Source organism: Mytilus edulis, chromosome 5 (assembly GCF_963676685.1).
Source record: "Mytilus edulis chromosome 5, xbMytEdul2.2, whole genome shotgun sequence".
Taxonomy (NCBI): domain Eukaryota; kingdom Metazoa; phylum Mollusca; class Bivalvia; order Mytilida; family Mytilidae; genus Mytilus; species Mytilus edulis.
Genome location: NC_092348.1, coordinates 48,005,966 through 48,078,054, shown reverse-complemented (window position 1 = coordinate 48,078,054; position 72,089 = coordinate 48,005,966). Strand labels below are relative to the sequence as shown.

Here is a 72,089-nt window from a genome sequence, read left to right as displayed (position 1 = left end):
ATTGGATCCTTTTTTTTTGTTTTTAACTCTTATCTTTTCACTGTTCATCTTTTCATCCGACAATTTCTTTACTTTTTATCTCATTTCAAACCCTTATCTATCGTCGTTGTTTAGAATAAAATAGTAATGGAACACCCGTTTCACACATGGTAACGGATATGTTCCTAATGTTGTTACTACAATCACGTCCACCTAACCCAAACTTGACCTACCAAATTAGGCGACTTACCGGGTTTGTACTTACAAATCTGTGTATCATTCCGGAGCACTAGAAGTGTTTTGTTGGTTCTTGTCGCTTATTTTCTAGATATGTATGGTTGGTTTTGTGAACAATTATTTACCTTCTTCTTTTTTTCAGCCATGGCGTTGTCAGTTTATTTTCGACTCATGAGTTTGAATATCCCTCTGGTATCTTTCGCCATTTCATACAACCTATAATTCATAAAACATTGGTCGTCTGGAAAAGATATTGAACTATTGGTTTCGAATTAATTATTAAACGCCTTTTGTCTTGACAATATGTATATCAACTCAACAATAAGTTTGCATAATTCGTTCATTCCACAGTTTTTGAATAAACATTTGCATGTTTAGTATATATCTCACATTATGAATTTCGAAGCAAAATCGTTCTGTTTCATATATCATATTTACTAGCATCACTTAAGTTGAAAAAGGTATACAGAAAAAAAACATATTATTTCCAAAGATATTTTATACAGCTCAATATCCTATATGCTGCATGGAATCAGTTTCTTATGAGAAAATCCGATTAACCAATCGATGACTGACATGAACATCTTTAATAACATAAAATCACGTGCTCACTAAACCTTCTCAGTGAAATAATATAAATATTGCATGATATTTGAAGCCATTTACATAAATGTTTTGTATTTCATTGAAGAAGGTTTGATTATTATTGTAAACTAAAAAGTGCTTTTGATTTCTTTGAAACGTTATTTATAGTGCAACAATTTAATTGTATTGAGTTATGACAAAACGTATATATTACGAGGTGCAAGATAACAACCACGCGCATTTTATCGATACAACTAGATGTGTACTCTCGGAACTGTTATCATCAGTTATAAAGGAGGACAGACAATCGGAACCGAATTCTCGGACTAGTTTTATAAAGAAAAAGAAGCAGCATGCTTATGATTGTATAGAGAACGATTTACGGAATAATAGTTTTAGTCTTCCTATGGACACATTAACACAATATTCCAATGAATTGCATGTGAATGACTCAAAAAAGCAATTTAAAAGACGGTCTTTCGAAATGACATCAGAAGGACTTTTAAATGACAGTTTTTCGTTCCGTTGTAGACAAAGTAGTTGTTCATCAGTGTCATCTCAATATAGACCAAGACTTACAACTGATGCTTCGAATGCAAGTTCGATTTCTTCTTCTTGGAGTCATTCATCATCTTGTTCAACTGGATACTACAGGGTACCAGTTATGGGAGCTCATGGTGTTGGTACAACAGCTTTAAAGAATCGGTTTATGAGCTCGGAGTACATGTCGGCTAATGAATCAGGTATCGGTAAGTAATCTATTTTATCGAATTCAGAAAATATAATTTGTGCAAACGGATTTCAACAAATCTTTTCTCTAAAATCAACATCTTTATCTGTATACTAACTTTAATATTTGAAAAGATAACTAGAATGCTCAAAACACTAGATAATAGTTACAATATATAGCACATAAACTGTTAATAAAGGAAAATACAGATCAAATGTCATTGAAACAACATCCTATGACAACAATAACAAAAGCTACCAAGAAGACAACAGAGTTGGCAATAATGGACATATTCTAATTCCTTTTTTCTACCTTCCGGAATCTAAAACAATTGTGAAAAAATTAGACAAGCACAATAAAATTCGACTTTCAACATCAAATTTTATATTTAAAAGTCTATGACCACAGTTTCACTCGTCTTATACTTGTTTTATTTTGTAGATGAAATTGACGAGAGAAAACTAACCGTTGTCGTTGGCAATGAAGAATCAACAATGGAATTTATAGATTTTCTATCCACTGATGTAAGTATATTACTACATTTTTGTTTATCACTTTATTTTTTTATTTTTTCTCGTTGCCGATTTACTTGAAATTATGTACGATGTATAATTACAACAACTGGAAGCGATCAATGTTTACTTATCGAATGACAAAAGAATGATCTAATAAAAACTAGCGCAAACATATTTGTTTGTCAAAAAAATGTAAGGAAAGCATAATAATATATTGCTTTACTATTAAAAATATGACGTACATTTTTGTTATCTTAAACACCCCAACAAACAATATCAACTGTTGATTTTTCACGTATATCACTATATATACATAAAGACTTGGTTTTTACCTTCAAAGTTTCATCAAAATATGTTCGAATCTTATGAATCAAAATTTAATTAGATAAATCTAAATTAGTCTCATAAAAGAATTGAAACACACAAATTTTTAAACTAACATTTATGACTTGTTTTATTTAGGACAATGATTTACCAGCGGATGCCTATGTTGTTGTGTTTTCTGTTCACGATAGCGATTCTTTCTCAATAGCAGAGGGGTTTCTACAATATCTACGGAATGAACTCTATAGTGATAGACCAATAATATTAGTTGCCAACAAAATAGATTTAGTCAGGAAACGACAGATCAGCAAAGAAGGTATGATTTCATACAGAAAAAATGAAAACAAAACGTTACAGATTTCATGAATCCGAAGTGCTTTTTATTACTATAAAAAATGAAGATGTGGTATGATTGCCAATGAGACAACTATCCACAAAAGACCAAAATGACACAGAAATCAACAACTATAGGTCACCGTACGGCCTTCAACAATGAGCAAAGCCCATACCGCATAATCAGCTATAAAAGGCCCCGATAAGATAACCTTCATTGGGAACGTTCAAACCAAAAATGTGAAAGCCAAGGATAATTAGAACATAAACAGATGAAGAGCTATATAACCAAACAGCATCCCAAAATGATAAAATCAATTAGCTATTTAAGGTTATATATGACCACACTGACTATGTTTTGTTTATCATAATTATATCCATTGTAATTTTATATTTTTTAAGAGTAAATTGTCATTTTTAATATATATGCATATTCGAATGCACTAAATATCTACTGCATATATACAGAACGTGCGACAAAATAATAGACAAAACATTTTGATTCTGATTAACATTATGTCTAAAATATGTCTTATTCTTTTTTTCAGAAGCACGTCAGCTTGCAAAAGAATTTGAATGTAAATACATCGAAACATCAGCTGTGTTAAACCACAAAGTTGACGAACTATTAGTTGGATTGTTAAAACAAATAAAACTAAAGCTTAATCCAGAAGCCATCCAAAAAGCAGCTGTTTTAACACAAGTCACAGGGAAAAGGCATTATCTATGCAAAGTAGTAAAAAGACTTTTGAGTAAAATATTAAGACGTACTTCAAAACCATTATCTCAATGTGAAAATTTATTCAACCTATGATATTTTATTATAGAACACATGTATCATTATTTTTATTAAGCATATTCAATTGTTGTATATTTTAACAAAACAATATAGTTTAATTGGAACATTAAACAAGTAGGAATACAAACGCCAACAAACATACATTTGTACTTAAAAAATCAGCAATTTTCCATTCATATGCAAATAATAGGAGTATAATATGTATTTTGATTAAGATTTCTAGTAAGAGAATGTAAAACAAAGAAAACATAACGTAACTTTTAAGTGCCTTATAAGTGATCGTAAACACATATATAAATATTTGGTGGTCACTTTGTTAGCCTTCGTTCGTGTATACTTTTAAAAAGTTTGTTTACCTCATATTATCTTACTTCAAGTGGTACTTAAACAACAAATACAATGCTTGATAAGTTACAACCTTTTAACAATGTCTTTTCGCGATTTTTACAATCATGTGTTTTTATCATATATATATGCAACTATGACAATTACATTGCATTATTGTTATATTGTTAACCATGAATTTTGTTATGAAATATTGTTAAACTGTTAAATACATTGTTACATTATCACGAAAGAAAATATTAAAAAAATAAATGAAAAAAACAAAATAAAACATGTGCAAGTTTTTTTTAGAAAACATTTAGTTCCAGAATGTGACCTACCGAATATACTTATTACTAGGTTCAAAACATAAGCATCACGACGAGTACCACATGTGGAGCAGGATTTGCTTACCCTACCGGAGCAGTTCAGGACACCCGTAGTTTTATTTGTGGTTTGTGTTGCTCTGTCTCTAGTTTCCCATGTTCTGTTTGTGTACTATTGTTGTTCAGTTGGTCTTTTTTTCTTTTTAGCCATGACGTATTAAGTTCTGGTATTTGTTGCCTCGTTTAATATACTACGTAACGCCAGCTACTCAGGAACCCTTATAAAGAGATGGAAGTTCAAAAAACTTTGTTTGACTTTTGACAATTGAACCTTACAAACAAAGAGATTGTTTTGATAAATTTGGTTGATTGTGTACTTTCATCCCGTGATATCTTCTTTCTTTTGGTTAGCTGTATTAGATAACCCCGATTGAATTATGGCAATGCTTTGAACTTTGGGGCAACACGTTTGTCATTGAAAAGATCTCGCTCGACATGAACTTTTATCTCCCGCGATATGAATTTTTCACACATGTTATTCATTACGTCTGTAACACCTTTCCAGGGAATGAATGAATCATGGCACTTTATCGTAATATTATGAATTACACAAGGCTGTGAGATGATTTAGAAAGTCAAATATCTTTCATTTGAACATTTTGAAGAGCGGTACATTGCACTGACAATACCATACAACCCCCCCCCCCAAAAAAAAAAGAATACATAAAAGACAATTATTCAATACGAAACACAATAACAACATATTCAGCAACATTGAATCAACTACAATCTAGAAGCGAACTAGTTGTATAAACAAGATAAAGAGGAATGCATGTCAATAATACAAATATCTCTCTGAGTCAAAAATGACTTGTATTTAATCAATTACTGTCACCGAACAGCCTACAACAATGAGCAATAATATACAGACAAAATAACTATAGAAAGTCTCGAAATAAAAACAATGTGAAACGATTAGATCGAAAAATTCCATTGGCTAAGTCATAACAACACAGTTCGGTCAGTTACCAAAGACATATACTAGTACACTTTGTACAAAAAATTATTAAGAAAGAGATAAACTCCATTAGGTAAAATAATTATATACGGATTTGGTTCATATCGTAAATCGCATTTGAAACCTTCAGCGTTTCACAAAGAGACTACATTCAGTCATCTACACACAATAGTTTTACATTGGCTAGAGGTATTAGTGGGTGGGGTGGCGGGGAGGGGTTAAATATCAAAACACATGTTTAATAACTTTTTGCGCCTGTCCCAAGTCAGGAGCATCTGTTCTTTTTAGTCTTGTATGATTTTTAATTTTAGTTTCTTTTATATATTTCGGAGTTTAGTATGACGTCCATTATCACTGAACTAGTATACATTTTTGTTTAGGGTCCAGCGTAAGCAGGCCTCCGGTGCAGAATTTCTCGCTGCATCGAAGACTATTGGGTGGACTTCTGCTGTTATCTGCTCTTTGGTCGAGTTGTTGTCACTTTGACACATTCCCCATTTTCATTATAAATTTTATTACGATAACTATTAACTTGTGTTCTCTTACTATGAACATGATGAACAACAAAATAATTTTGCTGTTTGTTCAGAAGTCTTGAAAGGTATATTGTGACCTTAACGTTTGTCACACTTACATCTGAAATAGAAAGAAGGATATTAAAATAGAAAATAATAATAGAAAACTTGATCTGTGTTAACAAACAAGTATATGTTAATGAATGATTGTCCTTCTTTTCCTTATTAGTATGAGCGATTTCGGAATTTTTCGATGCATCGAAGACTCTTGGGTGGACTTCTGCTGTTATCTGCTCTTTGGTCGGGTTGTTGTCACTTTGACACATTCCCCATTTTCATTATCAATTTTATTACGATAACTATTAACGTGTGTTCTCTTACTATGAACATGATGAACAACAAAATAATTTTGTAAAAGAAAGTTCCGTTTTCCTAACAATAACATAATTCTATTCGTAGTGTGCATTATTTTATTTAACGTCATATTGTCCCAGGTTATTGTTGCTTGTTTGAAATTGTTTTAAATGCTAGCATTGTATTTATATTCTGTCAGTGTATGTTTAATTGTTTTGTAAGTGATTTTGTTGATCAAGTTGACATTTTAAAGTGTGCCTTTCTATGTTGTAGTGTTATGCTGCAGTTGCAGGTTAAGGTGAAGGTTACCTTAAAAAAATGTCTTAAGTCAGAAACCTGTTGTTCAGTGGTCTTCGTATGTACACTACTGCTCAGATGGATTTTGTTTTTTCCACCGGCCCACCATGGGAGTGGGCACCGGGTTGGCATGCAATATATTTTGTTTAATCAAAAGACTTGCAAGTACAATCACTTGAAAAAGCAGATAAACATTTGTAATTAATATTTTTACAGAAAAAGATATTATAGCTCGAGTGGGCACGGGTGGGCTGCCCACGGTGAGCAGGTGGAAATAGCAAAATCCATATGGGCTGTTGTGTATATGAAAGAAAATGTGGTATGATTGTCAATAAGACAACTCTCCACAAAAGACCACATGACACAGAAATTAACTTCTAATTATGGTCATCATACGGCTTTCAACAATGAGCAAAGCCCATACCGCATAATCAGATATAAAATGCTCCGAAATGACGAATTTAAAACAATTCAAACACGAAAATTAACGGCATAAGTTATGTACATAAAATGAACGAAAAACAAGTATACATTGCATAACAAGTAACAAATGCTTCACGATATGTATATAATAAATTGTAAAGTCCTGACAAACTAATTAGAAAAATCATGTTACCCTTTCCCGTCGGATGCATGCAGTATTCAACTGAACAATAAGTGAAACCTTATTTTTTCATTAAAGAAGTTTTACATTATCATTTAAAAAAAAATCGAATTAGCAACTTCCTTTTATGTCCCTTAGTTTACTGTTTGTTCAGAAGTCTTGAAAGGTATATTGTGATCTTAATTAAACATTTTTTAAACGTCTGTCACACTTACATCTGAAATAGAAAGAAGAATATTAAAATAGAAAATAATAATAGAAAACTTGATCTATGTTTAGAAACAAGTATATGTTAATGAACGGTTGTCCTTTCCATCTTATTAGTATGAGCGATTGCGGGTACTTAACATAAAAAAAATATAAGATTTCCTTTGAGGCATTTCTAGTTATAAAAGGATTTATTTCGAACAACAAATTGTGTTCTATTTTTGCTATGACAAAACAATGAGTGGCATGACTAGTTTCTTGGTAAACGATGAGGTTGGGTGTAAATCGTGTATTCCGTTGATAAGAAAGTTTGGTGTAAAACGAAACCCTTACGATTTTAAGTATATTATTTTAAAACAATATTGAAGAATTAGGATATTATTGTAACAACTAACCAGCTACCATGCGGATGAGGCAATGTTTCACTCACAACAAGATCTTTAGAAGGCCACATGCTTTGAACACTTAATGATATATCTAGTAAAACATGTATTGTTGCCTTGAAAACTCAGACCGATTTATATATAGACAATATTCTCAGTTTGCAAGGACACAACTAATTTAGATGATAGATGGATATATATAGGTATATTTGTAAATATCATATGAACATAAAGATATGTTGTAGGATTGTTATTGAGACAAATATACCCCAAGGACAGTAAGGACATAAGGAGTGGTATGTATATACTCATTGGAAAGTGTACAGCCTTCAAATATTCCCAAAAACAATAAATATTGTTTTGCATAAAAAGGTTGATAAAATAATAATACCTCAAAAGCGGATTATCATGTTAAATTCCTAAATTATTAGATTATTTAAGCATCCCTGGCTTTTTAAATGTTCCAATCTTTATGCAAATGGTAGCTTTTATGCTCAAACTCATGTTGCTTTTGAAGATTTAAGAAGAAATTAATAACAGCTTCCAGGACTATATGAATTGCTTTGCACGCGTGTTTCGTTTACATTAGTCTTATCAGCGTCACTTACTGCCAAAAAAATGGAAAGTCATATATATATATGCTTATCAAATTACTTTGAAACTAAATGATTTTTCTTAGAAAGGAATTGATTGTTTCTTTTATAAAAGTAAGCTTTATATAGAGGAAACTTTGTCAATTTCCAGGAACACAACTGATTTAGTGGATGGAAAATAATACGTATTACTAAATAACTTATCATATGCAAATAAGCTGGTGTTGTTGGACGCCTTATCAGATAGATAATTACCAAAGACTGATGGACTCGGATGTATACAACTACGTCCTTCACGCCTTTGCATAACAAATACCGGTTGCATGCATACAAAGACAATGCAAATAATTCAAAAGGGATGGACATTTTTTAAGCTCCGAAATTTAAAAATTTCGATGAAGTGTCGTTTCTGAGAAAAAAGACAAGATTGCAATAACCAAATGTATTACGTACCTATTGTCATCGTTGGCAAACATTGTGTTAGTTGTCCGGAGAATCTCAACCGCATCCGTAAACGTTCGATGTTATTTATAGAACAAAGGTCACAAATACACACTACATTTGGTTAGGGGAAAACATATCGTCGTTATTCCATTTGACGTGGATTGATTCTAATAAACCCCGTTATTGTGTTATTGTGGTGTGGTAAATTTGTGTATGCATGTCTTTTGTTTTTGAGCTTTGTCTATATGCCTTTTAGTATTTCTTTGTTGATATAAATTGTACTCTTATTTACTATTTTTAAATCACTGATGCAGGATACTTTATTAAGAGCTAACAACCATTAAGTTTGAATTTTAAATACAAATTGAGGAGAAAAAAATAAAGTTAATTGAAAGCAAGAACCTATTGATTGTCTTTGACGAAAAGATTTGACGATCGTTGCTAAATTTAACATCTAAAAGCAACTATAATACATTGTATGCGTGAGTTATGTGTTAAATTATTTGACAGTTCAGCAAGCACACAGATAAATAGAACTTTTGGCTGTCATTAATATCAGAATATTAGTAGATGAATCATACAGGTGGAAAACATATTCAATTTTACAATACATGCAATATTCAACTGAACAATAAGTGAAACCTTATTTGTTCATTAAAGAAGTTTTACATTATCACTTTTTAAAAAAATCGAATAAGCAACTTCCTTTTTTGTCCCTTAGTTTGCTGTTTGTTTAGAAGTCTTGAAAGGTATATTGTGACATAAATTAAACTTTTTTTAAACGTTTTTCACACTTACATCTGAAATAGAAGGAAGGATATTAAAATAGAAAATAATAATAGAAAACTTGATCTATGTTTAGAAACAAGGATATGTAAATGAACGGTTGTCCTTTTCTTTCTTATTAGTATGATCGATTGCGGGTACTTGTTATAAACAAAATAAGATTTCCTTTGAGGCATTTCTAGTTACAAAAGGCAATACATATATTTCGAACAACAAATTGTGTTCTATTTTTGCATTGAAAAAACAATGAGTGGCATGACTAGTTTCTTGGTGAACGATGAGGTTGAGTGTAAATCGTGTATTCCGTTCACGTTCATAAGAAAGTTTGGTGTAAAACGAAACCCTTACGGTTTAAAGTATATTATTTAAAAACAAATATTGAACAATTATGATATAATTGTAACAACTAACCAGCTACCATGCGGATGAGGCAATGTTTCACTCACCAAGATCTTTAGAAGGCCACATGCTTTGAACACTTAATGATTTATCTAGTAAAACATGTATTTTTGCCTTGAAAACTCAGACCGATTTATATATAGATAATGTTCTCAGTTTGCAAGGACACAACTAATTTAGATGATAGATGGATATATATAAGTATATTAAATTTGTAAATATCATATGAACATCAAGATATGTTGTAGGATTGTTATTGAGACAAATATACACCAAGGACAGCAAGGACATAAGGAGTGGTATGTATATACTCATTTGGAAGTGTACAGCCTTCAAATAGTGGCAAAAATAATAAAAAGGTTGATAAAATGATAATACCTTATACCTCAAAAGCGGATTATAATGTTAAATTCCTAAATTATTAGATTATTTAAGCCTCCCTGGCTCTTTAAATGTTCCAATCTTTATGCAAATGGTAGATTTTATACTCAAAATCATGTTTCTTTTGAAGATTTAAGAAGAAATTAATAACAGCTACCAGGACTATATGAACTGCTATGCACGCGTGTTTCGTTTACATTAGTCTTATCAGCGTCACTTACTGCCAAAAAAAAAATGGAAAGCCATAAATATATGCTAGTCAAATTACTTTGAAACTAAATGATTTTTCTTAGAAAGGAATTGATTGTTCCTTTTATAAAATAAAGTTTTATATAGAGGAAACTTTGTCAATTTCCAGGGACACAACTGATTTAGTTGATGGAAAATAATACGTATTACGTTATTGCGTTATTGTGGTGTGGTAAAATTTTTCATGCACGTCTTTTGTTTTTGAGCTTTGTCTATATGCCTTTTAGCATGTTTAGTATTTCTTTGTTGATATAAATTGTACTCTTATTTACTATTTTAAAATCAATGATGCAGGATACTTTATTAAGAGCTAACAACCATTAGGTTTGAGTTTTAAATAAAATTTGAGGAGAAAAAATAAAATTAATTGAAAGCAAGAACCTATTGATTGTCTCTGTCGAGAAGATTTGACGATCGTTGCTAAATTAAACATCTAAAAGCAACTATAATACATTGTATGCGTGAGTTATGTGTTAAATTTTTTGACAGTTCAGCAAGCACACAGTCACATAAATAGAACTTTTGACCGTCATTAATATCAGAATATTAGTAGATGAATCATACAGGTGGAAAACATATTCAATTTTACAATACCACAGCGTCGCAAAATACTTTAGATATATATATAGTCAATATTTTCTATGAAAAGAAGCTGTCCTAAATGTCATTTCAACTCAAGATGTTTTATGATTATTAACGCGTCATCTGTTGAAAAGGAGAATTTTACAAAGTGACTTGTTTTGTTACTCTGATACACAATCTTAATAATAAATAGATATAGAAATATGTGGTATGAGTGCCAATAAGACAACTCTCCATTCAAGTAACAATTTATAAACGTAAACCATAATAGGTCAAGGTACAACCTTTAACGCGAAGCCGTAGCTCACACCGAACGGCAAGCTGCATTTTTTATTACATGTCCTCATTGTAATGCACTTAAATAAGGAACGTTAGCAATATCTTAAACATGTTAGATGAGACGGGGAAAAAACATAATCAGAAGTACCGAGCTCCACAAAAATGAGAAAATTGGGAGAGTCAAGGAAATGTTACGAAATCGCACGGTTGGCTTATCATCCAACGAAACTAATGGAAAACAACGGTTATAGTCCTAACGTGGTATAAAATAAGTATGTTTTTTTCTATGGTCGGGTTGTTGTCTCTTTGACACATTCCCTATTTCCATTCTCAATTTTATGTTGCGAAGAACGAGGAATTTAAACTTGGTTTTATAGTTAAGCTCACCCCTACAAGTATCACAGTTGTTCATTGTTCTTAAATAAAACACTTTAATAAAATGTGGTGAGAAAACCAAAACATACATAACTGTTTTATGTGGTCATCATTACGTTCTATTAGACAAAACTATGTAAACAAAACAATCAAGCAATTAAATGTTTGAGAGCATATTTTCAGTTATTTTAATATTTGTAAGTAATAATAATGTAGTTTTTATGGTTAGTTATATGTTAGTATCACCAATGTGCTGAACAACTTTTTAGTGTTAATTACACTCGCAAATTCATTGTGAAATTGAGAAATGTATTTATGTATCAGCTATAAAAAGGTTTTAAAAAATCCAAAATCCGAGGAAATTTCAATACGAAATGTTCGTAATCAAATGGCAAAATCGCCAGCTCAAACACATCAAACGAATAGATAATAACTGTCATATTCCTGACTTGCTCACAAAACATTTAAGTCACACGGTTGATTTTTTTTTCCTTCATATTTTTGTACTGGAACTTTCTATGCTACAACAGACAACAATGTATGATACTGTACACTACGAAACATATCCAATTTACTTTCGAAAAAAAAGAAAGTAAAAGCTGAAAAGAAAGTAAAATCATTTTATTTCCCTTGCTGTAGAGGATTGTTACAAAGCATGACAAATAGAAGTAACTCTTTTTTTTATTGTATATGTGGTTTATATGTTGTAGATTTTGTCTTATAATCATAATTTGACCTAAAATATATGGTAACTGCTTGTTAGTTATGTTTTTGGTTTCGTCCTCAATAACCGATTGAACAGTGATACTTTTAACTGCCGGTGGAAGATACTTAAAGTAACAGTCCATATGTCAAACATCAGATGCTATTAATAAAACATTTAAGGTTGTATGTGTGTCTTTCGCCATCTTGGATTGTAAAAAACAGAAAACCTACGGTTCATATTTTCTATCAAGTTAGCAAAATTTGATACAGGAATGCAGATATCTAATGTGAATTTTCATTTAAAAGAACCAATTTATAAGAATATAACTTAAAAATATTAATAATTTTACAAGTGAGGATTATTTTTGGTTATTTTTAAATGTTTTTAGATTGGCATTTTAAGGGGAGATAACTCTAAAACAGTGCATTTTCTGAAGGAATCTACATGGAATTTTACTATTTTGTATTTTAGCCGGAAAAAAGTACGGTGACCCTATCTTTTCTTTTGATATTCTCAAAACATTGTCTGAAAGCTATCTTTTACAGATTTATTTTACAATTCTATCATTTTGTTTCGTTTCTGATCACAAAATAGTGTTTTTTCCTGTAGCTTAAAAAAATGCGCGGTGACCTATCACTTTCATTATATTTTTGATCATGTATCAATAGATACTACGTTTTGTCAAAGTATGAACAAATTCTATCATTTTTATTTTAGACTCCAATACCACCTTAAATTGGATATTAATATTAAATTAAATTACATTGAACCTGTCTTGCAATGATTTGACCAATTTATGATTTACATAACACCTTAAATTAACTATTATACATTGTATGTGTGGTTCATGTGTTAAATGTTTTGACATTTCAGCAAGCACACCCAATATAGTTAATGTTCGTCATTAAGTACCAATATTAAATAAAAATATTATCAACAATAAGTAAATGCTAATTTGACAATACCCCAGCGGTGCCAATATACTTAAAATAGAGTCCCTAGTATCAAATAACAGATGCTGTTATTAACGACATTTTAAATTAAATATTTTAATATTTATGAACACTTCATTTGTTGACGATACGGAGATTACAGTTTGACTTGTATCATGTACGCTAATATACTTGTTTTTCCGACGTAGTCGGTATAGTTTTGGTTTGTGCCCTTTGAACTTAAGGACGCTTAACTATGGCAACAGAATACGCATGCTCGAAAATCCTTTCTGTGATTGGACAAATGCTGTCATGGTGGGTGATTTGGTTGTGTTTGAAAAAACGTCACGTTAATTATATCGTGATGGAAAGCAAGTGAAAAACTATAAATATTTGAACTAGATCTTACAAAGATATATATTTTTATTAAAATAATTGTTTCTCCAATAGCTTTTTGCATCCGTGACAGCTGTTTATTCGGGACAATATATAATTTTTAATGTGAACTTTGTTGTACGAACGTACATTACTTTTATAACGCATCTTCGCATTTGAGATTTCCGCGGGGTTTTGATGAATGTAAACAGAAAGATACGAGGACCAAGAATACTGAATACAAACAGAGAAAAAACTTTATTTAAATGCTATCTTTGTGCTCCTCAAGGTTATCGAAATGATAGTTTTAAACATATACTCAACTTTAAATACGTCGGATATCTTTTTTAAAGATAATTCTTGTTAATAATATGTAGTTGGTTTTACTTCCGTCATCTCATCGTAATGCACGTAAACAAAGAACTTTATAAATGACTTTGATAGGAAACCATTCCATTAACTGATTGTCTGTGTAACTAAGTGTTATTTGATACTCCCAAAACATATTTTGTGCATGTTGATAATGTAGTTTTTATGCGACACATTCTTGTATTATATCAGTGCAGCCGAACTTTCTAATCGTGTTTCAGGGGCTTTACAAAAATACCTGGCAGTCAAAATTGATGGATCATGTATGTTTTCGAAGATAAAACAATTCAACACTTTATTTTAAAGATAAAATGAACTGTTGGTAAATATAAAGCAAAAAGTTATTAATTGTCTCAGTAAAGCTTTTGCAGAGATATTGTTTTGTGAATAATTCTTCTGTACCCTGAATATTATTATTAATTCAACATGTTCAAAGATGAATCTGAAAAAGATAACACTAAACAAAACTAAAAAAAAAATTACTAATTAAACAATGTTTACGCCACGTGATTTATTCTATTAGATTTGATCTCCAGGATGCGTTTTTATTGATGAAATTGAAATTGAAATCATCTACTACGCACCAAATGTATAAACTGTTATTTTTAATTTCATATTCACCAGAACTTGTTCAAAGAACATTCCCTATTTTAAAGGACAACTTTGAAACGAGCATATTTAACAAAATTCTTTAAAACGAAATCTCTATCTTTAAATGAACGTCGACAACCCGATATCACAGCAAACGTCCTCTGCATAATCGGATTTAAATTTTGAATGCCATATGCGAAAAGCTTTAAATTATATCTAAACCTGTCCTGGGAGAGATCGTTGAACGAAGAATCACCTTAACATGAAGAGGTCAACTTCCCTTGGCTGTAAGTTCATCATAATTTTGTATCACAAATCAAAACTGTGACTGACCACAAAATAATGCATACAATAAACAAAAAAATAGAACAATTATACCAACAAACAAGTCGCTGCAGTTGATAGTAAATTATAAGAGATTTATAAGGTGTTAAACATCATTTGCAACACTAATTCGCTTCTTCTTGTTGGTCAGTTTTTATTGGCGAAGGAAGCCAGAGTGCCCAAAGAGAACTACTAAACTTAGGAATACTAATACTTCTAGTCAACTAAGATTGGAAGTGAGCATACATGCCACGTGCGAGATTTAAACTCGTTATGTCAGTGGTGACAGTCTAGAGAGAGTAGTGTTAGTCCTAAGACCACTCGGTCACCCATACCCTAACATTATGACAGAAAGACAATGCATACCTTAACTATTTGTGTCCATCCAAACTTCATCTAAAATTGACAGTTGACGGTTGTATAAACAACTTTTAATAAAAGTAAAGACAAATAAAAAAAAAATCATCTATTTAACTGGTTGTTTGTATTCTTTTACTCATTTATTTGCGAATAAAGCAGGCCATTAGTGTTTTGTCTCAACGGTTTTACATTTGAAATTTAAGACCTTTTGCTAGATTACTATGCATCATTGTTTTAAGCATTGTTGAAGGCCATACGTTGAATTTCATCTGATCTCTGATGGGGAGTTGTCTCATTAGCAGCATTATCACATCTTCTTATGTTAATAATACATGTATGTGTTCCAGACCGTATGAGTATTTGGACCGTACGCATACGGTCTGGACCATATGCGTACTTTTTCAAAATACCCATACGGTCGGACCGTACGCGTACGGTCTGACTAATATTAAGAAGTTGGTCAAGTTTATTAGATACAAATGCATATTACAGATCAACATAACTTAACTCTCAAATTAATATAAAAAAGTTCAATTGTAATTGAAATAAAAACTTTATATTCTAACTATTTAATCAACTCTGTTAATCTCTTGTATTTAGCATGTCGATCAGTTATACATTAATTGAATTATGATCACTGAAATTGAAGATATCTGAAGTAAACATAACATGGGAGAACATGTACATTTTTACATGTAAAACATATTACGTTACTTGTTGTAGCAAGTGTCATGCACCTTGGGCGAGTCTACCAAAATAGAATTCAGATATACAATTAAACAAAATGTTCAATTTCAATTGTTCGTTTATTCAGTTTATCCATCTAATTGTAATAACAACAATTTGTAAAACTAAAAATAAAGATTTTGATATTTTTTTTAAAATATAACCCATATGATCCAATCACATGTATGGTCAGCTAGTACTGAACCATACGCGTATACTCATACGGTCCGACCGTACGCGTTTGGGCGGACCGTACGAGTATACGTTAGCGGTCCGGACCGTACGCGTACAGTCCAAATACTCATATGGTCTGGAACATATGCACCCCTTCCATTATAAAATATTTTAACTTAACAATATGTTGCTGTGATTTTGTACCTATTAGCAGGAATGATTTATAAGTATGCATGTTTTAAGAGTGTGCGAATTGGGAGCTATGGAAATATGACAATTAAGATTTTGTACAGGCAAAATAGAAACATAATTTCTAGAATGATATCATGAATAAAGGCAACAGAAGTATACCGCTGGTCAAAAGCTATGAATCGATTGAGAGAAAACAAATCGGGGTTACAAACTAAAACAGAGGGAAACACATCAACTATGAGAGTGAAACAACATAATAGCAGAACACAGAATTGCAACAAAAAAAACAACTTCAATGCAACTTACATAGAAACAAACTATAAGATAACAACTGCCATATTCCTGAATTAGCACAGGACAGTGTAAGAAACAATGGTGGATTGAACATGGTTTTGTTGCTAGCCAGACATCCGTGTTTTTTGGCAATTTTAAATGTACTGCTGAAATGAGCCTAATTTTGTAATTTTGATTAAACTCTATTAACACTAATGCTGTTAAATGGTATTGATATAAAAAGGCTTTTAGTTTTGTGATTGAATTATTAAACATTTTTCATTTGACGACGCTTGTTTTGTCAGATTATACGGTTATTCTTGGACGATCTCTTTTGTTGACGTACAATGAAGTGTATGAAAATTAAGAGATGTTTGTGGTATGATAGCCAATGAGTCAACTATCCACCAAAGTTCAAATAAAGTGGATGTCAGCAATTATAGTCCACCGTTCGGTTTTCAACAATAAGAAAACCCCATATCGTATGCTCTGCTATAAAAGGCCACAACATGAAAAATATGATTATTTAGGTCCACTAAACAAACATTTTGCTGGATAAATATCTCATTGATAATCACACTACATCTGCTTATGTTGATATTGTGTTTTTTTTTTCAAAAGCAGAGCTTCCGGTGAGTTTTGACTTATTTGATATTTGGTATTTGATTTAGAACCACTATTCAGTTAATTTAACTTTGGTCAAAAACTAATCGTAGTTAGTTGACCTCTACATTAGAGGTTGATCTAGATGGTTTATGCAAATGGAATTATTAAGCTTTAAATAGTTTAAATAGATTAAAAAGATGCAACGTTACCTGATTACGATTAATTTCGTGCTTTTCTAATTTCTTTTAAAATCGAAATAATGTCATTGACTTGTCTTGAATTGATGCAAACAATGCAAGCTGCATATAAAATTAAAGTTCACTTACTCAATCTCCCACAAGTAAATGCGATTGTCGAGCATATTTGACCGCTTTCATATCCGCTTTCATTGAAAGTAATGCCAGTGAACCTCAGCATCAGAGCTGTTCACATTTACATCATATGACAAAGGAATATCCTGAACAATGCTATAGTTGTAAGATGCTAGAAATGGTGGTATATAGAGTATATATTTCCACGTTGCTACGATATTACGGCATGTGATCCTATTAAATTTTCTCGATAAAGGGTTTTTGTTGATGATATATGTATAACAGAGGTGGATCCAGGGGAAGGTCACCCAGTGTTGGTCACCACCCCCTTGGTTTGCAAAAATGGTGCACCATTTACCAAAAAATGGTGCACCTTGAACTATTTGAAAAATAAATTCGTCGATCAAATCAATTTGTCTATCGTCATCACCAGTCATAAAGTTGTCATTACTTACCTTAAGGCTAAATACATGTACCTTGACAGGTATGTTTACAATGAACATGTAGTCAACAATCGCTTATTACTTCGTCAATTTCTTTGATGTTAAGGTGTAAAAATGAACAGATAGTCCTCAATCTTATATGTTTTAGCGGGTAATTTATACCTTTTTTACATAACGTTTATCTAAATTTTTAAAGTTTGTATAATAACTTTTCTCGACCAATAATATTTTTTTACTGTGATGCCAAAATTCAAAAATAATTTTAAAGTTTTAAAGTCACATAAATATTCTATATTGAATGACTACCCGCGTTCCATCATCTGTTTGTCTAAAAGTTTCGTTCATTCCAATTTTTTAGTAACTTATACCCTCTTTCCTTCAGGAAACGCCACAAATCAGCCCTCTGAAGTACCAACGACTTGTAATGGACCTAGCATTGATACGAATAAAAGTGATCAGATTAAAAAACATCTTATGGGTTACACAGTTGGTTTAAGCAGAAAATTTCAAGGAAGAAGTCAAGACATCATATCTGCATATATGAGTGTCCAATCAGTATTGTCTCTTCTGGTCGAGGTTAGAGAAAATGTTGATTGCAAGTTTCTTGCTTGGTATGAAAAAGCCGTAGTCATGGGAAAGGAGCATGGTATCGTGCCCTCTGTACCAAGAACATGCAGTAGGCAACGAAACCGCTGTAATGTTCCTGGTGAAACACCTGATGTTTACTTTCGACGTGCACTCTGTATTCCGTATATTGATGAACTGATCTCTGGCATTATTGATAGATTTTCTTCTCTTTCTAAAACAGCTGAAATGGCGCTTGTTTTAATTTCAGAGATGACTATCGAGAAACTACACGCTCATGTAATACTCGAGAACATTAAACCGTTTCTTGATTTTTATCACTCTGACTTGCTCTGGAATTTCTTCTTAAGTAGATAGGTGGTTGCATTTCTGGAAACAAACAACAGATACATTGCCAAAGTCAGCTGCTGAACCATTAAAAAATGCAACAAACTTGATTATCCAAATATATATGCAATTATCAAAATTGTTTGCACAATGAGTGTAACAAGTTGTGAATGTGAGCGTTTGAATGGTGAGCTCGGGTTACTGAAAACATTTTTACGTGCAACAATGGGCCAGGACCGACTAAATGGAATTGCACTGATGCACGTGCATTACAATTTAAAGTTAGAACTTGATGTTATAGTTTACATGTTTGCACGCAGGCATCCAAGAAAAATGAAATTGGAATCAAGTTTATAAGTTAACAAATAGGGCTATAATTACAGAGTATATGTGTATGACTTGTATACAAACATTGCCTAGAATCAACATGAAGTATAAACATTTGATTATGACATTTTATGATTATCGTGGATTGACTTTTTGAATCTACCGCTGAATTTCTCAGTTGGTACATTTTCAGAATCTCGGATTATACATAAAGATTTAACTGTGATACTTTTCAATAATGCTGAAAGCTGATCGTGGTTTAACAGTTTGACATTAGCGTGAAAATTAACAGTTTGTACAAGGTTGACAGCTAATTCATATAAATTTTGTATCTGAAAAGACACGTGTTTACATCTTATATATCAAGCAGTTATAAGGTCACAAAAATCCTTTGTCCTGAACAATTATAGTGAGCTGTCACGTACTAGTAAGGACTGCATACTAGAACAGATTTGCCTTCAAATCAAAATACCCTACATCTTCATTTTCACTGATACCATTTATAGGTGTCTCATCCTAGATATTAAGATACCTTGAGTTTTGTCTTTTGACATGACATACGTCAAAAACTGTTTTCTTATTTTATCCAAAAGTTCATCGGGTTGTACCTAACAGATAAATATATGTATTCAGTGCCCACTTCACATGTATTATCAGATTGATCTCCAGTGCAACGTCGAGGGCTGCTATGGCCAACCGAGGCCACCAAAGTACCCATTCTTGTTTATACTCCGGTCTGGGTACCAGAGATGTGTGTAGGAATATGTAAATCACCCTTCTGATTTTCTGATATTTTTAACGCCCTGAGTCAGAATCGAACTTTGGACTTTCAGCCCTGTAGCCATCGGTATTTTTATTTTAAATATTTAATATTCAAATATATACAATGAAAATTTACTAGACGTGGTGTCACAAACAGACAGTTGCATATGAACTAATTTAGTTTACAATTAATACAATACTTCTGCATGGTTATCTATAACTTTGATAACGGGATTGTCGGATATAAAATATTTTTCTAATAAGAAATGTTCTTTTCTGTGAAATAAAAGAATTTAAGGATAAAAAAAGTGAAAGATGTATTTTCTAAAAATGTTTTAAAAATAGTTTACTAAATTGAGTTTAACATGTTTAACTTGAGGATTCAACACTACGAAATTTCTTCTTTTATAGATACTAAATCTTGCTATACTCATAATATAATTAGCGTTATAAAAATTAAAACCGTTACTTCCCTTAAAAAAAACCATGACCATCGTTTGGTCAAAATCAAAGTATCATCAACATTACACATAAAATTTATTAAAAAAATCCTTCAGAAAATCAATGAATTGTGACAAATTGCCACAATTAATAAACATACGTTCTTAATCTTCTCTGTAATTGTGCACATACTGGACAAGTGTCATTATCAGACAAGTTACATTTTAAAAGTATAACTTTAGTAAACAAAGTTATATGAAGTACTTGAAAATAAAGTTCAATGCATTCACCCGGCGAAATATGTAAATTAAAATAAATATAACACTTTGAAAGTTCTAATTCTGGATACTTTTCGATTCAATAAGATTCTGATACAGTCGATTTTCCAACACGTTTTAATAGATCATTAAATGTTCAAGTACTTTGTGGCATATGAACTTCTTTATCTTTGGTATTAATCACTGGACCACGAATCCACACAATAGAACTGTTATAAACTATATATAAGTAGCAAAAAAATTATTGCAATTGAAAATGGTGTTTAATTGCCACTTCCAAGCACCATTTTTGCCTATTTCGTGGCGGGCAGCTTTTATTGGTAGAGAAAATCGGAGTGCCTGGAGAAAACCACTGACCTTCAATAGGGAAACTGTCATACATAGGCAATTAAGATTGGAGACGAGTGCACCCGCTCGAGTTTCGAACTCACAATCTCAGTGTTAACTGGCTAGTGGTTACAGTAGTAAAAACTTAGACCACGCGGATTGATAATCAAAAACATTCAATGTTTTCAGTAAATGAAATTGACATCGGTGTCATGTCTATTTCTACAACGGCTTTCAAGTACACCCTACTTTGGTCTGTGATCACCAACAACAAAAATCGATACATACAAAACTAATACTTTAAATAAATTGAAACACTGTCTTTTGTTAAGCAGACCACCCTTTATTAAATATAGACTATTCGTGACAAATATAATATAGTAATGTTCGCAAATTAACAATAAATTATGATTCTATCGTGGCAAATAAACTATCATGTACATCTTGAGAACTAGTGTAACATGCATGCGCTATGAGGAGAACGGTACCATATAAATAATACATAGCTGAGAGGATGATAGAGTAGATTGTTATCCGGAGAAAACATTGTCTACTGCGGCGAAATCTAAGTTAACAATGCTTTTTCACGGGTACCAATCTGCTCTAACACCCTCTCAGTTGTGTGTTATTTGATTTACTATATATATGTGATATCAGTAGTGTTTTTAAAGATGAATTTAATATAAAAGTATTTACTATGGCGTCACGTACATAACAATGTTACGGGTATTAAAAAAATCAACAGAAGTGAATCAAGAGTTGTCATTTTTTTTTTGACAGTCAAATAATAAATCTGTGCCAAAACCTAGAACTTAAGTATTTTCGTTAATGTCTTGATGTAAATTCAATTAATGTCCTTAAAATAATCGATTTTTTTGTTGGTATAGATGAGAGGGTAAGATTCAAAATGTTTCCCGCTCAACCATGGGATAGAGTAAATTGTCTCCTTCGTATAAGTCAATCAAAATCTGGCATTTCAACGTGACGTATAATAAAATAAAATAGTAACTTTACTAGAATATTATTAATTTACGTAAAAAATATAACTAATGTTGATAAAAAATAAACTTACAGTATTCAATAAATATTTTGTCCAAGATAATAAAGTAAACTATGTGGTCAATATTATCAGACATAAATGCAACGGACTGGAATTGCCACCATTCCGTGGAACTGTATTTTGTTCAAAACAAAAGAAATTAAACTTGACCGCGAAATACTAACATCCAATAAGAAACAACGATTCACGTAAATCCCTAATGAATATTCATAGCAAATGAAGTGAATATTACTATACATAAAACTTTTGCAAGTTTAATTTCAACTATACTAGACAAAAAAGAAACGTTTCATGCTTGTAAGATCATTTAATTTTTTCATAACAAAAAAATGATAACAATAAGTTAATGGAATAGTAAGCTAACATAATTTTGAAGAAAACATGAAATACAATTATTAGGATTGATAAGTGGTTAATGTGAGACATTAGGCCACCCCTCACCAGTTGGTCTTTGAACCTCTGATTACATGATTATTACAAGACTAGATTCAAAATATGTAATTATAGTAAATAAAGGAATTAAATAGATTTTATATAAAAAATCATAAACATCACTCTGCTACAGATTGACTCTTGTCATTGCTCTGTGTGTGTGCATCCAGTTATCGGGGTTTATTGACTTTGAATGATCATGCAGCTGGTTGGTCCAGACATGAAATTCGGACCAAAAAGGTTTTTACTATGTTGTTTTCAGTTTGCTAACCCTTCAATATATATGTTTCACCTCATGTGTACTTATGTGGGAAAGTATAACTATGCTCCTTGTGTATCATTCAAATTATTTGACTTGTTTTCACTTTATGATTATGTAGGCTCATGCTTAGTTTGCTTATGTGCATAGTGAAGATCACATTAGACTAAAAGAAAACGACACCATTTAGGGGTCATTTAACGAAGTCAGCATCGTTAAAGTTGAAGTTTTATTCTAAATTGGGAAAGTGTTATGTTTTGATATACTCCATATCCATATGAGTATGCTTGTATTTACTATTGGTTAATGAAAGCTCACTCTCAGTGCGTTGATGCGCATACTGTATGTCATATCAAATTTTGCATAAAGGAAAGGACAACAACACCATTCAGGGGTCATATAACGAAGTCAATGTTTGTAAAAGTTGAAGACTTACTAATCTGATTAAACAATAGAAGCTTATTGATCTTCGTCATAGAAGTTGAATGGTGTTATTGACCTTTTTTAATTTGTTGTAATACTTTAGAAGTAAAGAAAATATTTGAATCATAGAATTCAAATTAGCGTGCAAAATAAATGCAAAAAAAGTGGCAATGATTCAAATTTTTGTTTATAGTTGCAAAATATGTTCTTATAAATTCTAGTATCGATCATATACTTGTTATGTTTAATAATGTGTTTGACAACTTTCATCTGGAACATTGAAAATTATCTACATGTTGTACGTGTTGTATACATCTGTATAGAGCGGGAAAAAGAAAAGAAGGGCGCTACCAAAAACCACAATTCCAAAGGTCAGATACCACATTGAACAAAATAATAAAAACGGCAGCAAGTACTCAAATGATGATTAACAAAACACTACAACCACAATCTACGATTGATCAACACGAATCCTACCAGCACAAATTTTTGGAATCGAAAAATATTAAAACAAAGCGAAATAGGATGTGTCTACAAAGTAAGCTATTCCTGCTTTTAATTCATATTTCGACCTAGTGAATTCGTACTAATACTTAGTCAAAACGTCACAAGTGTAAATAGGACACAGTAAGTAAAATATGTCACTGAATATACGTTGAAACATCTTCACATCGAATTGGACAACCACATCGATTTTTTAGTCATTTGACAGTTGTCACAAAGTTAAGATTTAATTTTAGAATTGTTTCAAAAGTACTTATCCAAAAAATATCAACATGGTCAAAAGTACATGAATTTTTCAATCTCACAATGCTTGTGAAAACGTTTGACTGTTAGAGTTCATAATCAAATTAAATTTAGACTTTATTTAAAGTTTCAAAGAACCATACATGTTGCTCCATTTGTACTTCATAGTTTTGGTCAAGAATTAACATATAAAATTGAGAATGGAAATGGGGAATGTGTATATACATGCTATACATAAAGCACATTATCTTATCCTCTAGTTATATATAAAGTGACGCAGTTGAATAGCTGTCACAGTTGCGAATATCAAACATTAATACATATTTTTCCTTAAAGAAAGGGATCTTATGTTTGTAATATTGTTCAGAATTAGTATCAAATGGCCATTTTTTATTTCTATTTTTGTTTATCAAATACCAGTATTGATAAGAAATTCATTCCAATAAATGAGAACATCTGAACTAATAAATGGTAGTTATCATCTTTGAAATATTAAATGATCGCTAACAGGAATCTCTGTATCAAGACAATAGAAGAAATAAAACAGCTGTATCTGAAAAATCACAAAGTGCAAATACTAAAATAGACTGCATGGCATACTTTTTTTTTGTATTGTCTGTTTACATGAAAATATATTAAAATACCATCTCTTCTCTTTAAGTGCTATTACTTCGTTAGTAGATTTAGCTATTTTCTTAAATAGATTTCAATGAAATAAAAGACTTCTTTGAGATCTATTGTCATTCATGTATGCAAATACGTCATTCTACGTTTTTGTACGTAGTAAATTATTGCTATCAAAAGAAAAAATCATCGAGTTTTGAGTTGAATGAGTAGTACAACCCTTAATCTTTTATTGTGTACAGCATAGCATAAACATTCAAACATTTAACAGATACAAATAGCATTTCTACATCTTTGATTAATACGTGGTTGTTCGCCATTACATTATTTTGGTATAAATTGCTACAATGTATATGCATGAACTAAATGTTGATAATAAACAACAATGATGCCACAGTCTGACAAAAAGTGTGTTCCTTGTATTTCAATTCTAAATATGGTTTAAAAAACAAATTAAAATTGAAGCATTACAGAAAAAGTTTACATTTCGCGTTGACTTTCATTTGTTATAATCTAAATATTTGGTTTTATGTATTTGACCTCTCAATCCTACTATATATATATATTTGTGTTGATGTTTAGACGAGTTGTATATGCAGGATGTACACAGCCATGTATCACCATCACTACTGGTGATCCGATGGATAAATCTGTTCAAGAGTTATCACTGGTTCAGACGTACTTATAAATATAATTATTTCTGTGATTGTATCTTACATTAATTTGTAGGATTCTTTACTATAGATACTTTAGCTGATCTGTAAAAATAACATCTTCATGCCTTATATAACATGTACTGTAGTACGACGCTAGATTAAAACTGACGTGGAAAGGTAACACCCGGCTACCGAAAGCTTCATTTTTATGAAGCCCAGGGTGTCGTGTGGTCTAGCGCACCGGTTACAGTGCAGGCGATTTGGTGTCACGATATCTCAGTAGCACGGGTTCGAATCCCGGCGAGGGAAAAACAAAATATTTGCGAAGGCAAATTTGCAGATCTTACTTTGTTGGGTTGATGTTTAGACGAGTTGCATATACAGATTGTAAAAAACCATCCCTCACCATCACTATTGGTGATCCGATGGAAAAATCTGTTGTTGGAGAGTTGTCACTGGTTCAGACGTACTTGTCAATATAATTATGTCTGTAATTGTATCTTACATTAATTTGTAGGATTCTTTACTATATGTTGGTTTGATGTTTATACGAGTTGTATATTTATATATGTATATATAGTAGCATTGAGAGGTCAAATATATTTATATATATATACTGAAGAGATTTTGTATATTTCTGTTTTCTGTTTTACATTAATTTTTCGTTTTCATTTTGTGCTCATCACCCTTAATGAATTCTTTCATAGATTCACAGATTTGGTTAAGAAGTTTGTTGTATCTGTAGAATTCGTAAAGATGTTTGAAATATCACTTACTAATTTTAAGGTATTGTAGTTCACAAAGAAAGTAAAGATTGTTAATTTTTGGTGTTTAGAATACAATCTGCTACATAAACATAAACCTATACGAATAGTAAGAAGCAAATGATTCTTTCTATGCAGGTGATTTATCGAATGTTGCTTAATATAACAACGAAGAACAACTAAAATACATTGTATGCGTGGGCAATGTGTTAAATGTTTTGACAATTCAGCAAGCACACACATAAATAGAATTTCCAATTTTCATTAATGAAATTAATGCTAGGAGATAAATCATACTGCTAAGAATAGGTTGAAAATATATATTCAATCTTTTTTTTTAAGTAAGTATCATAATAGTGCAGAGAAACTTTGTATTTGGAATTTTTCTCTCAAGTTGAGAAATGGTTATATGCATTTGGTATGCTCACCTATACATATAAGTCGCACCGTTATTTTTTATGTAATTCTGTACTTTCAGAAAAATATAAATATAAATGTATGATATTCAAATTTGGCAATACACAATATATTCAATCCACAAATTCATCAGAAGAAAAAATGCTAAACCGACCGTAAAAAGTTAGATTTTTTGTTTCGTCAAGTTATAACCGATTGTATACTGCTAACTACAGGTATGAACAATTTTGTATTTCTAGTAACAGCTCATGTAGTCAAAAATAAGATGCTGTCAATAACAACATTGCGATTTAAAAATTTATATATCAATGAACACACTATTTGTTTGTATCAATGAATTTGTAATAAGTCAAGTATATATATTATTTGTATTGCTCATTCAGATACAACAATACAATTCTATAACGTATTTTGACATTGATAATGTTATGACATGCATAACAGATCGGTTATTTTGTAGACCGAATATTTAAAGTTATATCTAAATGCCTGCAAACCCTTTAAACGCCTCAAAAACAAACACGGACACGAAGTCTCTGATCAATCTTGACTTCGGGGATATTTCATTACCTTGTTCAGGATATTTTCGTATACAGAATACAGAATATTATTTTTAAAAAGTGCAAGTTTCTTTTCGGATTTTGTGATATAAACCATACGAGAAAAAAAGTCAATCGGATCATTGAAATACTTCGCGAAATGAAAACACACTTTGTAAACTTCGTACATCCGACGTGATTTGATGGATCTACCTTTATCAATAATTTTAGTCCTAAACATATAAATTCTAGGGATGAGTATAAGGTATCAGGCTTATAATTGGATATACCAGATGTTCGTTTCATCTACATAAGACTCATCAGTTACGCTCAGATCAAAATTGTTAGAAAGTAAAACAAGTATAAAGTTAAAGAGTATTGAGGACCAAAACTTGCAAAACGTTGTGCCAAATACGGATACAAAAAAACTCAGTAGTATTTTGAATTGTTGGCAAACAAACAATTATAAAAATGACCACAAAATTTAAATCCAAGTCACAATTTGTAAAAAGTTAACCAATCAAATTCAAAGTACGGTCTGATCTATATGATAAAAACTAGAAAAGAGAAACACTAAAAAGTCTTATGAACCACACCAACAAACAACAACTACTGAACATCAGATTCCTGACTGCGAACAGGTGCAAACAAATGCATCAGGTTTGAACGATATAAAAGCCTGTTAGCTATTTTTTGTTCAAACATATAGTCGAATTGTTCAAGGTTTTTTCAATCTTTAAAAGAAAATAGATTTTAAACGTCAAGGCTACAATTTACACCAAAACTTGAATATTTAAAATCCAGGGCTGCAGAAAATACGCTTATTTAACATGTGCAACATGATAAACCGCTTTTGCTTGGTGTAGTATTTCTATTTGTATCCATCTGATCATCTTCGCTAGCCAAGGGTTACGATCTACTTTCCTCCTCTCCACCATTGGCAGATTAAGCCAACTTTTGTGATAACAATGTTGCGCCATCTATCGATAGATTAAAGTCACGCCCATCCAAAATACATATTCTTGACCAATAGTAGCACTTGAACTCTTCAGTTTGGCGGTAACAGCACGGTAGCGTCTAGATTATTCACATTTGTTAAAGCAGGAAACAAAACTATACCTTGACATTCATGTATTTGTGCAAGTAACATACACAGGAACTTATATAAGTTGATTAAAAACATTCAAATTGTCACTAAATATAGTCGTATGTTTAGTAATATAAAGACTTGTTGCACAATAAGCACGTGGCAATTGTTTGCATAAAATTTCTACATTTTCGCGTGATCATGCTATAGACGATTGGATGCAGCGAATTTCGACTGCAACCAATGAAAATCATTACCTTGTGTCTCCGAAATTCTATCTCAATCCGCCAAGGGTGGTGAGGAGGTAAGTGGGTCGGAACATTTAGCTAGCGAAGATGCCATCTGATATATATGTTAAGTCTTTTTCAGGGTTTGAATCGCGCTAACATGTTTAACCCCGCCACATTCTCTATGTACAAAAATGTATGTGCCTACCCCAAGTGGTTGTCGATTGTTGTTGTGTTACATATTTGTTTTTCGTTCTCTTTTGTAGGCTGTAAGTTTTCTCCTTTGAATTTTTTACATGTGCCATTTCGAGGCCTTTTAAGGCTTACTAATCCTGACTATGCGGTATTGGTCTTGCTCATCGTTGCAGGGCGTACGGTGACCTATAGTTGTTAACATCTGTGTCATTTGGTCTTTTGTGGAGAGTTGTCTCATTGGTAATTATATTACTTCTTCTTTTTTTATATTTGAGGTAGTTTTATCTCCGTTGCTATGCAAATGTTGTTTTATTTATTTTTACACCTACCACTGAGTGTAAACATACCACTCCTTATGTCCTTGATGAATATTTTTTCTCATCAACACTCCTACATCATATCCATATTTTTATATGATATATACATTATATACTTATATGTATCATGTTTAAACAAAAATAGCTGTGTCCTTGCAAACCGAGAACATATTCTATATATAAATCGTTCTTAATTTTCAAGGCAACACTGAATGTTTACTAGATGAATAATTTAAAAGTGTCTAAGGCACTTGGATTTCTAAAGATGTCAATGTGAGCAGCGCTTAGCAGTCTTATATAGACTACATGCTCGTCTGAAGCATTACTTCATAAGTATGGTAGCTATTTAGTTGTAAAATAGAGTATCATAATTGTTCAATATTTATTTTTATAAGAAAATGTCTTTAATCGTAAGAGCCTCCAATTACACCAAAAATGAAATAAAGATTTAAAGGGTCACGAGGGAATGTGGGCGCCAATTTTGGTCGCACAATATGTAAAAAAAAACATCCACGTAAACCGATCTTTCATTATTAAATCCTCCGTTAATAAGAATTCACAAATACCGAACTCCGATTAAAATTCAAAATGGAAAGTCTCTATTCAAATTACAAAATAAAAAGCTGCAACATATTGAACGACGGGACAACCGCTGTCATATTTCTGACTAGATATAGTCATTTTCTTATGTAGAAGTGGTTGATGAAATCTAGATTGATAGCTAGCTAAATCTCCCACTGGTATGACAGTTGCATAATATTCCATTATACTAACAACAACGTGTGAACAAAGCAATAAGACATAAAAGGTAAAAAAATGTAGTAAATTCATCGTTTAAACTCATTCACCATGAATGTTCGTTTAATTAGTTACCACACATAACGTCAGTGTGTTATAGTTTCTCATTCATTGAATGATATCAAAATCATCAAAATTAAGAAACTTTCCATCGAAATAAAAATGTTAAAATCAAACATTTCGTGTTTACCCAAAGTAAGGATAAGTCGATATTGAAGATGTTGGCAAGTACACATAAATCGATCTTAACCTTGTCACACACTGTTACTCTTTATAACGTGTCTTTGATACCAGGCGTACATTTTCATGTACGCCACATGTACTTTACCTATCAAGAAAAGTATTACAAAAGATACTAGACGTACATTTTATTTCATTAGTCGAAAACAAACTGACAATGCCATGGCAAATAAAAAGACAAAATGACCAATAAACAAACAATAGTACACAAAACAAAAACATACAGAACTAAAGACTTAGAAACACGAACCCCACCAAAAACTAAGGTTGATCTCAAGTGCTCCGACAGGGTAAGCAGATACTGCTTCAGATGTTTAACTAGCCGTGTTGTTACCCGGAAACAAGTCTAATTCGGTAAATCATTTCAGGTAACTAAGTTATATCGTTAAAAAACATGCACATGATCTTGTTTGTTTTTGATTTGATTTTTAATATTTGCGTTCGTAATAATGTAACAATATATTTAACAGTATAACAATATTTCATTACAAATTTAATGGTTAACAATAAAACAATAATGCAATACTATTGCCAAAGTTGCATAAATATGATAATAACACATGAGTGTACAAATCACAAAAGGACATTGTTTTAAAATAATAACAAATTTAGCGTTTTATATTGATGTCTAATGTGACCAGTGTTATAAATGTATATCAAAACTGAGAATACCAAATACAGACAGCCACTTATGTCAGGACATACCTTGTTCGGTTTTTTTGGAGGCAATAGTAACAAGGAAAAAGATTTCAATCAAAATGTCATTTATTAAAAACGACGATCAAAATTAGTTACAACAACAGGGGAGTTAATCTTACAAATGGTAACATTTAAATGCCCCTGATTTAACTCCCCTGATAAAAAGCCAGCCTACAAAAAAGGTGGCGTACAAAAAAGGCCGCGTTCAAATAAAAAGCTAGCCTACAAACAAGGTGGCGTACAAAAAAGGTCATACAAAAAAGACAAATAAATTAAAATAGGCCACTAACAAAAGGTGGCGTATAAAAAAACCAACATAACCACGATCAACAAAGTGGAAAAATATCATATTAATGAAGAAAAGAAAATTAAAAACAAATTATAAATTCCACCTCGTTTATACAAGGTGGTAAGTCATTTGGGTAGGTGGTGGGATCAAAAATTGTCCAGAGAAATTTTTGCGAACTTTCTTGTCGCAGATAAATTTTTACGTCATAACATATCTGTTATTTGATTGGTTGGCTAAATATAAAAATTAGATAATTCTATAATATACACTTAGTTCAAATTGACTGTTCAATTCAAATAGAAATTGTCCATATAAACATAAATGAATTTATAAAATCAATAAGATTTTATGTCTAATGTGACCAGTGTTATAAATGTATATCAAAACTGAGAATACCAAATATAGACAGCCACTTATGTCAGTACACACCTTGCTCGGTTTTTTTGGAGGCAATAGTAACAAGGAAAAAGATTCCAATCAAAATGTCATTTATTAAAAACGACGATCAAAATTAGTTACAACAACAGGGGAGTTAATCTTACAAATGGTAACATTTATTTGCCCCTGATTTAACTCCCCTGATAAAAAGCCAGCCTACAAAAAAGGTGGCGTACAAAAAAGGCCAAAGCGAATTCAGTTTTTCCTTTAAGATGAATGAGCCCACGCCATCCAGTTTTATATGTAGTTCGTTTAAAACATGAGGTTAGCTAAAATAAATAAAATAAATATTGCAAGTAACTTTAAGTTTACACAAATGAGGGTTAAATACCTGACCAACAAATATTTATAAAAATAGATCACACAAAGAAGGCACTTTTATGTAACTTTTTTTAGTTTGTTTCATATTCTTTTACTACAAATCTCAATCAAAACATAATATTTTCAAACTTATTTGCATTCTTATTCAAAATTGATGATTTAATTATATGTTTCTTTTAACAATGCTCGTTGACGTTTGTATTCCTGTAAACTACAACTTTACTCGTATAACCTTTACATCTAACTATGTGTTGAAATATACTACAATAGGCTATTTTCATATTACCGACTTTTGTCTCCTGATTATATAACTTTTCAACAGGTTATCTTTTCTGTTATACATCCTTGTGCTCGGTCAAGTTAGAGCAACCACACCAAGTAAAACCAAAAATACAATTCATGCAATTTGAGAAGAACATTTTCTGTTTTCTAATGATTTTGTCGTGTTACGAAAATATAATCAGGTGATTTTCTTCAGAAATTGTATCATTTAAAAGCATGAATTTACTTTTTTACATAACTCTTATTTGACCGAGAATCAGGATGTCCAACCACAGAGAGTCGGTAATATGGAAATAGTATATCTAATGTGCTTAATTAGAATCATGATCTATACATTTTGGTAACATATTAAAATCATAGGTCAAATAGATTTTCACATTGTGAAAACGGTTTTGATGAACGTCTTAAGATTTTACTGAACAGTCTTTTTGCTCCTTTAAATAGAGAATGTTTTTTTCCTGTGCCTTGTGTCAAAATAGCTGCTTTTTGAATTGCGTCTGGGTTCAGCTTCAGTTTTATTTGTTTTAACAGTCCAACTAGTAGCTCGTCAACTTTGTGGTTTAACACAGCTGATGTTTCGATGTATTTACATTCAAATTCTTCTGCAAGCTGACGTGCTTCTGAAAAGAAAATATAAGTATTAGACATGATATTTATTAGTATAGAAAATATAGTCTATCGTCGTTATTGCATGTTATTTATACATGTATATGATGTACAAGCAGTCATTGTTTAGTGCATTTGAATATGCATATGTGTTTAAAAGTATTATTGATCTTTCAAACAATAAAATTATAGTAAAGATAATTCATGTCATTACATGTATGATTATCAAAACATAGTCAGTGCTAGATGTCTTTAGATGGATTTTGCTTTTGTTTTTTGTTTTTTCCAAAGACTGGACTTTAATCCTTCCTAATGAAGGAGCATCTATAAAAGCCCTTCGAACTCATGAAATTTATAACGTTTTTTATATATTTTTAATGACATCTTACCTTCTTTGGTAACTTGTCGTTTCCTGACTAAATCGATTTTGTTGGCAACTAATATTATTGGTCTATCACTATAGAGTTCATTCCGTAGATATTGTAGAAAACCCTCTGCTATTGAGAAAGAATCGCTATCATGGACGGAAAACACAACAACATAGGCATCCGCTGATAAATCATCGTCCTAAATAAAACAATTCATAAATGTTAGCTTGAACATTTTGGTCTTACCATCACTTGATGAAATGCAATTCGTGCATATTTTGATTTAATTGTGAGGTTAATAACAAGTTTTTAGATATACGTATTTATATACTTGAAGAAATAACACTTAATATCGTTTTTAGGTGACTTTTAAGACACCTAAAGTGAACGTCATATTAATTATAACGCTAAAAATTGTAATGCTTTTCTTAAAGTTCATGACAAAAATTATACTAGTGCTATTTTCTAGTACATCATTCTTTTGTCATTCGATCAGTAAATATTGATATATTCCAGTAAGAATAAACCTTACAGAAATTCACGGTTAATCGGAAAAGAAAATAAACACAAACAAAGTGACAAAAAAATAAACATAAAAAACTTACATCAGTGGATAGAAAATCTATAAATTCCATTGTTGATTCCTCATTGTCGACAACAACGGTAAGTGTTCTGTTGTCAAATTCATCTACAAATGAACAAAAAGTGTAAGACGAGGAAAATATTATCTGTAGTTACTTTGATTGATGTACATAATTAATAAACGTATTGCATTGAAATATGTCTATTAGTGACGAATCTGATTTCTTATTGATGGCTTTTGTTTATGTTGTCATAGGTTGCTGTCTCGTTGGCATCTCTTCCATATGTCCTTTTTTTTGTTCTTTGGTTATGTGCTCTATATATAATGTAAATCTTTTCTAATGCTATAGACATTCTAGTTTTCTTTTCAGATATTTAAAACCAATATACAGCTATAGATGTTGATTTTTAAAAAAGTTTCGTTGAAACTATATTTTCAATAAGATAACTAACCAGTAATTGATTCATTATGCAACATGTACTCCGAGCTCATAAACCGATTCTCTATAGTTGTTTTACCAACACCATGAGCTCCCATAATTGGTACCCTGTAGTATCCAGTTGAATAAGATGATGAACAACTCCAAGAAGAAGAATTCGAACTTGCATTAGAAGCATCACTTGTAAGTCTTGATCTATAGTTAGATGACACTGACGAACCACTGCTCTGTCTACAACGGAATGGAAGACTGTCATTTAAAAGTTCATCTGATGTTATATCAAAAGACCGTCTTTTAAATTGCTGTTTTGTGTCATTCACATGCAAGACATTATAATATCTTGGTAATGTGTCCATAGGAAGATTAGAATTTATATTCCGCAAATCTTTGTTTATAACTTCATATGAATGCTTGTTCTTTTTCTTCAAAGAACTAGTACGATAATTCGGTTCCGATTGTGCTTCTTTCCTTATAACTGATGATAACTGTTCCGAGAGGACACATGTAGTTGTATCAATAAAATGCATGTCGTTGTTGTCTTGCATCTCCAAATATATATCTATCATAACTCACTACAATTAAAATGCTGCACTATAGTAAAGTTTCCAAATAATCAAAATGACTTGTCAGTCAACACTAATAAACAAACCTTCTTCAATGACATACAAAACACTGATGTACACGATTACGAATATCATGCAATATTTATACTATTTCATCGAGAAGGTTAAGTGAGCACGTGATCTTAAGTTATGAAAGATGTTCATGTCAGTCATCGATTGGCTAATCGGATTTCTTTCTAACGAAACTGATTCCATGCAGCATAGAGTATATTTAGTTGGATAATATCTGTTTGGATGCCGAAATAAGAACAAATGTAAACGCCATGTAATATAAAGTAATAGATTTCTCTGTATACCTTTGTATAACTTAGGTGATACCAGAATAAAATGATATATGAAATAAATCAATTGTATATCGAAATTCATCATGTTTTATTCATTCTAAACATGCAAATGTTTATTAAAAAATTAAAATAAGGCAATCGTATAATAATTCACAACAAACTGTTAATGAAAAAAGCTTGAAATAACAATTGACACTGAAAATATTTATCTTGCATTATGCGTGTAAGTTAACGGGTATATAAAACTGTCAAACCTCAATGTTTCCTTTTTTTTTTTTTCTTTTTTTTTTTTCTTGTGATGTTTTTTTTTTATTTGCTTGTCATATATCTGTTGTCAATTTTGCAACAAAAAAAATACAGTCTTTCTAGTGAAGTCATGTACAAGAGAAGAAGTTGTTTTGAATTGCAGAGTTTTTGAAGTCTTTGTTGAATCGTTTTACATTTTGTGAAGACAAAGGCGTCTAAAATGGATCAGCGGTATATATTTCCTCAGATAGAATTTCCCTATACTGTCATGGTCAAAATGAAAATTTTACTATGGTTTATTTTCAAACATATAATAAAAAATGTATATCACCGTGCTATTTTTCAAGGTATTAGTCCAGCAAAATTGCCCAAATTTACTTAGATAGTTCATGAAAAAACACATTTTTGTGCATGAAAAGAAATCGGAAAAGAAATTTCACTAACATTATATTTTTTTAAAGTACCAGTCGCTAAAGGAAGCACAGTTCAATGTTTTCAGGTTTCACATATAATTGATTTAAAGGAATAGATTGGAGGTATCACATTTTGATCAATAAATGAATATAATCCGTATAGCGTATATTGAGAGTTGCATAAAAAATCAGCCTTATGCACATACAGAAACATCTCATTACTGGATATTGCTACCAGTTTCAATGGCTGTATGAGCATTTTCTAATATGTGTTTCTCATTGGTAATTGTCTATTTTGAGAAGACTTCGGAGAAGTAAGATTTTTGTTGGGGTTCATGTGGTATTTTTCCTTTCTCAATTATTGCGAGGTTTTTATTAATGCGAATAATGCGACAGAGTGGGTATCGCAATAATAAGAACTCGCATTCTGATATCTCTGTATCAATGTTAAGCAGATTTTCCTGACATCGCAATAATTACTCTCGCATTTTTGTTAATTTTTTCTGAATTTACAATAACCAATACCGCTCTATGAAGGATGTAATTATATCCCAATTGATGATTGACTTCATTTACACGGTTCTGCTTTCGACACGAAACTTTCACCAGCAAGGTTATCAGACAGAAGGACGGCAATCAACAACCTACAAAAATATAGTCATCATCATGAATAATTTTAACAATACGACGCTTTTGTTACAACTCACAAGAACCACGTTATCCAGTTCTGATATTTAGTATACCTGAATGGCTACATATGCTTATTATATGTGCCATGTTGGCGCACCAAGTCATATAATTTGTTTTGTTCAAAAGAATCTACAAGTATATTAACTTGCGTCCTACAAGCGACAACCCTAATGATTCTTATTATACGTTATTTGCTCTTATCCATGACTATCTTACAGTTCTGATCGTCCAGATGATGGTTATTCCAGCTTTATATGTAACGAACATGATAGTATTTGATTCTAACCTACTAAACTCTTATAAAAACAAAAAGAAAAGCATGTATAAGTGTTTGTTTTAACACTACTCATGCACTGTTTTTTTCAAATATTCGTTCTGAGCAATTTGTAAACAACATGTTATACAATTATTTTTTTCGTCAAATCTGTGAACAAAATGTTATCTCTAAAGAATGACATATATTTTTTAATATTATCAAACACTCTATATAAGGAAATGTACAAATTGAATTACGCTCATACAAATCAAACGATTATATGAAAACTGTCATATTTCACTTGGTACGACATGTTCTTGTGTAAAGGACGGTTGATGTATGATCAGCTATGCGTATGACAGTCGCAATAAATTCAATTATATTGAATATGATATGTGAACACAAAACCATAAAAAAAAACTGGTTAAATAGGAAAACATGTCAAAAATATGGTTGCAGCAGTCAACATTGCGTTATGATGTTATTCTTTATGAAAACAAACAAAATAATAAACAAAGAAAAACAAAATGCCATATAGACAAAACACATAAGGGAAAACGTGAGACAAGAATACACTATGACGGGATATATAAGTCTGGAGCCACTTCAAATATTACCAAAAATAAACTAAAAATTAAAAGTAGCTGATAATCTACATGGGGGACTATTTGAGGAACATGACATTTAATATCCATTTGTTTGCTGTGTTTGATTTTTTTTTCCAATGGGAAAAAAAACATACCGAGTACAAACTGTATGATGTGTTCAATGGATATCGCTTTATATAGGGTTTTTTTTATGCGACTGTTATACAAGTGAGAGGTTTAGCTAGCTATAAAACCAGGTTCAATCCACCATTTTCTACATTTGAAAATGCCTGTACCAAGTCAGGAATATGACAGTTCTTGTCCATTCCTTTTGATGCGTTTTGTTATTTGATTTTGCCATGTGATTATGGACTTTCCGAATTGATTTTCCTCTGAGTTCAGTATTTTTGTGATTTTACTTTTTATTTCTACCTTCACTGCATTTTATTCATTATCATAGTACTTTTGAGTTTTTGGTTTCATTCAGAACTTCCTCGGTTAAGGTTTTTCCAAAAAGTCCGTTGTGTATATAATTAGATTGCTTTCATATGCATAATATGTAAACGTTGAAGTATTTATTTAAAATATAACTGGAATTGAAAGAAAGTGATGATTTATGTTAATTGATTTCTTTTTTTTAATATTTATTTAAGGAGGTGTTGAAAAAACATAATCAGTCGTATTTTGCACCCGTTGTGAATAATTAGTTTTAAAGTGTATGAAGGTTTATATCTAAGAGACGTAAACCAACATTCATTTTTATTTCATAGCAATATGGAACATTTATTGAGAAAAAGAAGGGAGATTTAAATCTTTCAATTTAAAAGGGTAATATTCACTTCCTCACTTAACATTGACCTTCAAAATTCACAGACATTATCTTATGTATTTGCTACGGACAGACAGAAACTTAGTTCCCTATGTGGTCAGAAAGTTAAACTAGTGAAATTAGAGCATTAGTCCAATTTGAATCATATAATAATAAAATTCTTCTAGATGTAGCACTCAATCATATGTAAGAATATATTTTGCATTTTAATGCATTTCGTATATAACGATAGTTCCCGTTGGTCGTTGAAAAATATATATCAAAAGTTAACGTTCAACCAGTCCATAAATAAGAAAGCCACCATTTGGAATTTAAATGTTTTTGTAATTTTCTCACAAAATTAAAACAAGTCATATTTGAAGCCGAAATTATTTTTTTTTGTCAACATTGAAACATTTCTGAAGAGTACTAAAGGTATATGCACGTCAAGTGATAACATGTATGTTTGTAACAGTAGCATCTACGTTTTACGAAGGCTATGTACCCAATAGTTTTCTTTCATATTTAAAAAAAAAACAAGTCAATCTTAATTCTCGTATTGAACTCATATATTTGCTGAATAACCCTAAATCATAATCGTAAATCAAACAGGAATTCATACGATAAAGATGATTATAAAATTAAAATATAAATTATGACACGATGGTTGGTCTTTCATTTGATCAATCCTGACCCCGCGCGGTGTGTTTTGCGACAAGAAAACCTTAAAATATGCATTATCAGATACATATACCGTCACAAATTATTCTGTTTTTCACGATTTTGCAGAAATTTCTATCCTATTCTACTGATCATTACGGTGAGAGATTCTGCTAAAATGAGTTTGGTTATAGCCACGCCCAGCATTTTTTTCATAATGTATATGCATATAAGGTGAAAAAAAATCACTAAAATAAAACCCACTCATTAAGATTTAAAAGTGTGTAATCATTGTCCGGTTATATTAGAATAAATCCGCATTACCATCATGGATGATATAGATTTGTTAGAGCGGGACCCGATTTTGCTTACACAAAAATCGCATTCCGAAGTAAGTGATGAAAAAGAAAGTTATTTTGGTTTAAAATTAAACAAAAGGATAATGATTTTGAAATTACCCGTAATCAATTTAGATGTGGTCAACCAGAGACAGCACAATCCCTTCAAAAATGGTTGAGGAATCCGTACCGAAAAATTCTGTCACAAAATATCCATGTGGTTATAATGTTTTCAATGAGTGGCAAGCCGAGCGCCGTTTTCGTCCGATATCAGATAATTTCGGGAATCCTCCGAATTGTTTGCAAAAAAGATTTGTAACACCTACCAGAGCACCTGAGATCTCCCCCAGTTTTTGATGGGGTTCGTGTAGCTTAGTCTTTAGTTTCTATATTTTGTCTTTTGTAGTATTATTTGTCGGTTTGTCTTTTTAGTTTTATTCATAGTGTTTTCAGTTTATTTTCAATCTATGTGTTTCACTGTCCCTCTGGTATCTCTCGTCCCTCTTTTACACATAGACAACCAAAAAATGTCCACTTAGTGAGAATATTTCATTCCGAGGCAAAAAGAATAGAGGTAAATATCCGTCCAATAGTATTTATGACTTGTTTTCCTCTATACAGGAATATATTCTTTATCAAAAGTCATCTATTATAAACTTCTTTACGGATCTCAAATTTCTTCAGGCTAGACAAGTGTTAGATGCTGTAATGAAAGAACGGGCAACTGCCGGCCTTGATAAAAATACGCGCAAGCAGGCTGATTTGATATCGGTAGATGAAGAAATGGCATTAACTGGTAAGGGTATCCTTGGCCTGGATAATCTCTAACAACTTCTAAATACGTTGCTTTATTTGATCAGTGGTTTGCATTGTGCATTTAGTGGAGGCTTAGACTGTAAAGTTTTATCCGCAAATGACTTGCCCATTTCAAAATATGGATGCTAGATTAAGATACCTGCTTTTCAAAGAGAACGTTTCCAAAGCTAACGTAGGTGGCCTTAAGCACAAAAAATCTGTCTGAGCATTTGAAAACCCCGAAAACAGGAAAACAAGTATTGTTACAGTATTTTAAAAGTACATGTGACTTTGGAAAGTAGCTTATTTTTATATAAAAAACATTTATAAAATTTGGGGGGGGGGGGGCTTATATTTAACGAGTTTGAGCAATTTTTCTAATGCATTACGTTTAAATGTTTTGTTGGCTTGCTTGGTTTATTTGTGTAAATTTGTACAAGCTGAAGCCACACCTATCTATTGTTTGCAGATGTCAATCTTAATTACAATGCTTGAGAAAAAAAATTAAATAAACAAAACCAGCAAGCCTACCAAACCTTTTAACTACATGCAATAGGATAATAACTCTTACGTAGATTTTTTTTGTAACACTTACAAAAAGAAACCTGACAAATGGTATTCTTAATACGTGAAAATTATAATGGAAGAGGGACGAAAAATACATGTATCAGAGGGACAATCAAACTTATAGATAGAAAATAAACTGACAACGCTTGTGGTATTCATCTCCCCCAATATTTAAAATTCGAATCGCTCTCTGTGTATAAAGGTATAGAACATGAGTAAATTTTAAATTTAATCTTGTAAAGAATATACGGTACAAACAATGTAAAGAACTTTTAATAAAATTAAAAACCAAAGGCAGAAGAAAATCGTCTGATGTATATGTAACACATCTAAACAAAAACAAAATACGAAACAGACATCCAAAGGTCTCATTAAATTTTCCAATACGAATCCACAGGATTCCATACTGTTTTCTTGAATATATCTTCTCGTGCTTGAATATGATAAAATCTGACATATTTGTTTTAAAAGTGTTTTAGACAATTTTTCCTAGTTGGTCTTACATAATTTAATGTCCTTTTAATATACATATGATTTAAATCATCTTTAAATTATTACATATAATGTGTGTTTGAAGTAAAAAAAAATAATTACATTTTCTGGTATTTCAGCCCCAAAATGGAGGCACGTCTTAATAATACTGGCATAGATAAAGAAAGTGGGGCTGAGACAACAAGTAATAAAATAGTAAATGGAAACGTTATAATGTCTAGTCTTTTATTTTTAATATTCTTATATAGCACACACACAATTGCATGAACAAAACACATGAAAGGTTTCCTTGTCTGCATTATATTACGGAATATCTGTTCCTGTTTATTGTTGTTTAAATTGCTTTTATAGAGAACTAATGATTGCTCCAAATATGTATAATTATCAAAGTACAGAGACTTCAGGTAACGGTTTTAGATAAATTGTATCCGTCCCGATCACGAATTATAATCAGATGTATAATTACTCGTGCACTCGTCTGTTTCTCCGCAATACTTGAGTTACTTGTATTTTTTTTGGTTTTATTACATTTGTTGTGATTTATGAGTATGCAGTTAAATAAAAAAAAAAGTGCTAACGTTAACACAAAAAATAATTAAGCTATGTATTGCAGGTCATCGTAGCAAAGCAGTAAGACTTTACAAAAGAACTGCTGCCGATAAACAAAATGAGGCATCGAACATCCTGTATGGATTAAGATCGTCAAATTAAAGTAAGAAGGCAAAACCATCAGCAGCTGGCGGTGCACAAGTTGATAGTGTTTCGGTTGAATGATCAACAGATGAGAGTGACAAAAAACTGTGACTTACAATTTTTCGTTTTGATAAAATTCATTTGAAATAAAATGAATATAATATGTTAACAAACAGTTAAAGTATTATTTTATTCAGGATAAAATAATGACCTGACACAGGTAATAATTTTATGCCTTAGAGCACATTTGATTGTAAATGGTTTCGTCGGGGTTGATTCTGCAAAGGAATGACCTATAGTTTTGAAAGAAAATAATACCCTATATATAAAATGACATACTTCACTTCATTCGTTTTTTGTATTTTCATAATTTTGAAAAGTGTTTTAATCTGTTTGTCAAATCAATTAGTTCGTTTTACATGTATTTACGACAAACAAATTGATTTTGATTTTAAAATTACAAATTTTCCTTATTTTATCAGCAAAATATCAATATCACCCTCTATATTTCATTTATCAACTCATGTAAAAAGTAAAATCACAAAAATACTAAACTCAGAGGAAAATCCAATTGGAAAGTCCATAATCACATGGAAAAATCAAATGACAAAACACATAAAAAACGAATGGAAAAGAATTGTCATATTCCTGACTTGGTACAGGCATTTTTAAATGTAGATAATGTTGGATTGAACCTGGTTTCATAGCGAAAAAGTTCTCACGTATACGATAGTTGCATAATGGTAATATTCAAGAGCTTTCTACCGCGACCCAGATTTTGTTTAACTTAATTTCAGCTTTAATTTCAGAATTGTCTTAATATTCCTTGTCCAAAAAATATCAACATGATCAAAGGGACATTTATTTTAACTTAAAAAAACAAAAAAAAGTTAATATATATGTTCCAGACCGTATGAGTATTTGGACCGTACGCGTACGGTCTGGACCGTATGCGTACTTTTTCAAAATACGCATACGGTCGGACCGTACGCGTACGGTCTGACTGATATTAAGAAGTTGGTCAAGCTTATTAGATACAAATGTATATAACAGATCAACATGACTTATATCTCCAATTAATATAAAAAGTTCAACAGCATTTGACATAAAAACTTAATATTTTAACTATTTAAAAAGATCACGCTTATTTAATCTGTTAATCTCCTGTATTTTGCAGGCCGGTAATTCATTAATTGCAGCTCAGTATGCTCATTGAAATTGAAGTTATCGGAAGTAAACATAATGTGGTTTAGAATATTTATGAACTTTACAAAAGAAATGCATACGCAAAGGAACATGCATTAACAAAACATGTAAATGTAAAAAATACGACGTTCTTATTAGAAGCAAGTGTCACCTTCAGCCAGAGTAACAAAATAGAATTCACGGATATACAATTAAGCAAATATTTAATTTCAATTGTTCGCTTATTCACTTTATCATCGGCCATATAACAATCTGTATAACTAAAAATAAAGATTTTGATAAATGTTTGTTTAAATTTAACCCATATGATCCCAAAACGTATGATCAGCTGGACCGTACGCGTATACTCATACGGTCCGACCATACGCGTATGGTCGGACCGTACGAGTATACGTATACGGTCCAAATACTCATATGGTCTGGAACATATACATTTAATCTCACTTTGTTTGTTAAAACGTTCGACTCTTAAAGTTCCTTTTAAAAATTGACAAAAGTTTCAGAGAATGATAAATCTTGTCCGCGTATTCTTGTGAACTTTGGTCAAGAACTAAAATATACTTGAAACACAGTATCTCAACCTTTACGTATATAGTTTCCACCGTTGAATGGCTATCACAGTTGTTAATATCAAAAATTCATAATTTATTTCAATTAAGAAATGGTTTTCAATATTGGTAATTTTATTCACGTGTTGTTATAAATTTTCTTAGTGATATCTTTTTATAGCCTTATTTCTGTTTCTATTTTTGTTTATCCAGTACGAGTATTGATCAGAAATGCATCCTAATACATTTGATCCTCTGAGCAAAGACATTGTAGTTACAATCTTTAAAATCTTATATGATCTCTTACTAGACCTAACAAGAATCTCTGTTTCAAGACAAAGAAGAAATTAAACAGCTGTATCTTACAAACCACAAAGTGCAAATGCTAAAATAGGCTGTATGGATTGAATGTTTTTGTATTGTCTGTTCATATGAGAATGTATTGAAACTCCTACCATCTTCTCTCTTTAAGCGGGTTTGTCTTAAATAGATTTCAATGAAATAAAAGACATCTTAAACTTGTAAAGATTTATTTCATTCTTGTAATCAAATACGTCATTCTAATGCATACGTTCTTTTACACAGTACATGATCGGAAACAAAGAAAAGATCAACATTTAGATTAAAGATGAATGAGAAGTACAACCCTTTATCTTTCTTTATGTTGCATAAATATCAAACATTTAACGGACATATATAGCATTTCTATATCTTTTATTAAACTTATTAATGCGTAGCTGTGCGTTATAGCATTATGTTAGTATTCTCTGTTTTTGCACAACACAAATGTTGAGAGTGAACGACGATTTTGTCACAGTCTGACAAAACCAAGTTAACGACTCTTAATTCCTTGTATTTCAAATCTGCATATGGTTTGGAAAAAGGAATAAAATTATATCTTGCACACTCAGATAAGTTTGCCTTTTGTGTTTACTTTTTTTATAACTAGAACATTTGGTTTCTCACTCCTACTATATAACTAAAGATATTTTATCTTTATGTTTCATGGTATTCGTTCGTTTGATGGGTTTTAGCCTCCGATTTTGGCATTTGATAAGGACTTTCCGTTTCGAGTTTCAGTATTTTTGTGATTTTACTTCTTTTTTTTCTGCAGTTAACCAGATTTGCATAGGTTGCTTTTATCCTGAATTAAATTCTTTCAACGATTCACAGATTTAGTTTAAAAGTTTTGTAGTATCTGTATAATTCATATGTAAAACGGGATATCACTTATTAAATTGCAAGGTGTTATAATTTGCAAAGCACGTTAAAGTTATTTAGTTTTTGTAATTGGTGGCATTTGGTGTTAATGGTAGTTTTTAATGCCTTATTTTCTGTATATAATTTTCTATCATCAGGGAATTGGTAAGCTTGAATATTGTAGAGACCCTCTTTTTGGCAAATGAGACTAACACAATGCTTTATTTAAGACAAACAAGACGTTAAAAACACTGTGGTTGCAACTGGAAAAGCAGGATATACTTACCCATCTAGAGGACCCGATATTATGTCCAGTGTTTGATATCTTTCATTTGTCTATGTATTGTTAAGTAGACTGCTGTTTGTCTACGTTGCATCTTGAAATTTTTTTGCAATATATTGTCGGTTTTACTTAGGTATCTTTTTTTCATGATTATCCGTTAGACTAAAGCAGTGTTTTTTTTATTTCTACGTTTTTCTAAAAGAAAATAAATAATCTTCTGAAATATAACCTTTTAAAGCGTGGGTTTAAATTTCTGTTTAGAAAAAAATATTTATATCTGTTAACAGTACATCGTGTAAAAACTGTTATTGTTAGCGCTAATTTCAAACTGTTAAAGCACGATAATCATATAGCATTATTGATAAACATGATAATTTTCTATATCTTATCAAATATATTTAAAAGTGACGAGACCTTGAACAAACTGAGCAATTTTAGCGCTGATTTCAAACAGTCAAACTACGATAATCATTAAACATTGGATGACGGATTTACTTGTTAAATACAATCGTCGGTATTCGAATTTGATATTCGCACTATATTAACTGTGAAATTATTGGACAATGACCAATTGTAGCATTTCTTGATACCACTAATTAAAGGGAACATTCGCGATTTTTTACTTATCATCTTATTATGTTCATTATAACCTAAAAAAAACATATTCACCAAATTTTATTTTGATATGAAAAGTAAACAAGAAGAAAATTAAATTATCAATTTTATTTATTCAAACTTCTTGACTTAGGTGACGTAGTTTAAGTCTTTTTGCATGCCGGGAGTGAAATTAATCTCATTTAAAGCGATTTAAAGCGCATCGACGACTTTTGGTGTAGCTATTAACCAACTAAAAATTAGTGATAGCCATGCAACTTTTAAAATTAGATTGTAGGATTTATGTTTTAACGATTTTTTATACGAACTTTAGTAATACAAGTAAACCATACAATAAATAATTTTTATGATTTTTTCCCGACAAAAACTTTAAACAAACACGTAAAACTGACATGATCGACAGTGTATTAAAAAACTTGTTTGTATTGACATGCTACAGTCCAGCAAATATTACTTTGTGGAAATGCAATGTGTATTGTTCATGTTGTTATATGACACTTAGTAAATGTTGAATGGTTAAACTCTAGGTAATTAAAAGATTTAGCATTCTGTAATTATAAATTTTTTATCCTCATTCAGTGAATTCTAGCCGTCACGGTTTACCGTTCCAGGTGTGACGACATTCCGTATGAATGATAAACGGGAGTGATGGTTTAAGACACAGAAAATGTAAAAAAAGAATAATAAAAAAAAATAGTGGAGTAATAAGGTCGAACAATAACTGCATAGTGGTTGTATATTTTTATATTGTGCGTTAGCTCACTTATAAATGAATTATTTATACTGAATTAATTTAATTGAATAAATTTATAAATATAAATAGCCTTCTGAACACAGGTGTATGAACTAAAAATTGTGCTATTTAAAATTAGAATCGGTAACCTTGAATATTTGAAACAGATCATTACTAATTGTAATAATAGAATTTGGTCCATCCAAAACGATCTTTATTTGCATATTCAGGAATTAATGTTCTCATAAAAGTATTTTTAATTTCACAACGCATAAATACTATAGGGGTAAATTCAGTAAATAAATATACGTCATCAGGGACCGCCCATTTGGGGGAGAGCTTTCTGTATAAAACTGGAGTCTTGTGCTCTTCTGATTGGTATATAATGTTTGTAATAAATATTTTTTAGTAGATGGATCAAAAATAGAGTTGAAAAAAAATGCTGAATGTACTAATTTGTTTCCTACCGGGTTGAAAAGTAATGAGGGTCAGTATAGGAATTCAGTGGGAATCTACATTGTTTGTAAACAAGGTCATGTGAATGCCCAAAAATCCCGCATGACCCTATGTTTTTATATTTGCAAAAGATATGGCTACATTTGTACTTTCATGAATGATATATGAAAGTTTCTAATTTCTAAAGGTAAATCAGGTATAAATTTATTTCCTTACATCGATTAGCATTAAAGTCAATTGGAGATTTTTTACTGAATTTAACCCTTCAGCTAGTCGGAAAAAAAGAATGTTTAAAAAATTGACCGAAAATTCAAAAATCTTTTTGAAATGGAATCGAAAAATTACGAACAAATATTCTTTTCACGGTGAAAAACATCATCAAAATTTATACATAATCAAAACGGGACTGTCCTTATCAAAATAGTCTTCGTCTCACAACGTACATTACTTTAGCTTTTTGACCAACCATGTTTAAAAAAGACAGAACCAATTTAATGTCACCTTTCCCTATTTTTGTACAGAATAATAAGTCCTTTTTAACTGGCAAGCATACCCTTAAAGCGGACAAGCAGTTTTTTCTTTAAATTCCTGTTATTGAATACCAAGAAAGAAACGAAATCCCGAAATTAATTTGAAACTTTGATACTCAATAGTTTTCCTGGGAAAAAAATCACATCCCTTGGGGATCATAAGTGTACGTACCGCGTCCAGTGACATATATATTACATACATGTCGGATCAGGAAATTTGATATAAAACACTTTCAGGACCATGTTCACATTATTATCCATTATACCCAACAATTATGATGATGACGAATTTCTTCCTTTGTTCGAGAACAATCTAATTGAAATATAAATCTGTTTTTACTATGTCCGTAACTTCGATGAACCATAGCAAGTTAGAGATCGACCTGTATTTAAATCAAATTGGTTCTCTTCTTCTTCTTTTGGTATACAATAGTTCATCGACATCCGATGATTACATGATGTTGGCATACGTTGACTTGTCTATTTACAACACTGTTACCACAATTTAAACACAATGTATTGTTCAATGTATATATGTGTATGTTTTAAATTGCGCTATAGTTCCGTAACTTTCTATCCAGGTGTATAAACGAATGATCGACAAGTGCGTGCATTTTTAAAATCAATATGTCTGGTATGATTCAAACTGTCACTATTGAAAACAAGTATATACTTACATTTTCCCAAATTTACCCTTGGAAAAAATATGTAAATATATTTTCATTTTATCAATTTTTATTTTTTTGGGAATTATTTAGATTTTTGTAAATAATATTCTTTACCCCAGAAATGTTATTTATAAGCAAGCGTATGTGTTTAGTAATGACAAGTATATCACTATCGGACTCACAAGACAGAGATGTCTATTATAAACCTGATAGTTCAAGATAGAAAGTTATTAGTTATCGGCTGATCAATTCCCTCAGATGTGAAACGATGCATGAACTTGCAAGCCAAACAGGAAATCATTTGAATACCTGGGCGTTTCACCTCACAATACATTTGGGAGTGATACCTTTAGCAATGCTGGTGATCAAATAAGGGAAGGTCCAATTTTTTTAAATCATTTTATTACATAATAGAATAATGAACAAATTAGATTTTCGAAAATAATTTTTACGGAACACTTATTTATGATCATTAATGAATTTGAACTTTGACTTTTTAACAAATTTCCATAAAAACAGTTTAAAAACGACAGATCATGGTAATTTAAAAATAATATTTTCCGTATTAAGTTAGTTAGTCGGATAAAATAACCGTGCGAATGACAAGATATCGACACGCAATTACGACTACATTAGGTTACTATAGTTTTGGTCCTTTTGGTGGTTTATAGACATATCGTGGTTTCGAATCGGAGAAGATGACAAAATGGCTGAACGCAGAAAATTGATACTTGATACTTAAAATCGATGGTGATATCTTATCTAGCAAAAAAAAAACTTTAATATTAATAAAGAAGAAGATATATACTCTTTTTGCCGGCGTTTTGAGAATCTTACAATTGCATCATTGTTCAATAAATTTTGGGTTGAATTACATTGCGTTAAACGAAAGCACATATAAAATCGGTCATATATGTTGGTTTGCCCGTTTGAAAGGTTTTACATTACTAATTTTTTGGGCCCTTTATAGCTTGCTGTTCCGTGTGTGCCAAGGCTCCGTGTTGAAGGTCGTACATTGACCTTTAATGGTTTACATTTATAAATTGTTTTTTTGATTGAGAACTGTCTCATTGGCACTCATACCACATCTTCCTATATCTATTAACAATTGCATTAACTTGTGGGAAGATAAGTGAGTGAACTTTAAAATTCATATGCAGCTTACTTTGTTTGAATTAATTCAAAACAGGTCACTGACATAATGTCGAGCTAGACTATAACTTATAAAACACGATGTTTTTTGTTAAGAAGAAACGTTGCATCCTTCTTCCTTTGATCTATGTGTTTACAATTTCGAATGTTTTATACAAAACTATGATGAACATAAAATGAAGGAAGTTGACCTCTTCATGTTCAGTTCAACGATCTTTATCAGGACATTTTTAGATATAATTTAAAGCCGTTCGCATGTGGCATTCAAAATGTTAATCCGATTATGCAGAGAACGTTTATTATGATTTCAGATTATTGACGTTCATTTCGTGAAACAAAACTTGTCTTACAAGGATTTTGGACAATTATGTTAGTGTCTTCACTTATAACTATAAGTAGTAGTCCTTTAATGCTGTGAATGTTTTTTTTTTTTTAATTCTTGGTGAACATAAAATTACATATACCAGTTTATATATTTGTTGTGTAGTAGATGATTTAAATATCTTCATCCTGAATATTGGTGTAATGTAAAACATCTCTCTCGATATCAATTCTTATAAATTACCGAATTCTGACATCGTATGGGCAACTGATAAATGTTGTTTATACGAAACAAACAACCATTGAAATATATGATGTCAATTTCTTTATCGTATATTTTAGTAAAATAAATTTATACAAAATAATAAGTGTATAACTTGTATTTGGCACCACAGGGTATTTTCAAATTAAAACTAAGTTTCATTTAATGGTGGTTGCAACATGATGTACAGGATCGTCCTCCCTTTTGGAACACCTGCTATCACCTCCAAATTTTGGTGGGGTTCATGTTGTTTAGTGTTAATTTTTCTATGTTGTATTTGTGCACAATTGTGTGTCTGTTTGTCTTTTCTTTTTTAGCCACGGCGTTTTTTATCTATGAGTTTGAATGTTCATCTGGTATTTTGCAACACATTACCGATAAACATGTATACATGTACAGTGCATCTCGACAACTAGCTGTTCACAAGTCAGGAGGCTCTGGCCTTTTCAGTATTGTTTAATTTTTTTTTTCATTTTTTAAGAGTTTATTATGAGGTCTATTACTAATAAACTAGTAAATAATTTTTTTTATGGGTCAGCTGAAGCACGTCTCAAGGTGGGGGGATTTTCTCGCTGTATTAAACACCCCTTGGAGGCTTTCGACTATTTTCTGCTCTTTCGTGGGGTTTGTTGTCTCTTTGACACATTCCCATTTTCCATTCTCAAATGTATAGGACAGTTTTGTTTCCGTTAGTTTTGTTTGTTGGTGTAACAGATTGTTTGATTTTGTATGATTTCATTAACTTGCTCCTTTTTTTCAATTCATTCGGTGCTTCTGATAATATTTAATCTTCTCACTTCAAGTCATTTCCAACGATCTTTATTCGAGTAAATTGCAATGACAAAATATTAAAAGTTATGTATTATCACGATGTGATATTAGAGGACAAAAACAAGTCAACAAATGACGCAGTCATTATCATATAAACTATCAATTTCAAAATAACATAAATGATTTCAGCTGTCCTTTCAAAATATGGAATTTATGTAAATTATTTTGCACCGCTTGGATATTGTGTTTGTCATGACGATCGAAAAGTTTATTTATACCTGCGCTTGCCGAAATGTGAAAAGATTTAGCATATTACCCACACAGATTTGCTCTTAGGTGTTATATTCAACAAAAATCAGAAAATCCCCCGGACAGAAAGGGTCAATTGTCTCTTAATCTTTGTTAGGATTTCGTTTTTTCGTCTAAATTTGTATTTTGAATGTACCCTTAATGGTTCGCTTTAAATTAATTGACATGCGTCCTTGATTATGTGAAAGTTAATGAATGTACTAAAATATTTTCTAATGTTCAATCATTACAAAAGACGTGATAAGAAATACCAATAGCTGCACAAACATTTGATTAGACACACAGGGTGTAAACAACCTTTATAATTTAGGTTGAAATAGGTGCAGATAACAAACTGACCATGTAAAGGACTTCACAAACTGTGTTCTTTGTTCACTCTCTCCCATACGAACTATTGCAAGAGGTGTATGTAGTTTGTCCTTTTTTTCGACACATGCCATCTAAAATTTTAATAAATTATAGCAAAATATGGCCTACGCTTACTTAAACGAGTATTCACGCCCCCCCCCTTTTTTATGCATGTTATGTCCTTGGTGAATATTTGTCTCAATAACAATCCTACAACAACTCCTTATTTTCATATTATATATACACAATGTTTTTATATGTATATATCTATCAACTAAATAAGTGTTGTCCTTGACAATTGAAATTATTATTCGTATATAAATCATTCTTAGCTTACAATGCGACAATAAATGTTTAACTGGTAAAATCAATAAGCGTTTAAGGCATGTGGTCCTAGAAAGTTTTGTTAATTTGTCTTATTTAGATTAAACGCTCGTCTGAATCATTACAGCATATGCATGATAGTTCTCAAGTTATAGCATAAAGTATGATAATTTCCAATATTTTCAATAGGAGTATAGTTTAAACCGTAAGGTCTTCTATTTACACCATAACCGGAGATGGAATAAAAAGAGACAATGCCTGAATTGGTGGCCAATGTAGGCCAATGTTAATTAGGTTTTTCGAATTAAACAATATGCCGAAATACGCTGCTTAATAGCAAAATGTTTGAACGTGAAAAAAAAACCAACAGAGTTGATCCTGTGTCAATTGAAATCATACCTTTTTTTTGTTAGAAGAACTCCTTATCGCAAATTATAAGAAAGAAAATTACAATCATTCTTTAACGTATACTTGTTTGTAAAAACTGATCATGTTTTATATCATTAATTCATATGTTAAGTTCCTATTGTCTATACGTTGAGCAATGCAGTTTGATGAAGGTCACATAATAACTTTGAAGACTTCTGACCAAACATCAAACTAAGGGACATAATCATAAGGAACTAAAAAAAATTGGATCTTTAAGGATAATATATAAGTTCGTAAACGAAGGATGTGTGGTGTTTTATTATTGATCAGCTGAATACAACATGCTTCCGAGTTTCAAAGGGTGACTTGTTTTAGTTTACTTTAGTTAAAACATATTTATTTATAGTGAATTGGAAAACAAATTATTATGACAATATTATATAAAAATTACTGACAAAACGAACTGCTGATTTTAAGAGTTGTTTCTCTTAACCTGGGTCTGCCGCCACCTTAATTTTTCAATGAGTTTTGATGAATTTTACAAGTTCAGTTGACACATATGTTGAAGGTTTACTAGTCCTGAACATTTTTAGTCGTTATGATAAATCATATCTTTATGTTTGGTAAAAAATACTGTTGTGATATTAAATGGCCACGTTTTTAATCTTCCTTATACGGAGATGAGAGTACACAATTCGCCATAGTAATATCAAACGATCTCTATGATTGTAAGGTTCAGTTCCACACGCTAAACGAAGCAACATAACGTATTAAACAACAAAACATATATCAAAGTCCGTTAGTTTCATAGTCTTTGATAGTTATTGTAGAGTTTGTACTCATATTTTTATTAAATGGATCCCTAGATACCAGGCGTATATAAAACGTACACCAGATGCACGTTTCGTATAAATTAAAGTGGATGAAAGGTACCAGAGGTCCATTCAAACGTATAAGTAAAAAACAACAACGCCATGGCAAAAAAAAAGCCCAACAGACTCAGGACGGGTACTCAGCTCCTGCTCCACATATGGCACAGTCGTGTCGCTCATATAAGTAAGCCAGTAATAAGTATAATTCGGGAAATCACATCCGGGAACTAAGGTATATCATAATCTTTTTGAAAATAAAACATTCTCATCTTCTAGTTTGTTTTTCATTTATTTTTTAATATTTTCATTCGTAACAATATAAAAGTTTAACAGTATTTCATAAAAAAAACAATTCATGGTTAAACATTAAACAATAACGCAATACAATTGCCATAGTTGGTTGCATATATACAAATCGCAAAAAGATATTTAAGGAAAGTAATTATATATCAGCCATTTCAAAAGTTATGCATTTAACACTTGAGATCAGATAAAATAAGAAATACAACAGTTCCAGTCCTATCAAAGTATGCTCAATCAAGGGCTAAATACCTGACCAATATGTCTACAAAAAAACTGAAAATATGGCACTTTCACTTAACATTTTTGGTTTTTTTTTTTGTTTTACATTCCTTAACCACAAATCTTAACATAATATTTTCAAAACTATTTGCATATGAATATGAAATTGATGGTTTAATTATATGTGTTTTAAGTATGTTCGTTTACGTTTGTGTTCCTGCAAACTACAATTTTACTTGTATAATGTTCATATAATTCAATTGAATATGCAACAAAATCATAGGTTAAATAGATTTTCACATTGTGATAACGGATTTGATGAACGTCTTACGATTTTACTGAACAGTCTTTTTGCTCCTTTAACATGTTTAAGTAGAGAGTGCTTTTTTCCTGTGACTTGTGTCAAAATAGCTGCTTGATGGATGGCCCCTGGATTAAGCTTCAGTTTAATTTGTTTTAACAATCCAACTAGTAGTTCGTCAACTTTGTGGTTTAACACAGGTGATGTTTCGATGTATTTACATTCAAATTCTTTTGCAAGCTTGTGTGCTTCTGAAAAAATAATAATACATAGTTAAAACATTATGCGTATAAACAGACTCATAAACCTCTGTCGTAATATATTCAAAAAAAAAGAAGATGAAGTTTGATTGTTAATGAGACCACGCTCCCATAGGTACTAAATGACACCGAAATTAACTACCATAGATTACCGTATGACCTCCAACAATGAGCAAAATCAAGTCCGCATGGATAGCTATTAAAACTCTTAAAATAACAACTGTTCAAAAGAGAAACTAAATGACTCATATATGTACAAAATTATTAACGAAAAAAACAACTGTTTAATTGGACTTTGTTAAATATTTTGCAATATATACATAGTAAATTTTAAATAAACATATTTCCAAATAATTTCATTTATACAGAATGAAATAAAAAATAATAAATAAAGTGTAGCCACATTCATGACAGAATATCTTACGTTCTTTGGTAACTTTTCGTTTCCTGACTAAATCGATTTTGTTGGCAACTAATATTATTGGTCTATCACTATAGAGTTCATTACGTAGATATTGTAGAAAACCCTCTGCTATTGAGAAAGAATCGCTATCGTGGACGGAAAACACAACAACATAGGCATCCGCTGGTAAATCTTCGTCCTAAATAAAACAATAAATAATATAAGAAAAAACATTTTAATTTTTCCATGTCTTGATGAAAAAGATTCGTGCATATTTTGATTACATTTTGGAAGTAAAAACCAGTCTTCAGATATCGATATTGATATTCGTGAATAATCAAAAGTTGATATCGTCTTTTTTGTGTGTGTTTATGATATAGCACAAATCAACGTCATCTCAATTGTTATGCTTTCCTTAAGTTTCTTGAAAAAAAATATATTAGTGCTAGTTTCTAGTATATCATTCTTTTGTCATTCGATAAGTACAAACTAGACATTAATATCTTCCAGTCAATGTATGTATACATATACAGAATTTCACGAAATCGGCATCGAGAACAAAACATAACAATAAAGCATAAAACAAAAGATAAGTTATACTTACATACTGTCATACTAAATACAATTAAATTTGTGCACTATAAACAAATTTTCAAACAATTAATTCCAAAGCGCTTTTCAGTTTACAATGATAAACAAACCTTATTCAATGACATACAAAACACAGATGTACACGATTTCGAATATCATGCGATATTTATACTATTTAATAAAATTAACGGTACCAATTTTCTTGCACCAGATGCGCATTTCGACAATACATGTCTCTTCAGTGATGCTCGTGGCCAAAATATTTGAAATCCAAAGCTTATATAAAAGATGAAGAGCTATAATCCAAAAGGTCCAAAAAGTATAGCCAAATCCGTGAAAGGAATCAGAGCTTTGCATGAGGGAGATACATTCCTTAATTTATAATAATTTCTAATATTTTGTAACAGCAAATTTTAATAACACAAAAAATCCGTATTTTCATGCCAGTACCGAAGTACTGGCTACTGGGCTGGTGATACCCTCGGGGACTAATAGTCCACCAGCAGAGGCATCGACCCAGTGGTATCAATAAAATTAACGGTACCAATTTTCTTGCACCAGATGCGCATTTCGACAATAAATGAGAAGGTTATGTGAGCACGTGATCGTCAGTTATAAAAGATGTTCATGTCAGTCATCGATTGGTTAATCGAATTTTTTTCTTAAGGAATTGATTCCGCGCAGCATGTACATGTATTATGTTGCGTTGGAGAAAATCTGTTTTGATAACAAAATAAGAACAACTGTACAACGCTTTGTAAAATAAAACAGCAAGTTATATGTATATACAATATTAAGAACATATCCGTTATCATCTGTGAATTAGATGTTCCATTTCTATTTTGTTTCAACAGGTGAAGATAAAAAAAAAGGTCCACAATAAGATCAAATGATAAAAAAATTGTTAGATTAAAAGATTAGTAACAGATAATAGATGAAAGCTATTCCAGTTCTTTGTGTAACGAATGTGATAGTACATGTAGTATTTGATTTTAACCTACTAAACTATAATAAGAATGGAGAGACATATATTAAGTCTGTGTAACATTACTTATAAACTGTTATTCAATTAATCGTTCTACGTAACATGTAAACAAACTGTTTTTAAACTATTTGTTTCGTCAAATCTGTAGACAAATTGTTTTTCAGTTATTCAGTCCGTCAAATCTTTCAACAAACTGTTATATATAAAGGAATGACATGGTTTCTTAAATATTATCACCAACACTAAATAAGGAAATCATTGGTGAATAACACCATGTTGATAACAAGTTTTTTTAAAACTATACGTGCTAAAGTAATGCCGATTCTAACATTGAACAATTGCAACACATTATGAGGTTATACAAGTTTCATAACTTGAAGCAGAGTTCGCATATAACCTCCACAAGAAAATTAGAGGTAGCTTCTTGCAACGCTTTTACGTTTCGTTTTGTTTATATATTTCTCTTATTCTTACTCAATTTATCTTTTTCCTGACCTATTTTTTTTTATTCAATTAACAATTATGACGTCATGGGAAAGGTGACGATGCCTGATGACGTCACGTAGAAAGAACATATCGGTTTGCAAGTCGCTCGCAAAGATTAAGTTGTCTGCATATCGTCTTAAAATCATTAGAGAAATTCACCACCATATCTCGGGCAATACGATATTTATCAATTCTTAAAAGTTAGATTTTAAATACTTAAAGGGGCACTAGCTACGAGAAACATAAAAAATCTAAAGTAAGACTTTTTTTGTTCAATCAATAATGAAAGTGAAATAGTGAATAATAATTCGCTTTTAGCAGCCAAACTGGTTCAATTTTGTCAAATTAAGCGAGGACACATTGATAATTACTTATTCACTTGCAAGTGAATAAGTCGACCTCATTAAATCCGTATTCATGTGAACTTCAATTTAACCCCTAGCTAGAGATTGACAACGCATGCATTGTACGTGTACTTGTTATTTAAAGAAAAAGAATGCCAACAATGAAAGTGAAACTACGGTAAATCATTTGATTACTGATTCGATCCATATAAAATCATTCTTATACGGTTAAAAACAATGAGAAACATATATTTTTAATCTATAAAATAAACTCAAACAGACCTATAAAAATCCAATTGCAGTGTTGATTTAATCTATTCATATCTTTATTTATGTTTACATCTCTTATATGGTCATCTGTTGTCAAATCGATAGTTAATTAGATGGGCGTCTGGAGAAAAAAAAACACGAAACGAACCTACATATTATCTACCCCATACTCTGTAAACTGTTTATTTTAGACTTTTGGTAGTTTGGATAAATGTTTTACATTGTTATAAATCAAATATGAGAATTTGAGTCAAATCGGTGACCATGAATTTGACAGCTAGTGCACCTTTAAAATGTTCGGCGGGCCTCGTTTTTAAATTTTAAAATTAAACTATCTCGAGCGGATAGATATCGCAAAGCACTGAATGCAGTGGTACAATTAATATTAATGACGTGCAATACCTGATATTGAAGTTTATCCTTTTAATTTCTTTAATATCCCATTGACCTTTTCATAAGAAAACTGTAGAAAACAACGTGTCTGCTACATATCTCTATATATTCTTTGCTATGAATACAAATGGACGACCTTAATCAAAGAAGGACGACAGATACAAGTTCTTTTGGAAAAATCAAAGACACATGTATCACAAAAAGAGGGACGAAAGATACCAGAGGAACAGTTAAACCCATGAATCGAAAATAAACTGACAACGCCATGGCTAAAAATAAAAAGGCAAACAGATAAACAATAGTACACATGACACAAAATAAAAAACTAAAGAACAAACAACACGAACCTCATCAAAAACTAGGGGTGATCTCAGGTGTTCCGGAAGGGTATTCAAGGTTTGCTGTTATCATCTTTTTGTCGGGTTTCTATCTCTTTGACAAATTTCCTATTTCCATCCTCAATTTTATTTATGACAAACATAAGTTTTTTAGTCTTCCTATTGTTTAACGAGGTCATTGGTTTTTAATGTGAGTTGCAACTGAATCATTTTATAATGCTATTGATATTCTTTGCTATCCTTGCGAAGAACATTTAATCCATTAGAGACTGTCTTTGTTTGTTTTAAGTCTATGTGTGTTCATGTGACAGCAATCTACTAAACATCAAAGTACACGGAGTGAAACAAGTATAGATAACCAACGAAACCTCCAACGACGACGAAAATCATTACGTTTAATCGAGTTTAAAAAGACCTTAAAAATCAAGAGATATCACGGCAAATATTTTTTTCCAAGATCAAAACAATGTACTTTAACGAATACATCGACAACAATGCACAACAAAGTCGCTCAACAAACCATCCGCTTTCAAACGGACACTAGTTATTAATGTACTAGTATATATAGATAACGAAACACAACTTTATTCATGAAAAAAAATATATGCAATAATGGCCGCAATTACTAATAGCTAGCCTTAACCTAAGTTCTGGAACGATACTTAGTATTATGAGTTTTGTGTAGGCATAACGTGTGACCGTCGTACAAAATCTTACTCTTGGTATCTATGTTGAGTTTATTCTTTTCAAAATTTCTTCAATTTTAACTCCTCTCGTAGTTAGTAAAGTTCAAACATATTAAAATTCGAAAAATCAAACAAAAAAGGATAACTCTTTACACTTTATTACCAGTAGTTGTTGTAAATAAAGAAAAACAAGACTAAAGCATAATAAAAAACTAAAAGAAACTACCTTTTCCTTTATTTTAATTACATTTTTGTCTCATGAAAATAGGATCTTTATTTTTCATTTATACTATATAGATGGTCCGAGTACACAGTTATTTCGTAGGGCATTTCTTTTAGACAATAATTGAAAATTAAAAAAATCCCTCTTGCGCTTTCTCAATGATATTTTTACAGTGTGTTGTACTACTTTTAGGACAAATTAAATCAAAATTATAGAAAACTTCATCAGCTCTAACTCAAAATGTGGACAATTTTATGTTAAGGGGGCCTTGAAATCTTTTGACAACTTCCGAAGTGCTGATTTTTTACCTTTTCCAGCTTGACCTAATCACTACTTTACATTAAAATTTATGACCCAATTTTTTTTACACTGTCATTTCACTCCCCTACTTGCTATATGAGGCAAAAAACATGGAGAAAAAAATATGGAAGGGGTATAAAAAATATTAGCAAGTAACACACTGTCCACACTAAGGACTATATTCGTGGACAACAAAAATCAAAGGACGATAACTGTGTACTCGGACCAGATATAGGAAGATGTGGTATGAGTGCAAATGAGACAACTCTCCATCCAAATAACAATTTATAAAAGTAAACCATTATAGGTCAAGGTACGACCTTCAACACGGAGCCTTGGCTCACACCAAACAACAAGCTATAAAGAGCCTCAAAATTACTAGTGTAAAACTATTCATACGGGGAAAACAACGGTCTAATCTATATAAAAAAAACGAGAAACGAGAAAGCCGTATAAATTACATAAACAAACGACAACTACTGTACTTCAGATTCCTGACTTAGGACAGGTGCATCGGGATTAAACGTTTTAATGGTACCAAACCTTATCCCTTTTACTGAAACAATAGTATAACATCACAACATAGAAAAGTACTGGGATTAAACGTTTTGATGGTACCAAACCTTCTCCCTTTTACTGAAACAATAATATAACATCACAACATAGAAAAGTACTATGTACTATACTATGTACTGGATAGCCGTAGAAAATACTATAAAACGATTAAAATGTCACTATTACAATATACAATAATTAACAACTTGTGCTATAGTTTTGGTCATTTTGATAATACATCTACTTTATAAAATGGACCATTATTTGGGTCAGCAATATCGTGATCAAATTCATACGTTCAGAATTATTATCATGAACCCAACAAAACAAAAAGAACAAGTGTCAGTTGTTGCAGTGCAATTATCAGATACTGCTCTACAATGCTCAACGAGTGACACCTCTCGGTCACCTATATTTAATGATACAACTAAAATGTATCAAGAAAATATGACAGGATCCTGGCAATGACAGTATACTTTTTTTTCTTTTATATAGATAATGCGTAACGGTCTTTCAAATTATGATATCGTTCAAAAATTATTGGGAACAATAATTAACACTTTACCATTAAATTTCAAAGTTAAAATTAGCATTTTTTTAGGAACAATCATTTCAGAGATATTCTAACATAGAAATTTAAAATTCGCAAAAGGAAAGCAGGATTCACCACTTTTAGGAGTAAAGTTAAGTTTTCTGACAACTTTTCATTTTTCAATTCTGAATTTAATTCAAGATCAGAAGCATATTTACCATTGCATTTTGTATATGTGGTATTTATTTTTTTAAGGAAAATATAATGGTATGTATTTGTAAAGTTTTAAGTTGCTTATACGACAAGAGTTCGACTTCTACTATTGGCGGTTTGACCAATTGAGATTGACAGAGACTATTTAGAAGTGATTGCATTTCTGGACAGATTCTGTTTTCATCATCCGAAGTTTGCAATTATTTTTAAAATATCCATTTTTTTATCTACTCATACACTGGTCGTTTGATATCTTCCAACCTATATTGATTGTGAAGCATCAGTTTTGAAACTGTTACCATGGACATCTTGGTATAATGAAGCTTATCTTTCAACATTTTGTCATCCAACTGATGATGTGACCTTAACAATTTAAGGATGTATTGTTCTGACGATTCAGTCTCGATGAAATCTCGTTCAGAAATTATTTCCAAAAAGTGGTGCAAATGGAAAATAATACTGAACTTAATAAATTTCATAAGAAAACTTATCTCTGTGAAAAAATATTTACAATAAGTAGTTTTTGAGTAATTATTTTAATACGCATTTGTTAAAAAGAAATCAAAAATTTAAAAAATTGACAGCAAAAAAGCATCAAAATATGATATTAACAGTGACGCTCATATCAAAATATTTATAAAGCCAAACAAGAACAAAGTTAACGTTGAAGAGCATTGAGGATCCAAAATTCCACAAAGTTGTGCCAAATACGGCTAAGGTTATCTATGCCTGGGATAAGAAAATCCTTAGTTTTTCGAAAAATTCAAAGTTTTGTACACTGGAAATTTATAAAAATGACCACATTATTGATATCCATGTCAACACCGAAGTGTTGACTACTAGGCTGGTGATATACTCGAGGATGAAACGTCCACCAGCAGTGGCATCGACCTAGTGGTGTAAATAGTTATTATATAAACCCCAAAAATCAGCTAGGTTAGTTTATTTCTAGAATTTATTTGGCTTCTCAGAGCTGTACCTCCTTAAGGTGACTGCAATGTTAAAAAAAAATGTTGGTTTTTTTTCTTCTCAGTTTGAAATTTCGTATAAACTGATTAACAAACAGCGGTAATGATGGCTTGTTCATATACGATGTATGTGTCAAGAATTAAGAATGCCAAATGAAATATAATATATTGTCTTTTTAATACATTTTAAGATGAAAATTAAAAATTAAAAATTGAAGGAATTGTACCTTTTTTTTTAAATATCAACAAAGTTTTGAAAAACAATAGTTACGTTAAACAACAAAGTCTTCATTTGTTTAAAGAGTTGTCATATTTGCTTTTTTGTTTTGTTACACTAATCAACGTGACTGACGCAACGGAAATGTTTTAAAAGGCTTCAATATCAAGATAAATGAAGTTGTTAAAAAACATGTTGATTTTCTATTATCATGGTATTCATCCTTATTTACATGACCTATGGTAAGTTGTCAACGTAAGGACTGACCATGATAAGGTAAGTTATAATCTTCCTTACGCACAATTAAAGTGATAAATATTTAGTCACACCTATGAAAATGTTTTATTCACAAGTATTGTAATATCGCTGACAACGTTAAATTGAAAATTGTTTTCAACTGTTTGAGTTTTTAAACCGGATTTGTTTTATCTCAATCGATTTATGACATTTTAGCACACCGGTATACTACGGTTGTCTTCATTTGCCTTTTTTATATATTCCTCTTAATTTTGACAGCATGCACTATTGTCGATAATTCTGCTAATATGCCTGGTCTATATGCCACTTTGTGCTTCTTTGTTATATACATGTAATTCTTTAAGTGTTTTTAGTGATTAGGTTGTTAACCAATTACCTATAAGGTCTGTTTGTTTTGTTCACACATCGTTGTCAATGCTTTAAAATCAGGTGTTATCCACCCTTTTCTACATAATTAAAATGCCTGTACCAAATCAGAAATATAACAGTTGTTATTTATTCGTTTGATGTTTTTCAGCTTTTGATTTTGCCATTTGAATGAAAACCAACGATTTTTTCTTAAATATAGCTACACAAAAATTGAGTACATACACAAGTGCGTTAATGATAAATTATCTCACTGTTTGTATTCGTTCTCAACAGTCCAACATCTTATTAAAAAAACCCAAACTATCGCATTTTAATCTTAATTTAATATCTAGGTAAGTCCATTGAAGGTAATACGTACTGCATCATCTGCGATAAGTATATTTACTGTGGACTTTATTTTTCAGATAACGTAAATATCAAATCTATTTTGTATATATTTAATAAAGATCCAAGATACAAGGCTTAAATGATATGAATTACTCCGTTACAATTCTGACGTTTCGTGTTTCTAAGAATTATTAATGGTGTTCAAAACGAAACAGTTTGGATGCCTTATATTTGCATTCGTAATAATTTAACAATATAATAAACAGTATAACAATCTTGAATAACAATTTCAAGGTGCTCAATATTGCAATGCAACATGAAACATGTGTAACAACATTTGATTAAACAAATAGTCAACGACACTGAAAGGCAGTGATAACATTCCAAACATTTTATAAGTTGTCACACTTTATGTTAAGTTATATAAGGGAAACATAAATCTATAAGTCTTCTTAAACAATACAAAAATAAAGGCACGGTAAATGACATCAATTTGTGTATGATAACGTTTAGATCGAAACGATATGACACTTAAATGCAAACATGTTTACCATTTTACCAGAAGTCTTAATCAGATAATTATATTTTACAAATAGTATTTGTATGATGAATAAGAATTAATGATATGATTATATTCTTTAATGAAATATGTTTATTGATGTTTATATTGCGCTCAATCACATAATCTACTTGTATCGTGACTATATAATACTGCATGTTATCGTTGAAATATACTGGAATTGAGTAATGCTTAATTAACATAATGATATAATTCATCATCTTAACATATTACAAGCTAAAGAAGAAATAAATTAAAGAAGAAATAAATTTTCACATTGTGATACAGGTTTCGAGTAACGTTTAAAGATTTTATAAAGAAGTCTTTTTGGCCCTTTTAATGTAGCATTCTTTTTCCCTTTTCCCAATTTCAAAATAGCTGCTTTTTCGATGGCTTCTGGATTTAGCTTTAATTTTATTTGTTTCAACAATCCCACTAGAAGTTCGTCTACTTTGAGGTTTAACACAGCTGATGTTTCGATGTATTTACACTCGAATTCTTTAGCAAGCTGGAGTGCATCTGAAAATAGTAAGACAAAGGTTAAAATTCTATGTTTAACAGAATCTAAAACTGAAGTCTATCATGTTATCGTAATTTTTTGTAAACTATTTTACTTACTGTGTTAGATTAAAAACAAATTATGTGTGTTGCACTTGACCTATAATAGTTTACTTTTATAAATTGTTACTTGGATGTGTAGAGTTGTCTCCTATGCACTCATAACACATCTTCTTATATCTACATATTTTTACAATTATCATAATCATTGAAAACAAATGATAGCAGAACATGATAAAGTTATGAATGGAAAGGCGAAATGTGTCAAAGAAACTCCAACCCCCGCCAACTGAGAAGAACACAAAAAACATGAAAAAGATTCACCACGAATATGATTCACAAAACGTTTATTATGATGATTATGTAACACATAAAAAATGTCGACATCTTACCTTCTTTGGTAACTTGTCTTTTTCTGACTAGATCTATTTTATTGGCTACTAGTATTATTGGTCTGTCACTATCAAGTTCGATTCGAAGATGTTGTAGAAAACCCTGTGCTTGTGTGAATGAATCACTATCGTGGACAGAAAAGACAACAACATGGGCGTCTGTTGGTAGATCATATTCCTGTAGGAAACAATTCATGAATATTAATTACAGCATTGCCGTTTTCCCTCTTCCTGTTGAAATAAATCAAGCAATTCTTTATGTATCAATGAAATTCTTCACCTACTCAATTATCACACAAACAGTTTTATTAAAGTAAATATTTTTTTTTATGTCTGACAAACCAAAGGTAGGTATCGTTCTGTGTAATTTCCAAATGTAACAAGTAAACGTTAGCTAATGTATATCCAAAAATATGTTATGCTTTCCTTAAAAGTCTTGACAAAAACAGTAATACTGATTTAATCTGATTTATCATCCTTATGTTCAATCGGTAAGACAAAGGTTATCTTCTCAGCCTGAATGTGTATACAATGCAGCTAGTATCGTTCAACGGTACAGAACATCATTAATAATACCAAAAAGCAAACATTTTAATTTACGTTTTTTGATTGAGTTAAGCCTTCCAATTGATATTGTATCGTGTGGTTTTCTATGTTGTGATGTTATGCTATTGTTTCAGAAAAAGGGAGAATTGTTATTTGGATGGAGAGTTGTCTCATTGGCCGTCACACCACATCTTCCTATATCTATGAAAAGGGAAAAAAATTATAAACTTACCTTAATTGAAGACAAATCAATAAATTCCATTGTAGATTCCTCATTGTCGACAACGATAGTGAGTTTGTTTTCATCGAATTCATCTGCAAATGTAAGATGTTAACAAAAGTTTTAGACGAGTTACAATGCGTCATTGATGTTGTCATTTGTCTTTTTATCATTTGTAGAATGTGGTGTTGATGGCATTACTTTGATTTTTGTTATCTTATTGCGTCAGTACTTTTACAGATTGTGCATATGACATATTGCATTAACACCTATCTACTATTGAAACTCTATGATGTCCTGCCAATGTTTATTTAGGTCATTTAATTGCTGTCTTCTTTTGCATGATTCCTATGTTTTTTCTTCATTTTTTACTTTCTATATACTGTAATTTTCATTTAATGATATAGGTTTTCATGTCTAATAGTTAAAAGCGAATGATGAAAATTATTTTTGAAAAAGATGCTGATTACAAACAAATTATTTGAACTCATTTTGGACGACATTTGTGTTAATTTTCTGATTTAGATACACAAATTAGCTTACCGATATCTGATTGCATAGGTGCCATGTACTCTGAACTCATAAACCGATCTTTTAATGCTGTTTTTCCAACACCATGAGCACCTATAATTGGTACTCTATAGTATCCAGTTGAGTAAAATGATGAGCAACTCCGAGAACTGGCATTAGAAGCATCACTTGTAAGTCTTGATCTACAATGAGATGAAAATGACGATCCGCTGCCTTTTCTACGATCCGCTGAAAGAAATCTGTAGTTAGATGACACTGAAGAACCACTGCTTTTTCTACGATCCGCTGAAAGAAATCTATAGTTAGATGACACTGTAGAACCACTGCCTTTTCTACGATCCACTGAAAGAAATCTATAGTTAGATGACACTGAAGAACCACTGCTTTTTCTTGAATCAGCTAGAAGGAATCGATAGTGAGATGAAACTGACGCACCGCTGCTTTTTCTACGATAAAAAGGAAGACTGTCGCTTAAAGGTCTATCTTTTATTGTTTCAAAAGATCGCATTGTTTTAGACTTTTTATTTATTCCATTAACAAACAAGTCATTTGAAGATCTTGACATTTCGTCCAAAGGAAGATTAAAACTTATATTTCGCACTTTTTTTTTTATACAATCATTCTGTTTTTTTTTCTTCAAAGATCTTGTTCGCAAATTCGGTTCTGATTGTGTATCTTTTCCTATTACCTGTGTTAAAAATTTCGGGAGAACACATTTTGTTTTATTGAAATATTGCACTTCGTTGTTGACTTGCACCTTTGGAAATACATTTTCTGACATTGCACGATACAACTTAAAGCACTGTAGTTAAACAATATAATTCCTTAACTTCAAAACCAGGTTTCCATCTACACTAATTTTCACATCATCTTAAATGGCATTTAAAACATTAATGTCAACTTTTTCGAATGACATGCGTCATTTGTACCATTGAAAGAGCACGCGCTTTTCAGTTACGTAAATGTGCATGCAGGCAATCTATTGGTTAACTCATATATTTTAAAAGGAAACGTATTGCATGCAGCAAATATAGTGTTAACTTGAATAAAAGCTGTAAGATTAGAAATAGGACGATGTTTGTTTGGTAATTTATTCAATATAATATCTGCAATAAATTTAATTGCTCAAACTGTTAAAATTATTTTGCATGAAGTTTCAAAATGAGTTAATCATTTAAGAAATATAATAGAAAAAAAAATCAATGAATTATAAGGCAAACTTATTAGAATTCACAAACGCAAGTGTATACAACAAATATCATAAGTCTCACAAGTCTCATTGCGAAATGATTTTTTTACAAGTAAAACTTTTTTTCCTGCATTTTATTTGTAGTTTTGATTTCACTAATTATAGGTGTTTTATCAGTATCAAATGATTTTGTGCGTTAGGTATGCAACACATTTAAATAAATATTTTTGAAAGGGGACTAAACAAATCGTATATGACTACATTCTGACTATTTAAAAGTACTGAATGGACCGAAAAAATTTAGATAACCATTCACCAAATGCGAAATTCCGAATTTTGCACTTTATATAATGAATAAATAAAAAAAAAAAGAGTTATCAATATTATTGAACATTCTTATCATAATATGTAAAACAAATACTACTTTGAATCATTTTTCTATTTACATCTTTACATTGTTATGTTTAACTTAGTGAGATAATATCTTTAAAAAAAAGGACCTGGTATTTTGACTTGACTAAGTTTTTATTCATAATTTTGAATAAGTATCGGGGTACTTGAATATTTATATTCAGCAGAAAATTACACATTTTTCAAAACCTCATTTTTAAATTCATTGAATCAAACAGCATAAAAATGTTTTATTCATTTGAGATGTGTGTATATACGATGATCATTTAATGTTCTAATTGGTAAGAAATGGTTTACAAATCAAATCGAAATAAAGTTATATTTCATTTATATTAATGTATTGCATTGCTTATATGGATTAAACATGTCAATGGTACCAGGCTAATAATTTGATACGCCAGACACGCGTTTCGTTTACATAAGACTCATAAGTGACGCTCAGATCAATAAAGTAAGAAGACCAAATAAGTATAAAGCTGAAGAGCATTGAGACCCGACATTCCAAATAGTTGTGCCAAAATTCGGTTGAGGTAGTATATGCCTGGGATAATAACATCCTAGTATTTCGAAAAATTCATACTCTTGCAAACCGTCGATTTATAAAAATTACTCTATAACTGATATTCATGTCAACACCGAAGTTCTGACTACTGGTCAGGCGATACCATCGGGTTTTCCAACCGTTTTAAACGTTCAGCAACCAGATAAAACTTTTGCAATCAAAACTACTATAATGGAGAATGGAAATGGGGAATATATCAAAGAGACAACAACCCGACAAAAGAGCAGATACCAGCCGATAGTCACAAATGGGTATTTATCGCAACAAGAAAATCACGTATTTTTTGCGACTTAATAAAAGTTTCATGTATAATAGATCAATCACATTCCAAAGGTCTAAGGATATTGTTGAGTTTAATTTTCCGATATTACATTTTCGAAATTGAAATGTTATTTACACAATGCTTCGAAATATACCCCCCCCCCCCCCCTTCCCCCCCAAAAAAAAAGTCCAAACAGCTTTAAAGACATGAAGAATTACGCAATTAGTATGAAACAAAACAAAAATTATAACTAAGATATGCTTTAATAGACAATTGAAATGCATATATGTCTTCAATCAAGTACATTGATAACGTACTTTCCTATCTAATATGATACCAAGGAAGATAAGGGAATAGAAAAAATGTCACTATAGGTCTTTTACTATCAACCAGTAAAATATTTTACCTGACCTTCATTCCCTACGGCCTCTTTCTAATTACGTAGAACACACCTTCTCTGTTTTTGTGACTCATTAGATACAGTGTAGGTATATCACTTGACCCATATATTTCATCTTTTAGTACTGTTATTTTTTTGTGTTATAAAGTCAATCTGTAGCTTTGATATATAAAAATAATAGAATCTGAAGCGAGACGATGTATGAAATAATCTTACTTTGTACTATATCAAGACAAAATATTCAACTCAAACACGCCCTTACATAAAAAGGTGCACTCGATTTTCTGCTTTCGATATAATTGTTATCCATTTTTTTGATTTTTTTCTTGAGTCACATAATAGAAGGGCAGACACGGAAATTTTTGAACTAATAGATTGATATGTTTTCCGTCATTATTATGCATTTTCTTCATCAAACTTGAAAGATACCCATGTCGTCGACTTGAAATCTAATGTTTCTGCTTAACTATGTACTAGATAAATTGAAAACTTATGCAAATGAAGTTTTTAGAATAAAACACCTCGTAATTGAGAAAAAAATTGTAATTTTGTTTGTTTCTATTAATTTTTTGTTAAATTGTGTCACTATAGTAAACAATACAGTACACATTTGTCGCTTTCTCTAACAAAGAGCTTCGATTCTTTTGCTCTATTTCTACCGGGTTTCCGACTGTCTCAAGCATGGTTGACCTTGGATGGATTTGGCTAACTTTTATATATTGTAGCTCCTCAACTGTATTAGTTCCTATACATACTCGGCTTCCAAATATTCGGTTTTGGCGTTCATGATGAATATTAATCAAGAAAAGTGCTTCTGACTCACGAAAGTAATAAAATGTTGTTTTCATTGTCTTAAGAGGTATTTTATCATGTAAAGAAGGACTTTACCAAATCCGGACAGAATAAGAACGTAGAACGGCCGTTTTGTATTCATAATATCCATTAGCTTTAAACCAATAGTTGCCACGCCATATCATAACAGTTTAACAATGTGTGTATTGCTCTCAACTATATAATGTAATTGTATAAGATTATATAAACCTTTACGTTATTGTTGAAATGTACTTGATATAAAGAATGCTTCAATAATGATATCGTATATTTACTTGTGCTCACTTTTTATAAATCAACGTTATAGCACATTTCTCTATGTGATTCAGATTTGGAGTAACGTTTAATGATTTTATTTAAAGGGGCACTACCTACGAGATATATAAAAAATCTGAAATTTTGAACTACTGGTATATGTCGCCGAAATTAGTAACTTTAATGCTTTTGCGTTATATACTGAATTGTTGTCCCTCATAAATATATAAAAATAGTTAAAACAATCTGATCAAAATTTTACGGCGCTTTGTAAATACAATACAACTGATTTAATTTCATTAAATTACATGTAAGCATGGTTCAATAATAAATATATAACATAAATAAAAACTTTAAATACTATAAAACAATGCACCTTTTACGTGATCCAACATGAATCAACTTGTTCGAGAATATATACAGTTCGTTGAGGGGAAAGGCAACTGAAAGTTTTCTGCAAATGCAAAATATTGAACATTTGTTTAAATTTAATATCCATTGCGTCGAAATATTATTAGGCCATTCGAAAGGACAGTTATAATCTACTGGTCTAAACTTGTTCATGTTAAAAAAAGAAGGTATGGATGCTTATAGGGAAATGATCTACAAAATACAACGTTGCAAGGATATAGTAAACAAAGTACAACAAAGACTCCATTAAGAAGGAAAATATAATACGTATGATAAAATTGAAAATACGGTAATATCAGAATGCAAAAACCAACCTAGATAGGAAAATTCCTCTTGAATAGAATATCGAAAATAAAAGAAGTGATTACCTGTTTGAGTTACACCATTATTGCAAATACAAATTAAAACAGAAAATAAAGACAGGTTTTCTAGATAACGGATGTCAGTTCCTAAACATGTTATCTACACTGTTTATTCAAACTTAAATCATGAGTTTGCTAAGATAGGGTTAAAAATATACTCAAACATGTTTGTACAAATATCTCATAATTGACTACATAGGGTGATTTCACTGTTTTGTCATTTTGTTCACACTTTATAACATACTGTTTGTTTGGGCCAGTCATATATTGGGTTAAATTGATATGATCTACTGCATGGTCTATTGTACTAGTTTTAAAAACAATAGGTTGGTCATTATTTCTCATATGCACAGCATCAGTGACAAATACGTAGAAACAGCTATGCACAAGGTTGATATACCTCTCCTCTAATACATTTGCCAATAAAACTATACCCATTGAACACAATATTGATTTTTTTCTGCCAAACATTCCATCCCTGCACCTGATATGAAATATCTAAAAGCAGAAAAATCTTTGTTTAAATATGTTGTAGTATATCTGATTTGTAGCTTCAAATTTCAATGTTAACGAGAGAAAGAAGACAAAATTTAAAACTATAGTCGGACACCATCCCAATTACGTTGACAGTTATGTTTATCTTTTCAGATGACAATTGAAATGTGCCAAATGTCGAAATCCGAATCCAGTCCTCTTCTCATTGAATGTAATAATTGCGAAGTATCAGTATCTAGTAAGGTTTACCTACAAGAACAACCCGACGGGTGCAGAAGGTGTTTGACACTCTAAAGCACCGTAGATAATCTCTCCTGAAAGTTGATTGGTCATGGTTTTCTACGTTATGCTTTGTATACATTTTTTGCCTTTTCATTGTTCCCATAAAGTAGAAACTTAATCTTCGACTAACGAGTTTGATATCCCATTTTTGTAGGCTCAACATCCCTTTTAACACGAGATATGATTAGAACTTTATTCAGACGAAATGTTGAAAAGAAATTTAATAACATGAATATGTTTGTTCATTGTTGAATATAAAAGGATAAATTTATAAGCAAGAACAAGTTTCAAGGTTGTAATATAAAATAACGTGTACTATTCAGAGATGTTTTCTTTTTGTAATATATGTTGTTATTCTTATATTCAAACGATTCTGTGAGAGAGTAAGAACAAATTGCAGAGCTCTTTGATTTTATACAATCATTTTGTGAACATAGAAAAAGAAATTCAAATTTCTATTCATTCATTCATTTTCGATGACGAGCCAGATAGTTTCAATGGATATTCTGATCTGATAGTTTGTATCATTACATGCTATTACAAAAAGAAAAAAAATCGACTCGACGATGTTATATTTATAGTAAATAGTTATCAAAGGTACCAGGATTATAATTTAATACGCCAGACGCGCGTTTCGTCTACATAAGACTCATCAGTGACGCTGAGATCAAAATATTTATAATGTAAGTACAGAGTTGAAGAGCATTGATGACATAACATTCAAAAATGTTGTGCCAAATACGGCGTAGGTAATCATGGTAATCTATTCCTGGGGTAAGAAAATCCTTAGTTTTTCTAAAATTCAAAGTTTGCAGAAAGTGGCGGGGTTAAATATATCAGAGAACATTTTCTATTGCGCTGTTAATAAATGCATTGCCATTGTTCAGGAAACAACAGTCAGATATCTCTACCGTTATCCGTGTTACCTTGATATTAATATGATAGATACAATACACACTAGTATTTCTGTTGAATGGAAAATATGTGGCCGAAAATATTTTCTTGCTGATAAGTTTTGTTAGCCAATGTCTATGAAAATACAACATCTCTGGAGAGGAGTAGCTTAACCAGTTTCGCTTATAATGACTTATTTGTAGATCTAATATGTTGCTGATAATTTTTTGTCACTTTCAAAATTTCAGGTAATGACATGTATAGCTTTAAAGATATTAAATATATTCGCTAAAATTGGTAAAAAAAAATAATAATTCCCAACATGATGTGGATTGACGATTTCGTTCATTTATTGTTTTCATCTTAATTTTTCTACTATTATTGTAACACGTGTTGATGTTATTTATTAACAAAGCATGAGGAAAGTAAAAGGTTGATTAGTTTACAGACGATACCATGCCTTTTCTGTAATGTCTGAATCCTCTGTACAATTGTGTACACACACGGATAGTTTGTTTCAGCTTGAAATTGAAAGGGATATGAAAACAGTGAAGGGCAGGGTATTTGTAGAATTTTAGGTATTGTGTATTTCATTTTTTGTGTATTTTTTGTGTCTTTCATTTTTTGCCTTTTTTGTGGACATTTATCACGGACTAATACATTTATTTTTTGTTTCTGATACTATTGAAATAATATAATGACATTTAAAAAAACCTTTGGAGTAAAACTTTAAAAAAAAACTTTAGAATGACTTCTTTTACATTTTTCTTTGAAGTGCATGTAAACTAATATATATCACAAACCCCTACCTAGAAATCTCAAAAATATAATATGACGAAAGTAAAAGATTATCCAGGCCCCTTACAACACACAAAAATTCTATGTAAATAATATTTTAAATTTACATACTACAGACTGTATCTGTTTTACAGGATAGAGAATAATGGACCAAAAAATGAATACAGTAATTTAAGCTCACATTTAATGAAAAATTGTGAAAATAAAAGGACTATGGGGAGGGATTACCACCAGGAGACTGTTTTATCTCTGCCACATTCTATATGTGCCTGTCCCAAGTCAGGAGTTGGTAGTTCAGTGGTTGTCTTTGGTCC

At 31.1% G+C, this 72,089-nt stretch overlaps 3 protein-coding genes across 3 annotated transcripts; 1 reads left to right on the top strand and 2 right to left on the bottom strand.

The window, feature by feature from the left end:
• Window positions 1–1,285: 1,285 nt before the first annotated feature.
• Window positions 1,286–3,517, top strand: LOC139525131 (ras-related protein Rap-2a-like). The gene is made up of 4 exons (XM_071320317.1): window positions 1,286–1,550; window positions 1,973–2,055; window positions 2,509–2,686; window positions 3,252–3,517. Exons 1-4 carry the CDS (start codon window positions 1,286–1,288, stop codon window positions 3,515–3,517), a joined length of 792 nt encoding a protein of 263 aa, XP_071176418.1.
• Window positions 3,518–32,181: 28,664 nt separating this feature from the next.
• On the bottom strand, window positions 32,182–34,384 carry LOC139525130 (ras-related protein Ral-A-like). Its single transcript, XM_071320316.1, has 4 exons — window positions 33,871–34,384; window positions 33,441–33,523; window positions 32,857–33,034; window positions 32,182–32,481 (listed from the first exon to the last, which is right to left on the bottom strand). Exons 1-4 carry the CDS (start codon window positions 34,382–34,384, stop codon window positions 32,216–32,218), a joined length of 1,041 nt encoding a protein of 346 aa, XP_071176417.1. The 3' UTR covers window positions 32,182–32,215.
• A 1,607-nt stretch (window positions 34,385–35,991) lies between these two features.
• On the bottom strand, window positions 35,992–65,188 carry LOC139525129 (GTP-binding protein GEM-like). The gene is made up of 6 exons (XM_071320314.1): window positions 64,636–65,188; window positions 64,105–64,187; window positions 53,784–53,961; window positions 53,130–53,350; window positions 50,703–50,803; window positions 35,992–36,067 (listed from the first exon to the last, which is right to left on the bottom strand). The coding sequence occupies exons 1-6, from the start codon at window positions 65,186–65,188 to the stop codon at window positions 35,992–35,994; spliced, it is 1,212 nt and encodes a 403-aa protein (XP_071176415.1).
• Between the last annotated feature and the right edge of the window lie 6,901 nt (window positions 65,189–72,089).

Bases quoted from the DNA above. Each gene is read 5' to 3' on its own strand.
- LOC139525130 (XM_071320316.1), bottom strand. From the start codon at position 34,384: ATGCATTTTATTGATACAACTACATGTGTCCTCTCGGAACAGTTATCA. The intron at 33,035-33,440 runs GTAAGTTTTTTA...TGTTTTATTTAG, and splicing joins TAGATTTTCTATCCACTGAT to GACGATGATTTATCAGCGGA. The intron at 32,482-32,856 runs GTAAGATGTCAT...TTTTCTTTTCAG, and splicing joins ACGACAAGTTACCAAAGAAG to AAGCACGTCAGCTTGCAGAA.
- LOC139525129 (XM_071320314.1), bottom strand. From the start codon at position 65,188: ATGTCAAGATCTTCAAATGACTTGTTTGTTAATGGAATAAATAAAAAG. The intron at 53,962-64,104 runs GTAAGTTTATAA...TGTTTTATTTAG, and splicing joins TTGATTTGTCTTCAATTAAG to GACGAAGATTTACCAGCGGA. The intron at 50,804-53,129 runs GTAAGACGTTCA...TTAAAATTTTAG, and splicing joins AAAGACTGTTCAGTAAAATC to ATGGCATGTGTCGAAAAAAA.
- LOC139525131 (XM_071320317.1), top strand. From the start codon at position 1,286: ATGACATCAGAAGGACTTTTAAATGACAGTTTTTCGTTCCGTTGTAGA. The intron at 1,551-1,972 runs GTAAGTAATCTA...TTTATTTTGTAG, and splicing joins GGCTAATGAATCAGGTATCG to ATGAAATTGACGAGAGAAAA. The intron at 2,687-3,251 runs GTATGATTTCAT...TCTTTTTTTCAG, and splicing joins ACGACAGATCAGCAAAGAAG to AAGCACGTCAGCTTGCAAAA.